This window comes from Alnus glutinosa, chromosome 1, assembly GCF_958979055.1.
Source record: "Alnus glutinosa chromosome 1, dhAlnGlut1.1, whole genome shotgun sequence".
NCBI lineage: Eukaryota > Viridiplantae > Streptophyta > Magnoliopsida > Fagales > Betulaceae > Alnus > Alnus glutinosa.
In genome coordinates this window covers 24,209,529-24,281,617 of record NC_084886.1, presented here as the reverse complement: position 1 = coordinate 24,281,617, position 72,089 = coordinate 24,209,529, and positions in this window count along the sequence as shown.

Sequence of the window (72,089 nt, the reverse complement as noted above, 5' to 3'; positions counted from 1 at the left end):
ATCTAAGAATCAAATTTACGCATCGGAGTGATCCCCCTGGAAGGGTCTTTTAATTTTAGTTGTTTTGTAGTATTTTTGGGAAGCATGAAGCACATCGAAGAATGTGCAGTTCACACCATATCGGAAATTGTACCAACAGTTTGGCGTCGTTTGTGGGAATGATTATTTGTTTCTAGTACAAAAAAAAAAAAAAAAATTATCGTGGTGATGAACACACGCTCTAGAAGACAAGCCAACTGGCAGAGGAGACCAGAAAAATCCATAGCCTCCACTATTCTCTCCCCTGAGCGGTGGAGAACAGGATCGCATAGCAAAGATGGAAGCCCAAATTGAAGCCCTAACACAATAGAACGCAGAGTTACTGCTCAGAGCCTCAAGACAATCCCATGCGGAGGTGAACAGGGATGAACATGAAGAAGAAGAGCGCAATAGCCATACTGATGGCCATGGTAGAGTTAGAGAGAAAGTGCACGTACATGGAGATGGAAAGAAAGGACAAAAGCAAATCCATAGTGGTGGACAAGCTCTTATTAGGTACTAGCTCACCCTTCAGCAAACGGGTAGCAAACTACCGGCTACCCAAGAAGTTAACGGTCACTCAGATCCTTAGTTATGTTGGAGACGGGGATCCTCTTGATCACTTGGAGAATTTTCGAGTTGATCTAGATCTACACGGGACACCCAATGAAGTGGCATGTCAGGCCATCCCTTTAACTCTCTCTGGGAACGCCTAGGACTGGTTTAGAAAGCTACCTTCAAACTCCATCGATAAGTTCAAGGAGTTGAGCAAAATGTTCTTAACGGAGTTTATAGCTCTGCGGACACGGAAGAAGCCCACGGGATACTTGTTAACGTTGCATCAGCACAACAATGAAACTCTCAAGGAGTTTATGGCCCAGTTCAACCGGGAGAAGATAACGGTTGAAGATTCAACCAAGGATATGGTCTTCCCTGCCATCTATCAAGGAATTTCACCCAAGGAGCTTCTGATGAAGAAGTTTGCCCGTAAGCAACCGAGTACCTTGCAGGGCCTAATAGATAAGGTAGAATAATTCATTAATCAGGAAGAGACGTTGAAGGCTATGGCCAGTTCTAAGCTACCTCGAGAGATAGGCTTGGAAAAGAAAAGGAAAGAGTTTTGGAAAGCTGATGGAAAAGAGCAGAGGCCTGTAAAGAAGCTCAAAGACTATAACTTTACACCTCTCAATGCCGAGATATTAGAAGTCCTCCTAGAGATCAAAAGAGACCTGGAGTTTTGCCAACCACCAAAGATACCAGGTAATCCTCCTCAGAAGAATGAAGGCAAGTATTGTGATTTCCATGAACAAGCAGATCATTACACAGAGGGGTGCATAGCCCTAAGGTTTTTAATCGAGGAGCTCATAAAAAATGGCAAGCTAGTTTGGTTTTTAGGAAAGCAAAGGAATCAGCTAGGGAATAACAGGCCTCGAAATCATTGGGACTACAAACCCCGGGACCACTAGCCTCGGGATTATTATCCACGAGACCGTCTTCAATGAGATGAGAGGGATCAGGATAATGATCCCCGGAAGGATATAGAAAGAAGAGAGGCCTGAAGAAGCAGGAGTCCACGACATAAAGAATCGAGACAACAAGAGATTTTAGCCAAGATTAGGTAGTGAGGACCACCGAAAGTCCTGGGTGAGACTTTTATTACTAAACAAGATTAAAAGATATTTGATGATGTTAAATATTATTGAAGGGAATTAAAAAGAAACTTGTAAGGTTCCCTAATTGGATTCTTTAAACGGTGTCGCAGCCTTAAAAATAGACAATACTTGAAAAATAAAGTAAATTCTAAATTATGATGTGTGTGTGCAACGTGTAACAAAATATCAAAAGTGCAAAATTTAAATGAGACAGATATTTTGTTAACGAAGTGGAAACTCAACATCAGTCAGCAATATCTATCCGGACGATGAGAACTTTCCGTCCGAACGCCCATCAGTGTCTAGAAGCTTCGACCAGTTCAAGAATGCATTTGTCCGGGCGTAATGGCAAATCGTCCGGACGCTCTTCAGAGTTCGAGAAGATCCCAGTGTTCCAGTGCATCCGTCCAGACGACGTGGTTATACCGTCTGGACGCCATTCAGTGTTTGACAAGCATTAGGGTTTTTGACTCAAGACACAGTTATGGGAAGACGGCTGCTTCCGTCCAAACGATGTGTGATCCCGTCCGGACGATGTTCTCTATAAGGCAAGACGTGCATACAAAGTTCAACCGTCTGGACGGCAGTCTTCATGGTCCAGACGATCAAGCTTCCTATATGGAAATTGCATGCACCAGTTCAACCATCCGGACGTCAGCCTTTAGGGTCCGAACGCTAAAAGCCTTATTATGGTAATTACGTGCAGCCGTAGTGCAACCGTCTAGACGCTAGGGCAACACCGTCCGGACGCGGCCTTATTATGGAAGCTTTCTGTGCTACTTCGGAAAGGTGGTTGCAATTGACTGTCCTGAAAAATTGAAATGACTTCTAAAAGTAAAATGTGTGCATAAGTGTCAACAAAAATTAAAGCACAGCGGAAAGTAAATGACATAGATATTTTTGTTGACGAAGTGGAAACTCAGTTAAGAGAAAAACCACTCCGGGGCAGCCAAACCCAGGAATTCCACGATTCAGAAGACAAAGCTAGATACAAGACAGTAACACTCACATGTACCGATGTAGTGGTCGTACCTTGATCTCTGACGTGTAACCCAACACGAACGCTTCCCAACCAGGTTCACCTACCTGAAGGGCTCTTCAATGGAACTCCTTACCTTAGAGCCGACCTCTAAGATAGACTTCGGTTTGTAGCACATCACACTTGAAAAACGGCTTAAGAGGAGATATCACGTCTCTAAGCTCTAATTGAATTCACACCGAATTCTTGCAGCTCTAAGGGCCCAATGACCCCTATTTATAGGCTGGGGGTCAGAATGGGTGTCAGGCAAATTTTTCCTGGGAGCCGTCCGGACGGTGGACCATGGCCGTCCGGACGGACAACTGTGCGATAGGATTTCCTGAGATTTTGCGGAGAAATCTTTCCTATATAAGAACATCGTACGGACGGGATGGCTCGATCGTCCGGACGGACGCACATCCGCTTCAAGTAATTTCCATAACAGGCTTCGCGCGTCCGGACCATGGGGCAGAAGTGTACGGATGGCTAAACTTTAACACGCAATTTCCATATCTGATGCGCGTGCGTCTGGACCATGAGGGAGAGACGTCCGGACGGTTGAAGTCGAATCGGCAATTGCCATATACGATGCACCAGCGTCCGGACCACAGTTGTCAGATGTCCGGACGGTTCATTTTGAAGTGCGATTCTTACCTTACGGAGATACGCCTCCGGACGGTATACCACATCGTTCGGACGGTTGATTGATCTTCCCTTTCTTGAAACTTGGAATGAATCAGTGATCCGTTTGAGAACCGATAGGCGTCCGGACGTGATGCTGAAACGTCCGGACGGAGCAAGTTTGCACAGAAGCTTCTTGATACGATGTAGGTGTCCGGACGGAATAAGCACGTCGTCCGAATGGAGTGACACATCGTTCGGACGGATGGAATAGTAGACAGATGGGCGTCCGGACAGGATGACACATCGTCCGGACGGCTGACAGGGAACTTTGTAATTCTTCTTACTTCACTCTGAAAAGTGGAATCCCTATTTGCCGCATCATTACACATAAGTGATTTTGTCCAAACACAGAATAGGGCCAAAATACTAACAAACTGCCCCTTTGGCCATTCTGGGACAAAAATCACTTGACCAGTTTGGAAATACATTCCCGGTCCAAAATAAAAATTACTCCCCCTTTTTGTGACAAAGGGACAAAGGGTAAACAAAGTAATAAAGCAACCAACTGAAATGAAAATTACTCCCCCTAACGGTCTCAGAGGGACCCGGGAAACAGAGTTATATAAGTTCAACAGTTTATCAAAAACAAAGACTGAACAAAAATGCTGACGAAACCTTCTTTGAGAGAGAAGAATCAGCAAAGTTAGAACCTTCACATGGAAAGTAGCACACACACGTATTTCTATCTGAGAAACTAGTCATAGAGCAAGTCAGTATTATGAGAGCATGGAGGTGATAGACAAGTATAACACAGACAAAAGTTACCCTGCAAAAAGGATGAAGATAGCCTGCTCAACTCATGTAAAGCGTGTGTGTGTGAAGACTCGTATCCATAAGGTTTGCATTTTTCAAAAATGACAAGGAGCCACCAGATTTTCTAGACAAGAGAGAAAATCAGAGACATATTTGCCAAAGGTCAAACCTTACAATTTACTAGGGCCTAGTCACCCTCATCTGATACACTCCCCCTAAGTGACATCACATATTTTGTTTTACTTGTACCATGAAAGACAAGGTAAAAAATTTTACTTGCTCATAGAGGGCAAGATAATTTTAAGCACATAAGCAGTGATTAAACATTTTAAAGCACAAAACTTTGTATGAATTACTGCTTGTAACTAATGATACTGCAAACTGTAGGGAGTGCCAGAATTTATAGGTGCTAGGTTCAACTACCCTGAGGTCAATTTTGGCCATCCAAGCAAAAATCTCTTCTCTTATCAAAAAATTTTAGGAGCAACGAGTCAGAGAAAGAAAAATACGCATCTTCGGGGAGTCTAGGATAGTGCATGAGGTCATCACATGAGATAAGCTACTATCAAACAGAACAAGGAGCAGGAAAAATTGTTGCACACGTCAGACTAATTTTCTCACCCACATGTAAGCATAATATATCAATGCTCAACAGACTAGTAAAACAGAGAGAATACACAAAATAGCTGACATACCTTGTGAAGGATTTAACCTGCTGCGAAAACTCCATTTTTTTTCTCTTTTATTTTTTTTTATTTATTTTTAATACAACAACATGCTATTAGAGGACAAAGAGTTCATCCTAGCATGGAAACATCATGTCTAGGACATGGCACAAACACCAATGGCTTTCCTAAGAGACTCAAACCTGCTACCATCTAGAGGTTTGGTAAGAATGTCAGCCAATTGATTTTTAGTGGGGATGAATGTGAGAGATACTACCTCGGATTCCACAAGATCACGTAAGAAGTGATGCCTGATGTCGATGTGCTTGGTCCGAGAGTGCTGAACGGGGTTGTTAGAAATATTAATAGCACTAGTATTATCACAGTTGATAATCATAGTATCTTGAGAGAATCCGTAGTCCCCTAGCAATGTCTTCATCCACAGTAATTGGGTACAGCAACTACCCGCAGCTATATACTCAGCCTCAGCAGTGGAGAGAGATATGGAGGCTTGTTTCTTGCTCATCCAAGCTACAAGATTGTTCCCCACATAGAAGCATCCTCCTGAAGTGCTCTTTCAATCATCAGCATTTCCAGCCCAATCTGCATCAGAGTATCTTGCAACAACAAGATTTGTTTCTCTAGAATACCAAATGCCACAAGAAAGGGTATCATTTACATACTTGACGATATGCTTTACTGCAGTGATGTGAGATTCCTTAGGATTGGCTTGAAAGTGAGCACACACTCCTACACTGAAGGTAATGTCTGGTCGGCTGGTTGTAAGATACAGGAGGCTCCCTATCATGCTCCTGTAAAGGGATGGGTCAACTGATTTTCCTACAAGATCACTGCTAATCCTGACACTGGTGCTCATGGGGGTCCAAGCACGACTCTTTCCATCCAATACAAACCGTTTGACTAGATCCTTGGCATACTTAGATTGAGAGATGAAGATGCCCTCAGCAGTTTGCTTGACTTAAAGGCCAAGGAAGTAGTTTAGCTCACCAATCATGCTCATTTCAAACTCCTGCTTCATTTCTTCAGAGAACTCATGTGCAAGAGAGTCTAAAGTAGCTCAAAAAATGATGTCATCAACATATATTTGAGCAATCAGTTTATGAGTACCTTGATTTCGGATGAACAAGGTTCGATCAGCTTGCCCCCTTGCAAAACCCTTGCTTAAGAGATAAGTGGTGAGACGCTCATACCATGCTCGAGGCGCCTGCTTAAGCCCATAGAGAGCCTTCTTCAGCTTGTACACATGATGGAGATGATGAGGATCTTGAAAACCTTTCGGCTGTTTGACATAGACTTCTTCTTGGAGAACACCGTTCAGAAATGCACTCTTTACATCCATTTGGTATAGCTTGAAATCAAGGTGACAGGAAACAGACAGAAGAATTCGAATGGATTCTAACCTAGCAACTGGGGCAAATGTTTCATCAAAATCTACTCCCTCTATCTGATTATATCCTTGTGCAACAAGACGGGCCTTATTTCTAACCACAGTACCATGCTCATCAGTTTTATTTTTGAAGATCCATTTGGTTCCTATGATATTTTGTTCTATACGGCGGGGAACCAAGGTCCAGACATCATTTCTGGTAAACTGATGGAGCTCATCATGCATTGCAGATACCCATCCTTCATCTTGTAGGGCTTCATCTACTTTCTTGGGTTCTGTCTGAGTAAGATAGTAGCTGGAAGAGACTTGATTTGCTACTTCATTGGCAGGCTGAATGACTCTGCTTCTTAGTCTGCGCCCTTCATCTAAATTCCCAAGAAGCTGCTGAGGAGGATGATTATGCCTTACTCGTGATTGCCTAGGAGGATTAGCTGGTATATCCTCATCTTTGGAAGTAATGGGAGTGGGACCCGAAGTGGTAGGAGAAGATTCATCTAGAGATTTTTTTGAAGAGGGCTCAATAATATCAGTTGGAGCTGCTGAATCATTCTGTTTTTCTTCCCCGCTAATAGATCTCTGAACTCCTTCATCATCAACAATCACATTTATTGATTCCATCATAGTCTTTGTTCTTTTGTTGAAGACCTAGTAAGCCCGACTGTTTGTGGAATATCCCAAGAAAATGCCTTCATCACTCTTGGTATCAAATTTCCCCAAATTTTCCCTGTCACCAAGTATATAACATTTACTCCCAAAATTTTTGAAATACTTCACTGTGGGTTTCTTACCTCGCCAAATTTCATAAGGAGTTTTGTTTGTTTCAAGCCTAAGGTAGACCATGTTGATGATGTGACAGGCAGTGTTTACAGCTTCTCCCCAGAAGTGTTGAGCAAGATTCTTTGAGTGGATCATCACACGAGCCATCTCCTGAATTACTCTGTTCTTCCTTTCAACAATTCCATTCTGCTGAGGAGTAATAGGTGAGGAAAATTCCTGCTTGATTCCATAAGAGAGACAGAATTCTTCAAACTTGGAATTTTCGAACTCTCTTCCATGATCACTGCTGATTCTCATGATCTGACAATTTTGCTCAACCTAAATTTTCTTGAACAGATGCTGAGCTACATCAAAAGCATCAGATTTTTCTCGAATAGGAATGGCCCAAGTAAATCGATAGAAATCATCTACAACAACCATAATATATCTTTTTCCACCTAGACTAGCAGTCCTAGTCGAACCCATGAGATCCATGTGCAGTAATTCTAGATTTCTGGAAGTACGAATACCTGAGGTCTTCTTAAGCTCAAGTATGTTTCCCTAACTGACAAGCCCCATAGACTCCTTTGTTAGTCTTCTCCATTTTGGGCAGGCCTTTAACAACATCTTTGCCTGCAATTTTCAACATATCGGAGAAATTGAGATGCCCTAACCTTTGGTGCCATAGCTCACTGTCATCTATGGTTGCTTTGTTGTAGAAGATCTGAGGGTATGCAGTCAAGGCAGCAAGGCCGTAGCAATTATCAGTAGTTCTTTCTCCTCCCATGAGCCATTTCCCACTACTGTCAAATATGTTACATTCCTTCTTGGAGAATTGCACCACCAAGTCATTATCATAGAACTGGCTGATGTTGAGGAGATTTGCCTTGAGCCCTTCAACCTACAAGGCTTCTTGAGATGTTCCGAGGCCTGGGATGTCGATGATCCATTTACCGATGACTCTGGATTGGCTCCCATCTCCATAGGTGATTCGCCCTCCTTTGCCCATCTAAACTTTTTTGAGCAGAGTCTTATCACCTGTCATGTGTTTAGAAGAGCCACTATCCAAATACCACAAACAAGTATCAAGAATTTTTAGTGCAGTATGAGAAACTAACCCAGACTTGTTTGGAAGTTTTCCTATGTTTTCTAACCAAGACAGACTTTGCTCATTAGGGATGAGGTATGCTAAGTTCTCACTAATGAGACTAGCCTGATTACTTAACATGCTGATTTGTTCTTCAAGACCTGGTTCTTCTTTTCTAGGGATAAGACTTTTGTTCCAAGGTTGCTGAGACTTAATTTGGAAACAATTTGGGTGAATATGACAACTAATACCACAATGATGACACGTAGGTATAGATTTATTTTCCCCTTTATCCTTACTGACAAAATGAGTATGATTATGAGATATGACAGGCTTAGTAAACATGGTTCTATGCACATACATATCAGGAGAAATAGAAGCAACATTATCCATACTCAATTTAGACATGGTAGAAGTCAAAGAAAATATAACACTCAAGAATTTAATCTTCTCAGAGTGTACCAAGCTTTGATACCAATTGAAAAATTGAAATGACTTCTAAAAGTAAAGTGTGTGCATAAGTGTCAACAAAAATTAAAGCACAGCGGAAAGTAAATGACACAGATATTTTTGTTGACAAAGTGGAAACTCAGTTAAGAGAAAAACCACTCTGGGGTAGCCAAACCCAGGAATTCCACTATTCAGAAGACAAAGCTAGATACAAGACAGTAACACTCACATGTACCGATGCAGTAGTCGTACCTTGATCTCTGACGTGTAACCCAACACGAACGCTTCCCAACCAGGTTCACCTACCTGAAGGGGTCTTCAATGGAACTCCTTACCTTAGAGCTGACCTCTAAGATAGACTTCGGTTTGCAGCACAACACACTTGAAAAACGACTTCAGAGGAGATATCACGTCTGAGCTCTAATGGAATTCACACCGAATTCTTGCAGCTCTAAGTGCCCAAGGACCCCTATTTATAGGCTGGGGGTTAGAATGGGCATCAGGCAAATTTTGTCTAGGAGCCGTCCGGACGGTAGACCATGGCCGTCCAGATGGACAACTGTGCGACAGGATTTCCCGAGATTTTGCGGAGAAATCTTTCCTATATAAGAACATCATCCGGACAGGATGGCTCGATCTTCCGGACGGACGCACGTCCGCTGCAAGTAATATCCATAACAGGCTTCGTGCGTCCAGACCATGGGGCAGAAGTGTCCAGACGGCTAAACTTCAACACGCAATTTCCATATCTGATGCGTGTGCGTCTGGACCATGAGGGAGAGAGGTCCGGACGGTTGAAGTCGAATCGGTAGTTACCATATACGATGCACCAACGTCCGGACCACAGCTGTCAGATGTCCAGACGGTTCATTTTGAACTGCAATTCTTGCCTTACGGAGATACGCGTCCGGGCGGTATACCACATCGTTCGGACGGTTGATTGATCTTCCCTTTCTTGAAACTTGGAAAGAATCAGTGATCCGTTCGAGAACCAATAGGCGTCCGGACGTGATGCTGAAATGTCCGGACGGAGAAAGTTTTCACAGAAGCTTCTCGATACGATGTAGGTGTCCAGACGGAAGAAGCACGTCATCCGGATAGGTGATGCTTGTCTGTCTGATGTCCGGACGGAGTGACACATCGTCCGGACGGATGGAACAGTAGACAGATGGGCGTCCGAACAAGATGACACATCATCCGGACGACTGACAAGGAACTTTGTAATTCTTCTTACTTCACTCTGAAAAGTGGAATCCCTATTTGCCGCATCATTACACATAAGTGATTTTGTCCAAACACAGAATAGGGCCAAAATACTAACATGTCTGGACGCTCGGTCAAGCCGTCCGGACACTCTCGGGTATTTTGGTCATAACATTTTACTCAAATATCGGATTGGGACGAAATCAGTGTCATTGGAAAGCTTAGAAAAATGCTGTAAATTGAGCATCCCAACAGATCCCGTCCGGATGGAAACATCTGGCATTCGGATGGCCCTGCAAAAATTCTGGAATTGCTTTTCAAAAGTTACCCGTCCGGACGGCCAAGGCTCCCGTCCGGACGCGCGTGCCACATTATCCATTTTTGACTCGAATTAGGCCATCTAAAACCTATAAATAAGGGGTTCTAGGCATACATTCTATACAGAATTCAGTAGTGAATTCCATACAGCTTAGAGAAGGTGTTTAGGGAGATATTGAAGATCTGCTAGCTATCTAGCTTTTGCCAGTGCTTGATTTGATCAGCTGTGAAGTCTATCTTAGGGGTTGACCCTATGGTAAATGATTCCATTGAAGACCCCTTCAGGTAGGAGACCTGGTTGGGAGGCGTTCGTGTTGGGTTACACGTTAGAGAGCAAGGTGCGACCACTACATCAAGGGTATGTGAGTGTTACTACTTTGTATCTAGTCTTGTCTTCTGAATAGTGGATATCCTGGGTTTGGCTGCCCCGGAGTGGTTTATCTCTTATTTGAGTTTCCACTTCGTCAAGAAAATATTTGTCTCCTTTAAATTCCGCATTTAATATTTTGTTGCACATTGTTCACACACACTTGTTAAAATTAGAAGTCCATTTAATTTTTCAAAGAAAAAAACCACTCTGGAGCAACCAAACCCAGGAAATCTACTATTTAGAAGACAAGACTAGTTCAAAGACAGTAACACTCACATATTCATATGTAGCGAACGTATCTTACACTCTGACATGTAACCCAACGTGAACGTCTCCCAACCAAGTCACCTACTTGAAGGGGTCTTCAATGGATTCCTTTACATTAGGGCTCCTCCCTAAGATAGACTTCACATGAAACAGCAACAATACACTGGCAACAGCTTAAGAGCCAGCAGATCTTCACAATATCTCCCTAAACACCTTCTCTAAGTTATAAAGAATTCAATACCGAATTCTGTAAAGAATACATGCCTAAAGGCCTCCATTTATAGACTAAGAAGACCTAAATCGAGTTTGTCACTGATTTCTCTAGGCAGCGTCTGGACGAAAGCCTAGAGCGTTCGAACGATCAGCTGTGCAATTGGCTTTCCATAATGAGCTTCACTCTTTTCCATATTAAGGCGGCGTTCGGATAGTGCTACCCTAGAGTCCAGACGGTTGTACTCTATCTACTCGTAATTGCCATAACAAGGACCACGTTTGGATGGTGTTGCCCTATCGTCCTGACAGGTGCAAGCTGTCTTCCCAATCCGTTTCTGCAAAGGAGAGTTGAAATCTTCTCGAACTCCGAAGAGCGTCCGGACGTGTTGCCATGACGTCCGGTCGGATGCAATCTTGAATTGTTCGAAGCTTTTCGACACTAATGGGTGTCCGGACGCATGACTGGGCTGTCCGGACGAAAACATAGGATTCGACTTCTCTGAGTTGGAATCTGGACAAAATCTTCCTTGAACACTTGAAATAGATTTTCTGAAATATTTTGGAAGACTTTGAAATATACGGCATCCCTGATTATGACATCAACATTACATAATAGTGATTTTGTCAACAAAATGCAGCCAACAAAACTAACAAACTCCCTCTTTGGCTATTCTTGGACAAAAATCACTTGACCGGTTTAAAAATACATTCCCAGTCCAAATAAAAATACTCCCACTTTTTGTCTCAAAATGACAAAAGGTAAACAAAGTATAGAAAAACCACAGCTATAAAATACTCCTTCTTAATGTCTCAAAAGGACAAGGGTAAACAGAGTATATAAAATCTACAAACAAAAAGTTCTAAAATTAAAAAGGGATAATAGAGAAGTGTCTACAAGTAGCTGAAATAATCAGAAGTTTGTTATACAACTGATAGAGAAAGGAACAAAAATCCTCAGAGTACCAAGTCCTACTGATCCACTAAAAGCAAGTAATAGAGAGAGATCCGCACATTAAGCTGGATTTGTGCTACTTTGGCTTCTAGCTCTTGAAGCCGGGTATCCATGGACTGAAAACCTTCAGTCGCTTAAGTCTACAAAGCCTAAAACTAATCATCCACAGATTGAAATCCTCTAGTCAATTGGTTTGCAAGATAACTGATGCAGATCTAGAGGAAGATGCTACGGAAGGCTCTACATGAACTGGGGGAACTAGCTCATCTAAATCCTGAGACCTTTTGAAATTGAATATATGACTTCAAGCAATAGTTTGCTTTCCAAGGGATCCATCTATCGGAAGTTGTGCTAGAAGCCACTGGCTGACATATTCCTGAAAAGTTAAGTAGAAATATTTCCAAAAATACTACTACCAAGAAAGATTAGATCATGTTAGTTCCAAAAATAATGTGGTATTATGACGACTGTCAATTGGATGCAGCAATTACATAAGCAAATATAGCAAACCAAAAGACCCAGATATATCAATATCAACCCAACACATAGACATAGTAGGATTTTCATGCACAATATCTGAAGAAAATATCTCAATCAACAAATATTCCAATATTCTAAAAAGTACAAAAACTTAAAAGAACAAATTAAGATACAGAGAAGATTATGGAATAAGAAGATATGTGCAGAGAATGCTAGAATCTCTGGAGAAGTCCACGAGAAAACACACAACATGTTGATAAGCTTCGAATGTTGCACATTCAAGCCCCTTAACTTGCATATCTTAATTCCTTAGCATTGTTATTTGTTTGATTTTGTGTTGTTTTATTGTTTTCATGTTTTAAATGAACATGCAATTAATTCAATTGATTTTCGGCTTAAAGCACACTTTGAGAAGACCTAGAAGATATTGGTAAGCTTAACCAAACATAATAGAAGACTTTTATGATGTGGTTAAGTTTAATCAAATCAAGGAAAGAATTAAATCGAAATTTCTCCAATAAGAGTCAAAATCGGATTGGATTTAAATTTGAATTTTGCATATGTCTCAGTGTTTTGATCATAACTTTTTGTACAAGTCTTGGATTGCAATAAAAAATTGGTGGCGTTGGAAAGATAATAAAAAATACAACACCTATGTCAGAAACACCTTTTTTTCTAATTCAGACGTTTACTATGCCAAAATTATCCCGCAATAAAAGACCGCAAATTTGGACGAATTTGGAATCCTTTTCCTACTTAGATTGAATTTTCAATCTCTACTTTGACTAAGAGACTAAGTTCCGATTTTTCTTGGATTTTTAGGGCTTTTAGGCCTCTCCTAGTCTCTATAAATAGATCCCTAAGCTTTAAGAGAAGGTGTGCTTAGCTTTAGACAGAAAATTCTTCTTAGAGGCTTGACAAGTTGAAGAGGAGAAGAACATGGTAAGAGGTCATCCCAGCATCATGATGAGCGGCTAAATTCATAATAGGGTGTTGATGTAGCCCTTTCCAAGTAACAATCACTACAAAAAAAACAAGAATTTTGAGCCGCTTTTTTAGGGCCGTTTTAAGCCCTAAAAACTGCTCTAAACAATTTGAGCCATTTTTTATTAACCGTTTGACAACGGGTCAACACATCAAGTATTAAAGACTCGGATTGATCCTTTTTTCCATAAAACAGTTCTAACTTGAGCCGCTTTTATTAAAGTGGCTCTAACCGATTAGAGACACTTTTGAATAAAGCGGCTCAAACCGGTTTGAGCCCTTTTACAAAAGTGGCTCTTACCGATTAGAGCCGCTTTTATTAAAGCTCCTCCAACCGGTTTGAGCAGCTTTTTAAAACGGTTCAAGCTGTGTCGAACCGTTTTTATAAAGCGTCTCTAAACAATTTGAGCCGCTTTATAAAAATGGCTGAAATTTTTTTAGAGCTGTTTTAATACTTAAAACGGCTCTAAATTATAAAATAAATAAAATATAATTTTGGAGTTGTTTTAACTGTTGAAACAACTCTAAAATATAAAATAAATTAAATATAATTTTAGAGTCATTTTAATTTTTAAAACGGCTCTAAATTAAAAAATAAATAAAATAATATATATATATATATATTTAATACTTGATAGCAAGAATATTGTTCACATATATGAACTCAAAACATTCACATACACTCATATATAACCCAAACTTCATACACAAACCATCACTATGCCTTAATGTACACAACAAGACATTAAAACAAAAACAATAACAAATACAACAACATATCACCATAAATAATGTCACTCAACCCCAAATATATATAATACAAACTCTAAAACGGTCGAAGTAATTTCAAAACATAATACATAAGTTACCTATGATCACAAATTGATCAAGTCCAACCGATAACACAAAAGTTACCTACATCATTTACAAAATTCAATACTCCACCTACATTCACAACAACTCAAGATGTCTTTTTCACGATAGTTCCTTATGCGTATCATCATCATCAGATGTCAAGAGCACGTCACCTACATTAGTGATTCAAATGAAATGTGTTACGCAATATATATATATATATATATATATATATAGTAACGATACATGTAACATTTTCAACTTTATATACTCAAAAAAATTATAGTTAATCATGTTTGGAGCTAACCTGGTGGACTGGCTACTGTGGATCTCACCCTACGAAGTTAGGTGACGCAGTGTCAAGCGTAGACGAAGAGTTGGCTACAAGTGATGCATTGGCCCTAGCAAGATCGTCGATCATCTTCTACATCTTCTCCATCATTTGATCTTGTTTTGCAATTCTTTCATTAGTTCTTTTCCTCTCTTCGTCCGCTCTTCTCCTCTCTTCGTCCGCTATTCTTCTCTCTTCCTCCCATCGCTCATCTGATTTTCTCTTCTCTTCCTCCCACTTTTTCATCATTTCATTCATTTGAGTATTAAATGCAGCTTCTTGAGTCAAGCGTGACGCAGATGATCGAGAAGTGGGTCTAACTGGTAGTGGGGCAACCCCCATTCCACGAACACGGCCCGAATATTCTGTTCTCCCCATTGCACTTGCAAGAGCATCATCTTCGGCCTATAGTATTGAACCCTATGGAGATACAGGGTTTGCTCTTGCAGTGTCATCTGCCATCATCTCTTTCATCTTTTCCTGACATAGATATATTAAATGTGTTAATTATTAGACACTTATTTGATTCGGAATAGTTACTTATACTACTTTATTATATGATATATTCAACAACACACAAATAAAATCACTAAGTTAAGCATGTACAATCGCCTCTCCAGCTGCTTGAGTACTGGGCGTCTCATCCCTTTTTGTGTGAGTTGCCACAAAAAATTCAGCTCGGGTGGGTGGCTTCTTCTTTGATATCTCCTACGAAAGCAAACAATATACAAAAATCAAACAAGAGCCAAATGTGTGAACGTGAATTCAACAAGAACTTCTATATTTACCACCAAAAATAAATCTCTACCTAACAAAATGGTCATCAACTGGTGACATGAATCTTGTGAAATAAATAAATAAATATATATTCTTGTGAATGAAATCAATGTACCAGCTCTTTCGCGACTCTGGCGTAACTCTTCGAACCAGATGTTTGAATTATCTTATTGACGCTTTTGGATATTTGTCTATTCCTATTAGCCCTTGCTTACGCAATTGCTATAAACAAATAAGGTAGCATGCATTGTTGAAAGTTTAACGACATACGTACTTTAAAAATAATGACATTTGTTGATATAATTACCTTATCTTCCAAAGTCAACCATGTGTCAATGGCTATCTCCACGTCCTTAGCATCGAACTTCACGATGTTGGGTGTTGACTCAATAATTCTCTCACGAGTATCATTGGCTTGTATATTTATAGCCTTCTTCACCCTATACTTGAAATTTGTTCGCTTATGCCCGAAGTTAATCATTGCTATACGTTTGATCTCATTCATCGGTGCATCAGGCATGAAGTAAAATTTTTGTTGCAAATTAGTAAAAAAAAAAAAAAACAATTATATACTATGTACATGTCGTAATATATGTTCAATGTAATAAATCTATAAATAACTTGCTTTACATACCATTAAGGCCTACCCACAAGTCCTTCTTAGCTTGAGGCGGTATCTTCCTCCAGTTTGGGGCGCTTAGCCCCACAAACTTCCAACTTCGAACGTATTTCACTCCTAGCCAGCTAAATTTCAGGCCACTCGTGCCAACTGGCTTCCACGTCACATTAAAATCGACGACCACCTTCTCGCCGCGGGTATTGTCCAGAGGGAGGTTGGAGAGCCAACATCTCTGATGTGACAATTGTTATCCGAATCTGTATTTAAATTAAACAGATGCACAAAAAAACAAAAAAAAAAAAAAGAAAAAAGAAGAAGAGGAAGTTAAAATATTATATGCGTATATAAGTTAAATAGAATATAAACATTCTTGCAGCAGAATCAAGTAAAATCTTTGGAGCCTAGACTACATATATATCAAGTGTAACATACGTACCTATCATACGGACTTGTCGACTATCCAATAACAAGCCAATATTGGGAGCTAGTTCCTTCTCAGACTCTTGTGCGGGAGCTCGTTCCCTCTCTTACTCTTGTGCCAATATCATAGAATCAAGATCATCATCAAAAGACTCTACAAACCCACGGGCCGTATCCGACGGCGTACGTATGCTGTCCTGTAAGGGCTCCTCAACCATGAATGCACTGGGAGAAGGTGGGCAGTCTTCATGTGTCCATCTCATCTACATGCTGAGATGTCTCTACCTTAGGTGTAGACTCTAAAAAGAGTTGTATTGGGATCCGTAAAAAAAATTCTTCCATCGAGGTGGTTTGTGTGCCATATCAATCTACAAAATACACAAATACATAAAGTGTTAGATCAAATGTAAATATAGAAACCACTCAACGTAATTTGATATCAGTTTAAGATCATTGAAAAAACAAAGTCATACATGCATGCTACTCTTATTGTGGTTGTACTACTTCGAATGCAGGTATGTCGCTACGGGCATAATGAAGGTCTTCACTGTAGTCAACATCATTTGGATCCTGATTAACGTTCAAGTTCAATGGCTTACTTTCATGGTAGTTGAGATCTTCATCATTATTCCATTCCCCCTCACCCATATCATACACGTTTCTTGGTTTAGTTCTTACTGCGCAACACCAGTCTGGGTTCCTGTCATTGTGGACGTAGTATACTTGGGATACTTGTGAAGATAATATGTACGGATCATCCGAAATCTTATGTCCCGTATGTATTAGGTTTTTTAAATTCACAAGTGTAATACCATACTCATCCTCTGACCATCCCTTATCTTTTCTAATGTCTGCCCAATCACACTTGAATAGCACATGCCTAGTCGTGTCAAAGTACTCTACCTCGATTATTTTTTCGAGTTAGCTTCCCATAATAGGTATCACCATCAACTGTAGGCACACACGCCAGTGTTTTGGGTTATTTTTCCTTCATCTTGGACCATAGTGCGAAACAGTTTGCCATTAACCACATATAGGTTATATTTGTTAGTATTTTGGCCTCATTTTGTGTTTGGACAAAATCACTTATGTGTAAAGATGCAGTAAACAAGGATTCCACTTGTCAGAGCATTTTCAGAAGACTCTGCACTGCGAAAAAGATAGAAGATTTCAGATTCCCTATCAGCCGTCCAGACGACGTGTCATCTCGTTCGGACGTCCATCTATCCACAGTTCCATCTTGTAACGCCCCGCTTTTACAAAAAGCGTCAGTGAAAATTTTCGAATTTCCACAAGACATTACTAACTTATCAGAGGTAATTATTGGCAACGGAATGAATGTAATATAAACTGGGAATAGGTTGACACTTCAGAGCTACTACTGAAATACCTCAAATATATTTATATAATGAGTCAGTCAGCATAATTATACAGACAGTAACACCAGTCATGCCACACAGGGCTAAATAATTATACAAGCCAAAATATCTATATATAACCGGAGAATTGTCTTAAGTTAAGCTAATGGACTATAACAGGGTAGTCCTAAAATATAGGCTATCCAGCCTTACAAAACTGAACCAGGAACCATCTATGTGTCGGGATAGTCCTGATATTCCTCTTCTTCCTCATAACCTGAATCATTACAAATGCCATACAAAGAAAAGAAGACAACATAAACACTAAAGTGAGTCCGCTATTTCCAATAATAATATGAGTGCTGATTTATTTAATTAATGCAACACGATGCAATGGCCATATAATCACATGTATATACAAAATATAACCTATGATCGCGAGTCATAGATATAAAATGAACATAAACGTAATCATAAAGCAATGACAGTTTTAAGGGTATAGTTTTAGGTATTTCCCTTTTTCCACTCCTCTGTTGGCCTAGGCACGGTTATCGTGTTATTTGAAGCCTGGGCTTCCTCCCTTTAACTTTTAATTATTTTCTTTGGGAGCCTAGGCTCCTGGAAACCTCGGAATCCCTGGTGACCTAGGTACACCAGTTTTTGTATTTATTATTCTCTTTTCAGGTACCTCCTCATTCACTGAGAACCTAGGAACTCATGTGAAGCCTCGCGTACCCACTGTGGATCTAGATCCAGCAGCTTGTTATTAGACAGATTATTAAAAAATAATAAAACATGCAAAGCCACATGCGCAAACAAGTAAATAAAACAGTAAACATAATATTATAGGAAAAGTCAACCAGCTTCGTCCTCAATAAGTATAGAGATACTTACTAGTTTCTGCTCCAAATATTTTCCTTTACAACTGCATAACAATCATTATGTGATGATAGCGAGTTAATAAAGTATTCTCATGAAATCATCATTACTACCATATTTCTTCCTAGAAATCGCAACGGCTACCGAATTAAACATGATTTCTTATTTATCTATTTTAATGCTTACACACCAACTCTTGTACTACTAGAATTATCCACTACATAATATACCCTTTAAAAAAAATAAGAATACATTGCCATATAATCAAGCACACATATGATTTTACTCTTCTTTAATTCACATCCTTATAACACACCTAAATGTTGCTCACCTCTTTTCTCTTAATTTATATATATATATATGTATATATATATATATATATATATATATATATATATATATATATATATATATATATATATATATATATATATATATATATATATATATATTTATAACAAAATCTCAACATATTACTCTCACACTTATATACCTTGATCTATTTTTAAAACACAATTTATCCATTCTAAATTACTAATCTCATATAGTAAATACTCATCCATATGTTTACACATATACTCACATGTAAGCTAGCCAACTTTCCATATAACATGCATAATTAAAAACAAGAACAAGTCATGATTTCAAATAGCAATAGAACTACTTGATCTTATGAGAAGTTTGAGGGAGAAAATACTCACCCAAAGTTCCTCAATGGCCTAGAGAGTGAAGGAGAGTTGCTGTCCAAGAAAGTTCCTCTTGAAAAGCTTGGCTTCTTGGTTTCAAAACAAAGGAGGTTTTCCATTCACACTCTACTACTGATTTGTGGGAGAATGAGGGTGGTTTTTGGAGCTTAATTGGGCTTGCTAGGTGCTGGACAGTGGGGTGAAAATGGGGGATTTTCGTGCTACTTTTTCAGCACTAGAGTGAGGGAGAGTTTTGGCTATAGTTTTGTTTCTCCTTCATGAAAATCAACTTCCCATGCAACCTATATATAGTACTCTTGAAGGGCTGAGATTTATCCAACAAACCATCATCTCAATGGCCAGATTTGAGCCAACCAACACCTCAAATCCATAGCTCAAATCTCCTAGGTTACTATTCCATATCTTGGCCCATGATTGCATGATATCTAAGGAAATCTAGTTGGGCTTCAACCAAAATGGACTAACTAGGCTAACTAAATGTGGACATGATCGTTTGGCATCAAGTACCACGTGTGGGTCCCAAGTTATTAGGTGGAAAGATCAATTTTCGCAGCTGGCGGAAACTGCACTGCACTGGGCGAAGTCGCTCGATCGAAAATAAAGTCGCTCGATCGACTAACCTTAGTGATCCAATTCTCTACATGCATAACTATGTAACTTAATTAAACTAAGAGCAATTCTTAAGTCTTATATTTATGCATATATTGATAACTCAAGTGGGTTGTCTTTCCCGGGTATTACACATCTGTCCGGACGACGTCTTCATCCCGACCGGATGCCAGACAGACCAGCATTATCTGTCTGGACCCTACACTGTATCGAGAAGCTTCTGTTCCAACTTGCATCCGTCTAGACCTCTCAGCATCCCGTCCGGACGTCCATCAGTGATCGATCAACTTCAGATTCTTTCCAAGTTTAGATATGGGAAGATTGATACACCGTCCACACGACGTGGTTTCCTGTCCAAACGCGCTCATAAATAAGGAAAGAATCGCAATTCAAATATCACCGTCCGGACGTCAGTCAGCATTGGTCCGGACGCTCGCTCATCAGTTAAGGAAATTACCGATTCAACTTCAACCGTCCGGACGTCTGCATCTCATGGTCCGGACGCACGCATAGCAGATATGGAAATTGCGTGTTGAAGAATTGCCGTCCGGACGTTCATCCCCCTTGGTCCGAACGCTCGAAGCCTTATATGGAAATTACTTGCAGCGGACGTGCGATCGTCCGGACGTCAGTGTCTCACCGTCCGGACGCGGCTCTTAAATAGGAAAGATTTTCAGCAAAAATTTTGGAAAATCCTATCGCACTGTTGTCTGTCCGGACGGCCCAGGTTAACCGTCTGGACAGCGTCCATTCATATTACAACAGTCGCCCATTCTGCACCTCAGCCTATAAATAGAGGCCCCTAGGCATTGAAAACTGCAAGAATTCGGTATTGAATTCCACAAGAGCTCAGAGAAGTTCAAGATCCCTCTGAAGCCGTTACAAGTGTGCTGCGCTACATCTGAAGTCTATCTTAGAGGTCGGCTATAAGGTAAAGGATTCCATTGAAGACCCCTTCAGGTAGGAGACCGGGTTGGGAAGCGTTCGTGTTGGGTTACACGTCAGAGAGCAAGGTACGGGTTAATGTGAGTGTTACTGCCTTGTATCTAACTTTGTCTTCTGAATAGTGGAATTCCTGGGTTTGGTTGCCCCGAAGTGGTTTTTCTCTTTATTGAGTTTTCACTTCGTCAACAAAAATCTGTATCTTTTTTTTTTCCGCTGTGCTTAATTTTTGTTGGCACTTGTGCACAAACTTTATATTTAGAAGTCAAATTCAATTTTCAATTGGTATCAGAGCTTGGTACACTTTGAGAAGATTAAATTCTTGAGTGTCATTTATTTTTTACTTCTATTTGATACTATGTCTCAAACTCGTAATTATGTTCCTACCTTCGATGGTACGAACTATGGCTATTGGAAAGCTCGGATGCAGTTCTTTGTAAAATCTATTGACTGTTGGAGTATTGTTGAAACTGGTTGGACTAAACCAAAGGATACAACCCTCGAGACAGTCCCTCTGAAAAACGCCTGACTTTCCAATGATAAAGCCCTCCATGCTCTATGCCAAGCACTTTCTCCTTCTGAATTCGCCAAAATTTCAAACTGCAAATCAGCCAAAAAAGCATGGAAAATCTTGGAAACAACATATGAAGGTACAAAACTTGTTAAATCTGCCAAACTTCAAACGTATGAGCTGTCTCTGCCCCCGGTCAAGAAGTTGAAGACCATTGCTCTAAAGGCTTCCAAGAAGAAGGTACAAGTATCATCTGAAGATGACTCTGAGGATGAAGAAAAGGTTGTGTCTATGTTAGCCAAAAATTTCAGAACACTGATGAAAGATGATCGGTTCAAGAAGAAGTTTTCTAAAAGAGTAAAGAAATCTCCCAGAGAAGCTGAACCTTAGAAAGAAGGTAAGAAAGATCCTAGATTACCTCGATGTTTTGAATGCTCAGGCTTTGGGCATATCCGGGCCGATTGCGGGAATCTTAAAAAGGGCAAGGGGAAAGCATACAATGTGACTCTCAGTGATGAGTCAGAAGAAGAAGCTCCAGAGTCTGAAAAATTTCTGGCCTTTGTAGCCCCACATGTTGAAGAAGAAGACTCGTATTACTCGGAGCATAGCGATAATGAGGAAGAACTCAAGGAGGCCTACAAGACACTCTACATAGAGTATGAGAAGCTGAGGGAAGGCCGAAAGCAGCACCTTAATGATCTGAATAGCTTGCAGACTGAGAAGAGTTCATTGCTGCTTAAAGTACAAGAGCTAGAGGAAAAGCTACTAGAGACGCATCTGATGAGTACCAAATATAGTATATTTGGACCCCTTGATTTACATTAGTTAGACCTTTAGCCTTGCTATTTTCTGATGTTTTTGTTAGTTTTTGTGTTTTTGTGTTTTATAGGTCAATAAGAGAGGAATGGCAAAATTTCATATGGAAATGCTTGGAAATTCGGAAGTCCCGGAAAGTCGATCGATCAAATTTTTCCCGAAGTTGATCGATCGATCGAATATAATTCTGTTAGTTTTTGTGTTGGCTGCATTCTGTTGGACAAAATCACTTCTATGTAATGTTGCTGCTTTCACAGGGATGCTACTTTATCCAGAGTCTACTCTTCAGCTATGTTCTTCGAGAAGATTCTGTGAAGTTTTCATGGATTTTTTTTCGGTTTCCTATTAGCCGTCCAGACGACGTGGTATTCCGTTCGGACGCTCATCAGTCAGCAACATCCGTCCGGACGACGAGATGTTTCCGTCCGGACGCCCATCAGTGTCTAGATGCTTTTTACAATTCAAGGTTTCATCCGTCCGGACGTAATGGCAAATCGTCCGGACACTCTTTAGAGTTTGAGAAGACCCCAGTGTTCCAGCGCATCCGTCCGGACGACGTGGCTATACCGTCCGGACGCCATTCAGTGTTTGACAAGCATTAGGGATTCTGACTCAAGACACAGTTATGGGAAGACGGCTGCTACCGTCCGGACGATGTTCTCTATAAGGCAAGACGTGCAAACAAAGTTCAACCGTTCAGACGACAGTCTTCATGGTCCGGACGATTAAGCTTCATATATGGAAATTGCGTGAACCAGTTCAATCGTCCGGATATCAGCCTTCAAGGTCCGGACGCTCCAAGCCTTATTATGGAAATTGCGGGCACCAGTTCAACCGTCCGGATATCAGCTTTCAAGGTCCGGACGCTCCAAGCCTTATTATAGAAATTGCGTGCACCAGTTCAATCGTCCAGACGCTTGGGCAACACCGTCCGGATACGGCCTTGTTATGGAAGCTTTCAATGCTACTTTGGAAAGGCAGTTGCAGTTTACCGTCCGAACGCTCGGTCAAGCCGTCAGGACTCCCTCTAGTATTTTGATCATAACTTTTTACTCAAATATCGGATCGAGACGAAATCGGCGTCATTGGAGAGCTGACAAAAAAATGCTATCAACTAACTGTCTGGATGGCCACTAGAAGCGTCTGGACGGTAAGATTTTCCCGTCCGGACGGATCTGCAGAAAATTCCAGAATACTTTTCGGACAAGAAAAACTTGACCCGTCCGGACGGCCCAAGGCTCCCGTCCGGATACGCGTTCCTTAGACTCCATTTATTACTCAAAATAGGGTTTCCTAAGCCTATAAATAAGAGGCTCTAGGCATGCTTTCAAGATAGAGTTACAAAGTTCAACCGTCCGGACGACAATCTTCATGGTCCGGACGATTAAGCTTCATATATGGAAATTGCATGCACCAGTTCAACCGTCCGGACATCAGCCTTCAAGGTCCGGACGCTCCAAGCCTTATTATGGAAATTGCGTGCACCAGTTCAACCGTCCGGACGCTAGGGCAACACCATCCGGACGTGGCCTTGTTATGGAAGCTTTCAGTGCTACTTTGGAAAGGCGGTTGCAGTTTACCATCCGGAGGCTCGGTCAAGCCGTCCGGGCTCCCTCTAGTATTTTGAACATAACTTTTGACTCAAATATCGGATTGGGATGAATTCGGCGTCATTGGAAAGCTAACAAAAAAATGCTATCAACTGACCATCCAGACGGCCACTAGATGCATCTGGACGGAAAGATTTGCCCGTCCGGACGGCTCTGCAGAAAATTCCTGAATACTTTTCGGACAAGAAAAACTTGACCCGTCCGGACATCCCAAGGCTCCCGTCCGGATGAGCGTGCCTCAGACTCCGTTTTTTACTCAAAATAGGGTTTCCTAAGCCTATAAATAAGAGGCTCTAGGCATGCTTTCAAGATAGAATTCGGTGGTGAATTTTCAACAACTTATAGAGGGTGTTTAGGGAGATATTGAAGATTTGCTAGCTCTCTAGCTTTGCCAGTGTGTGATTTGATCAGTTGTGAAGTCTATCTTTGGGGTTTGCCCTAAGGTAAATGATTCTATTGAAGACCCCTTCAGGTAGGAGACCTGGTTGGGAGGCGCTCGTGTTGGGTTACACGTTAGAGAGCAAGGTACGACCACTGCATCAGGGGTATGTGAGTGTTACTACTTTGTATCTAGTCTTGTCTTTTGAATAGTGGATATCCTGGGTTTGGCTGCCCCGGAGTAGTTTTTCTCTTAATTGAGTTTTCACTTCGTCAACAAAATATTTGTCTCCTTTAATTCCGCATTTAATATTTTGTTGCACACTATTCACACACACTTGTTAAAATTAGAAGTCCATTTAATTTTTCAATTGGTATCAGAGCAGGCACACTCCGTTGTAAGGATTTACTTCCTGAGCGTGATCCTCATCTCTTTGTGACTTCTATTTTTTGATTACACCTTTTATCATGAATTTTTCTCAGTTATCTAATGAGGATTCTGATATTAACCTCTTTAAGGTTTTTATGAAATTGAAGAATGCTCAACATTCTAAAATTTCACATAAAGAGCTTAAAAAGGTGAAGCAAGAAAAAGACTCATTAATTATGAAATTGTCTGAATCACATGCTTTGATTGACTCTTTGAGATCTGAAAATACCATGCTGTTTAACATTATTGATACACTTGAGAATAAATTAAAAAAATCTGATGATCTCTTGAAAAAATTCTCAAGTGATAATTTGAAGAGCTTGCTTTGTATTCATTCAGATGGTCATAACAAGCCTGGTTTAATTGTTAATGATTTGAGTGCTTCTACTTCACATGCTTCTGATTCTGAATTAGATTCCATTATTATTAAGCCTGTGATAGTAGATACTGATTGTTTGGATAATTCTTGCTTGAATAATTGTGTGATGCCCAAACCCAAGGAATCAGGAACACGAGGTAAGTTTGTTCCTACTTATCATAATTGTGGGAAAATTGGTCATATTAGGCCAAATTGTTATTTGTTGAAATCCCACAGGCCTTGGATTAAGTAGGATGCTATGAGGAAAAGTGAAGTTGATGATTCTTCCTCGGCAAAATATGTCCCTCCGCATAGGAGACATATAAAGGCAATGTTATTTGTAAGAATGCTAATCATAATTTTGCAGAGAATACAAAGAAGCATTCAAACAAAAGAAGCTTGCCTACCTGTCATCATTGCAGTATCACCGGTCACATCCGATCCAAATGCCCACAACTCCAGAAGTTAAAGGTTCAGAGGAAGCTGCCAACTAGAGCTACATCAGGCACTCTACCTCCTACGGCGCTTCAGGCTCAACGCATCAGCAGCATTTTGTTCTTGCCTATCAGAGTGGCAAATCAAAGAAGAACAAATCAAGGCGCTACAAGAGAAAGCCACAGAAGCCCATTAGCTACCATGACTATGAAGGGTTTCTGAGCCTGATGCAAGGTATGCTAAGGAGAATGGACAACATGGGCAAGACTTGCAAGCAACCGCCACGAGTCAAGCAGGTATGGGTGAAGAAGGATGAGACCATTCACCCCTTGAGGGGGAGTGGACTCACCTAGTAAAGGTGAAGTCTTCCCATGCCTAGGATTTTGGTTCCTAAATCCTAGTGCATGTCAAGTATGTTTGCATTGCATCGTTTATCATGTCATATCTTATTCATGCCTTGCATTCTATTTGAGGAACCTTTTATTCTATCCCCATTTTTTCTCTTGTTTTCTTGAGAAACATCTGCAGATATTTTTTTTTGGGATGCCAGTTAAAGCACGTCGGGGGGCTGCTTTTCTGTCTTGGTATTTCTAAACCTCTCTCCATGAGGACAGGTTTGGTTTTACCTTACATGCTGGGATTAGATGTCATTTCCTTTTCCATAAGCATGTCTTTGTTGTTTTTTTTTTTTTTTTTTCTCATTTTTCAACAAAAAAAAAATTTGGGAGAAGATGTGGAACTTTATTTCTTTCTTTTGATAGCTTTTCAGATATTGCATGTGTTTTTGCCTGATATCTTAGTTCATTATGCATTAATTAAATATGCTTATATATGATTGAGAGTTTGTGCATGATATCTGCTAAGTTTTCCTGTTGCATCTTAATGATAGATAGTTACTTTACTCATGCGATGAAAATGTGCACTATCTAAGACTCCCCTAAGGTACATCTTTTCCTTCTCTGACTTTTTTCTTCTAGAAATTATAGATAAGAGAAGAGGTCTTTGATTAAGATGGTCAAACAGACCACATGCTAGTTGAACCTCGAGCCTAAAAATTCTGGCACTCTCTAGGTTGCAGTACCATAAGAATCAAGCAGTAAATCATATGCATTATGCGCTTTTAAATTGTATATTCACTGCTTATGTGCTGAATTTGCTATATGCCTTGCCCTCTACGTGCAAATAAAAAATTTTACTTTGTCCTTCATGGTACAAGTAAAACAATTAGGTGCTGCATCTTAGGGGGAGTGTATCAGATGAGGGTGGTTAGGCCCTAGTAAGATAAGGTTTGACTTTTGGTTGATCTTTCATTGATTTTCTCTCTTGTTTGGAAAATCTGGTTGGTTTTTTGTCATATCAGTGAATTTCATACCTTATTGAGAAAGTCTTCACACACACAAGCATTGCATGAGTTGAGTAATCTATTTAAAATTTCTATCTGCAGGGAAATTTGTGCTTATTGAATACTTAACTCTCATTTATATTTTGCTATTTTTGCAATGCTATTTGACTGCTTTATCAGTTGATTATACATGCGTGTTCTGAAGCTAATTTTTGGAAAAAATATTTTTCTGCATATTTTCCTAAAGTTTCAGATTTTCAAGTGTGAAGCATTTGAACAGACCTATTCTTCGTCCGGACATGCGTAGTCTTACCATATGCTGACCTAGCAGTTGCCATCCGGATGGTTAAGTGACACATCCGGACAGGATCTCTATAGGTTTAAGACTTGCGTCTCTTTCTCTGCCATACACACATCTTTGCATTTTTTTTAATTTTTCATGGCATCTTGTGTGTTTTTTTTTGTGGATTTCTCCCGGGATTTTGGCATTTTTTGCACATCTCTTTTCATCCCATGATCTTCATTCTGTCTTCCGTTATTCTTTTAAGTCTTTGTGCTTTTAGAATATTGGAATATTTGTTGGGATATTTTCTTGAGATAGTGTGCATGAAAATCCTTTTCTGTTTGTGTGTTGGGCTGATCTTGATATATTTATGCCTTATGAGTAGCTGCATTGCTTATATTTCTCTTTGGCATCCATTTGACAGCTGTCTTAAATACCACATAATTTTTGGAACTAATAGGATCTAATGGTATTTTTGGAAGTATTTCTGGTTGGTTTTGATTCAGGAATATGACATCCAGCGGCTCCCAGGACAATGTTTGAAAGATGGATCCTTTGGAAAACTGACTGTTGTTGAAGTTAGATGTTCAAATTCCAAAGGTCTCAGGATTAAGATGAGCTTTTCCCCCTATCTCATGCAAAGCCTTCTGTAGCATTCCCTTAGATCTGCATCAGTTTGAGGTTCAGTGGTGACTCTTCTCAATTATCTTGCAGACCAGTTGCTTAGAGGATGTCAATCTGTGCATAACCAGTTTCAGGCTTTGCAAAATCAAGAGATTGAAGGATTTTCAGTTCGTGGTTCCCGGCTTCCTGAGCTAGAAGCCGAAGTAGTACAAATCCAGCTTTTACGGATTTCTCTCCGTTACTTAATTTCACTGGATCAGCAGGATTTGGTACTTGGAGGAATCTGTTCCTCTCTTTTGAGCCACTTGCAGACTTTTCTCTATTTTCCTATTGTTTTGGATTTTAAAAAGTTTTTTGTTTGTGGATATTATTACTCTGTTTACCCTTGTACTTTTGAGACTTTGAGGGGGAATAATTGTTGTGTGGTTTTTCTCATTACTCTATTTTACCCTTTGTCCCTTTGTGACAAAAAGGGAGAGTAATTTTTGATTTGCACCGGGATTGTATTTTTAACCGGTCAAGTGATTTTTGTCCCAGAATGGCCAAAGGGGGAGTTTGTTAGTTTTTGTGTTGGCTGCATTCTGTTGGACAAAATCACTTCTATGTAATGTTGCTGCTTTCACAGGGATGCTGCTTTATCTAGAGTCTACTCTTCAGCTATGTTCTTCGAGAAGATTCTGTGAAGTTTTCAAGGATTTATTTCGGTTCCCTGTCAGCCGTCCGGACGAAGTTGTATTCCGTTCGAACGCTCATCAGTCAGCAACATCCGTCTAGACGACAAGATCTTTCTGTCCGAACACCCATCAGTGTCTAGATGCTTCGAACAATTCAAGGTTTCATCCATCCGGACGTAATGGCGAATCGTCCGGACTCTCTTTAGAGTTTGAGAAGACTCCAATGTTCCAGCGCATCCGTCCGGACGACGTGGCTATACCTTCCAGACGATGTGTGATCCCGTCCGGACGATGTTCTCTATAAGGCAAGACGTGCATACAAAGTTCAACCGTCCGGACGACAGTCTTCATGTTCCGGACGATTAAGCTTCATATATGGAAATTGCCTGCACCAGTTCAACCGTCCGGATGTCAGCCTTCAAGGTCTGGACTCTCCAAGCCATATTATGGTAATTTCGTGCAGCCGAAGTGCAACCGTCCGGACGCTAGGGCAACACCGTCCGGATTTTGTTATTGAAGCTTTCAGTGCTACTTTGGAAAGGCGGTTGCAGTTTACCGTCCGGACACTCGGTCAAGCCGTCCGGACTCCCTCTAGTATTTTGATCATAACGTTTTACTCAAATATCGGATTGGGATGAAATCGGCGTCGTTGGAAAGCTGACAAAAAAATGCTGTCAAATGACCATCCGGACAGCCCTGCAGAAAATTCCAGAATACTTTTCGGACAAGAAAAACTTGACCCGTCCGGACGGCCCAAGGCTCCCGTCTGGATGGGTGTGCCTTAGACTCCGTTTTTGACTCAAAATAGGGTTTCCTAAGCCTATAAATAAGAGGCTCTAGGCATGCTTTCAAGATAGAATTTGGTGGTGAATTCTCCACAGCTTAGAGAGGGTTTAGGGAGATATTGAAGAACTGCTAGCTCTTTAGCTTTGCTAGTGTGTGATTTGATCAGCTGTGAAGTATATCTTAGGGGTTAGCCCTAAGGTAAAGGATTCCATTGTAGACCCCTTCAGGTTGGAGACCTGGTTGGGAGGCACTCATGTTAGGTTGCACGTTAGAGAGCAAGGTACGACCACTGCATCAGGGGTATGTGAGTGTTACTACTTTGTATCTAGTCTTGTCTTTTGAATAGTGGATATCCTGGGTTTGGCTGCCCCAGAGTGGTTTTTCTTTTAATTGAGTTTCCACTTCGTCAAAAAAATATTTGTCTCATTTAATTCCACATTTAATATTTTGTTGCACACTGTTCACACACACTTGTTAAAATTGGAAGTCCATTTAATTTTTCAATTGGTATTAGAGCAGGCACACTCCGTTGTAAGGATTTATTTCCTGAGTGTGATCCTCATCTCTTTGTGACTTCTATTTTTTTATTACACCTTTTATTATGAATTTTTCTCAGTTATCTAATGAGGATTCTGATATTAAGCTCTTTAAGGTTTTTAATAAATTGAAGAATGCTCAACATTCTAAAATTTCACATAAAGAGCTTAAAAAGGTGAAGCAAGAAAAAGAGTCATTAATTATGAAATTGTCTGAATCACATGCTTTGATTGACTCTTTGAGATCTGAAAATACCATGATGTTTAACATTATTGATACACTTGATAATAAATTAAAAGAATCTGATGATCTCTTGAAAAAATTCTCAAGTGATAATTTGAAGAGCATGCTTTGTATTCATTCATATGTTCATAACAAGCCTGGTTTAATTGTTAATGATTTGAGTGCTTCTACTTCACATGCTTTTGATTCTGAATTAGATTCCATTATTATTAAGCCTGTGATAGTAGACACTGCTTGTTTGGATAATTCTTGCTTGAATAATTGTGTGATGCCCAAACCCAAGGAATCAGGAACACAAGGTAATCAGGAATTCTGAGAATAGTAACTAGGTTTAATTTTGTGCATTTTGTAGTTTATTTCAGTAGCTCTTTTCTTTAGACATTTGTTTTTGTAAAGCTTTTCTTCTATTTTCACGTTTGTTCTTCAAGTTTTTGTGGTGTTCTTAGTCATGGGAGGCTAGAACTCTCAACTAAGGTTGAGGATGAAACCTCTCCATTGATGACACTCACACTCTTGTAGTACTACTTGCTTATTTAATGTTATATCATTATGTTGTTCAAGTTACATTCATTTAATGCTTTATCTTTTGCAATGAATGTGGTTGGTGGTAGAAATAGGACATTTGATGTGTTTCAACCGATGGATATATTGTTTTATCGGTTTGAAAGATGATATCCATTGTGATTTATTCTTTGAATGGATACAATGGATGATTTGATTTCAAATGGGTACTCTTTGTGATTTATCTTTGAGTTGGATTCATTTTATGGTTCTAAGGTTTATGGTTAAGAAACTTGAATGACACCCTAAGCTTAATGTTCTTTGGGTGTTCAAGTGGAAACCAAGAGTGTGAGTTGTTGGATTTGGTTTGGTGAATTCCTTAGCCTTAGTCCCTTTTCACATATTCATTTCTTCCTCTTTAACTTAGCATTTTTGGTGCATGTTTAACCCTCAAACTCTTGGAATTAGGTTAGAATGAGGTTGATTAAGCAAGACACTGATTTTTGACCATTTCCCTGTGGATTCGACCTCGCACTTGCCCACACTATATTGCAAACGATTCGTGCGCTTGCGAGTACTCTTTTAAACTCACAACAAGTTTTTGGCGTCGTTGCTGGGGAAATCGGTTCAAAAATTGGTTTTTGTTTGATCGATTTTGTTTTTGTACTAGTTAGATAGATTTTTGTTTCATTTTTCTATTGTTTAGCTTCTGTTTTGTGTTCTAAGTTTCTCTTTTGTTTCTCCCGGATCTGTTTCTGCAGCTGCTGCAACTTACTGAGTGCCTTGAAAAGTCGATCGATCGATCAAGGGAACATTCGCCTGACGAAAAGTCTATCGATCGAGAAGAAATTCGTTAGAGCGAAAAGTTGATCGATCGAACTCAACTTCGATCGAGCGAACATTCTGCAGACAGCAGCAGCTCGAAATCAAGTAAGTATTTCTTTTCTCTAGTCTATTTTGTTCATATATTGTTTCTGTTTTACATCATTTTGTTGTTTATCTGATTTCTTTTAGTTTATTTTAGTTTAATTAAAAAATTTGTGTAGTTTTATGCTTCATATTACTGTCTATTAGTTTTTGATTTGTGCAAAAAAAAAAAAAAAAAAAAAGAGAGAGAATTCCTGTTCTATTTCTATTTCTGTTCCTGGTACTGCAAAGTTTCAAAGATTCAATCGATCGACCAAGGATTCGATCGATCGACCAGTACATCCGATTGATCCACTTCAGCACAGGAGGCAGCTCTTGGATAAGTTCAGTAGTAGAAATTTTTGCCAAAACATTTTTTGGTCCAATCTTGGAAGTTTTAATTTTTGCCCTTGTTACTACCTTTGTGTCATTATATGCATTTGTGTTAGTCTTTATTTTTCTTAATTTGTTTGTGCTATTTTTCTTTTAATCTTCAAAAAAAAAAATTGCTAGTGTGGGTCTACTTAGCTATCTAAGGGCAATGTCAAGGTGAATTCTAGCAAGGAAAGTTCTTGGGATTTAAGTGTGTCCAATGTGACCCCCCTCACCTAGCTGGGAACTAACCTAGATTGTACCTTGGAGAATTTTGTCCCCCATATGCAATTTCTTCTCTTCATTTATTTTGTTTGTCTTTTTGGTTAAATAATTATTTGTACGTTGGTGTATGCTTGGTAGAAGATATTTGAATCTAGACTTGACATCTTTAGATCCCGAGATTGAAAAAACTCTTAGGAGAAGGCTTAGAAATTCTGTTGAGATGGGAGATAACATGCATGCGGGTGAGAATGAGAGGAATCGGGGAGAAAACGTTGATCATACTACGATACTTAGGGATTTGTTTGCACCCGTTGCAACAAATTCTTCTTCATGTATAGTGTTACCCCTAACCAATGCCACTCACTTTGACCTTAAGCCCCATGTCATCCAACTCCTACCCGCATTGTATGGCTTGGTCCTCGAAAATCCTTATAGCCATGTGAAGAAATTCAAAGACATTTGTGCGACCTTCAAATTTCAAAATTTTTCTGAAGAGTCTGTGCATCTTAGGCTATTTCCTTTCTCACTCCATGATAGAGCCAAGGCATGGTTGGATTCAAACATGCCTGGTTCCATCACTTCTTGGGAGAACTTGCTGAACAAGTTCTACAACAAATTCTTCCCCATGTCCAAAGTCAATGAGTGTAGGAAGGAAATAAGCTCATTTACTCAAGAAGAAGATGAGAAATTTTCTGAGAGTTGGGAGAGATTTCAAGACATGCTGATTAAATGTCCTCTACATGGATACGAGAAGTGGATACTCATGCAATTTTTCTATCAAGGATTAACTCAATCCAACCGTAGCATGATCGAGTCGATGAACGGAGGCGCATTTCTGAGTTTGACCGGAGAGGAGGCGTATAAGACCTTAGATCAGTTATCCGACAATTCCCAACAGTGGGATTTTTCAAGCTGTTGAGATAAAGCTCCTCGCATTCAGAAGAAGGGAGGCATCTATGAGGTGAAAGAGGGTATCGAGTTGAAGATGAAGATAGATGCCCTCACAAAGAAGGTCGAAGCTCTCGTCGTGAGCAAGTCCATCAATGCTGCGAACCCATTCCATGTTGATTGTTGTTCCATCTGTGCTAGTCCCATGCACTTAGCACAGACTTACCCATCTTTGTCGTCTTTTGTCGAGTCAACAATGGAGCAAGTGAACGCTTTCAACGACTATAGGATGCAAGCCAATGGACCCTTTTTTGAGACCTACAATCCAAGGTGGCGAAACCACCCTAATTTCTCATGGAAGCAGAACCAGCCTATGACTCAAGGGGGATTTCCTCACCAATCCCACACTCAATACCCCCTAGATTTCATCAGCCGGTTCAGCAGCAAAGTCGTCCTACCCAGCCAGCACCATCATACCAAGCCCCTACTCAAGCCCCTGCCTCTTCTTCACAATTCACTATGGAAGACACTCTCAAGGCCTTCATACAGCTTACAGGACAATCCATCAATGATGTGAAGAATGCTACAATGGTGAACACTCAAGGTATTGCCAAGATGGAGACCCAGATTGGGCAAATTGCTAGTCACATGGGGAGAGAGAGCAGGGAAAGCTCCCTAGTCAGCCGATGCTGAATCCAAAGTTGCAGTTCCATGAGGGAAGTTCATCAAATGCAGTGCATGGACAAGAGCATGTGCAACCCGTTGTCACACTTAGGTCAGGGAAACAAGTAGACAACCAAGTCGTTCACCCTGAGGAGAACCCTGTTGCACAAGAAGGACAAGGAAGCAGAGGGCAGAGAAGAGAGATACCGAGCCATCTACATTAGCTCTGACCATAGAGACTCCTCCTAGGTCTTTTATACCTAAGGCGCCTTACCCTGACAGACTTCTCGTGCCCAAGAAAGGAGGAAAGTTTGAGGACATTCTGCAGGTATTCAAACAAGTGCAGATCAACATCCTGTTCTTGGATGCCATCCAGCAAGTGTCGTCCTACGCTAAGTTCTTGAAGGACTTGATCACCGTCAAGCGGAAAAGCAATGTCTAGAAAAAAGTTTGTTTGACCGAGCAAGTCAGCTCAATCCTCCAATGTAGGCTTCCTATCAAGTACAAGGACCCTGGATGTCCTACTATCTCTTGCACGATAGGAGTCAGCCACATTGAGAAGGCTCTGCTTGACCTTGGAGCCAGTGTCAATCTCCTACCCTATTCAGTTTACCTGCAATTAGGATTAGGAGAATTAAAGCCCACCTCCATGACACTGCAGTTGGCTGACCGGTCAGTTAAGATACCACGGGGAATAGTGGAGGATGTTTTGATTAAGGTGGACAAGTTTTATTTCCCCGTGGATTTTATAGTGCTAGATACTGAGCCGGTGCAAAATGTTGGAGTTCAGATACCGGTAATCCTAGGGCGACCATTCTTAGCCACGGCTAACGCCCTGATCAACTGCAGGACAAGGGTGATGAAAATTTCTTTTGGCAACATGACAGTGGAGCTGAACGTCTTTGACATTAGCAAGAAGTCGAGGGAAAGCGATGAGGCCGGAGGTGTCTGCTTGATTGAGGAGATTCTGGAGGAAGTTATGGAATAATCAAGCATTAGAGACCCTCTGGAGGCATGCTTTGCTCAGTTGGGAGAGGATCTGGACTTGGATGTATTACTTGAGCAAGCCAATGTCATTTTGGAGTTTGCTCCTTTAGAGAGCAAGGAGAAAGAGGAGGCAGCAGTACCGGACAATCTCAAGTATAAGTTCCTCGGTCTAGCAGAGACTTTGCCTGTGATCATAGCTTCAGATTTACTTGCTGCTGAGGAGGAGAAGTTGTTAGATGTCTTGAGAAAGCATAAGGAAGCTATAGGCTGGACCATAGAAGACATTAAGGGAATCAGCCCTTCGGTGGTGATGCACAAGATACATCTGGAGGAAGGCACCAAACCATCGAGGGAGCCACAGAGAAGACTCAACCCATCTATACAAGAAGTTGTGAGGGGAGAAGTAATCAAGTTATTGGATGCAGGCATCATCTATCCAATTTCTGACAGCAAATGGGTGAGCCCTATTCATGTCGTGCCCAAGCGAGCTGAGTAACGGCCGTCCAAAACAAGGAGGGCGAGTTGGTGCCAACTCGAGTCCAGTCCGGATGGAGAGTCTGCATCGACTACCGCAAGCTGAACACCGCCACCAGGAAAGACCACTTTCCTCTTCCATTCATTGATCAGATGGTAGAGCGGTTGGCAGGGCATGAGTACTACTGCTTTTTGGATGGTTATTCCGGATATAACCAGGTCCCCGTGGACCCTGAAGACAAAGAGAAGACGACCTTCACTTGTCCGTTTGGGACGTTCACCTACCGACGCATGCCTTTTGGGTTATGCAATGTACCCGCTACCTTTCAGCGGTGTATGATCAGCATCTTTTCTGACATGGTGGAGCGTTTTCTTGAGATATTCATGGACGACTTCTCAGTTTTTGGTTCAACTTTTAAGGAGTGTTGGACCACCTCACTCTAGTCTTAGTAAGGTGCAAAGAGAAGAACCTAGTGCTCAACTGGGAGAAGTGCCATTTTATGGTCAAGCAAGGGATCGTACTTGTGCACGTCATCTCTCATCGGGGGATAGAGGTTGACAAGGCAAAAGTGGACCTGATATCCAACCTTCCAACCCCACGAACGGTGAAAGAGGTTCGCTCCTTTCTGGGCCATGTAGGATTTTATAGGCGATTCATCCAGGACTTCAGCAAAATCACCCGGCCCTTGTGTAAGTTGTTGGTAAAGGAGGCCCAATTTATTTTTGATGAGGACTGCATGAAGGCATTTGGGGCCTTGAAGAAGATTTTGACGTCCACACCTATCATTTGGCCACCCAGCTGGGGTACACCTTTTGAAATCATGTGTGACGCGTCAGACTACGCGGTTGGAGCTGTTTTGGGGCAGCGCATTGATAAACTCCCCCATGTCATTTATTATGCGAGTCGGACTCTGAACGATGCCCAAATGAATTATTCGACCACTGAGAAGGAGCTGCTGGCAGTCGTTTTTGCTTTGGATAAGTTTCGATTCTACTTGCTAGGATCGAAAGTCATCATCTACTCGGATCACGCGGCATTGAAGTATCTTTTGTCCAAAAAGGATGCCAAATCTCACCTCATTCGGTGGATTTTGTTGTTACAAGAGTTTGACATTGAGATTCGGGACAAGAAAGGTTCCAAAAATGTGGTGGCCGACCATCTCTCAAGGATTAATGTAGATTTCACTGAGGAGGCCACCCCCATCTCTGAGACCTTCCTTGATGAGCAACTGATGCATATTGCTCATACTCACTCACCGTGGTTTGCTGACATAGTAAACTATCTTGCCATCGGCCAAATGCCTTTGCATTGGGGGCGGCAAGATAAGTCCAAATTCATGGCCATGGTGAAGAATTTTTTTTGTGACGATCCTTATTTGTTCAAGTATTGTCCCGATCAGATCATTAGGAGATGTATCCCCGAGCCTGACCAATCTAGTGTCATCTCATTTTGTCACGATCATGCTTGTGGAGGCCACTTTAGCGCAAAGAAGACCGCTGCAAAGATTTTACAGTGCAGAATCTATAGGCCGACCTTCTTTCAAGAAGCTCACACTTATTGTGTTTCATGCGAGCTGTCAGAAGCTGGGGAGTATTTCATGCCGAAATATGATGCCCCTCAACCCCATTCTTATTATTGAGATCATTGATGTGTGGGGCATCCATTTCATTGGACATTTCCCACTCTCCTTCGGCTATCTATACATTCTGGTTGCAATTGACTATGTGTCCAAATGGGTGGAGGCTGCTGCTTGCAAGACCAATGACCACAGAGTTGTGGTCCAGTTTTTAAAAGACATTATTTTTGCTCGTTCTGTGTTTGGACAAAATCACTTATGTGTAAAGCTGCTGTAAACAGGGATTCCACTTGTCATATCATTTTCAGAAGACTCTGCACTGCGAAAAAGATAGAAGATTTCAGATTCCCTGTCAGCCGTCCGGACGACGTGTTATCTCGTCTAGACGTCCATCTGTCCACTATTCCATCCGTCTGGACGACGTGTTCATCCCGACCGGACGCCAAACAGACCAGCATCATCCGTTCGGACGACGTATCTTTCTGTCCGGACCCTACACTTTGTCGAGAAGCTTCTGTTCCGGCTTGCATCCGTCCGGACCTCTCAACAGCCCGTCCGGACATCCATCAGTGATCGATCAGCTTTAGATTCTTTCCAAGTTCAGAATATGGGAAGATTGACACACCGTCCGGACGCGCTCATACATAAGGCAAGAATCGCAATTCAAATATCACAGTCCGGACGTTAGTCAGCCTTGATCCGGACGCGCGTGGAACTAATATGGAAATTACCGATTCGACTTCAACCGTCCGGACGTCTGCCTCTCTTGGTCCGGACGCACACATATCAGATATGGAAAATGCGTGTTGAAGAATTGTCGTCTGGACGTTCATCCCCATTGGTCCGGACGCGCGAAGCCTTATATGGAAATTACTTGTAGTGGACGTGCGACCGGCCGGACATCAATGTCTCACCGTCCGTACGCGACTCTCAAACAAGAAAGATTTTTAGCAAAATTTTTAGAAAATCCTGTCGCACAGTTGTCCGTCTGGACGGCCCAGGTTCACCATCCTATAAATAGAGGCCTCTGGGCATTGAGAACTGCAATCGCCCATTTTGCATCTTAGCCTATAAATAGAGGCCCCTGGGCATTGAGAACTGTGAGAATTCGGTATTGAATTCCACAAGAGCTCAGAGAAGTTCAAGATCCCTCTGAAGCCGTTTCAAGTGTGCTGTGCTACAGCTGAAGTCTATCTTAGAGGTCGGCTCTAAGGTAAGGAATTCCATTGAAGACCCCTTCAAGTAGGAGACCTGGTTGAGAAGCGTTCGTGTTGGGTTACACGTCAGAGAGCAAGTTACAACCACTGCATCGGTACATGTGAGTGTTATTATCTTGTATCTAGCTTCGTCTTCTGAATAGTGGAATTCCTCGGTTTGGCTGCCCCGGAGTGATTTTTCTCTTGATTGAGTTTCCACTTCGTCAACAAAAATCTGTGTGTCTCTTACTTTCCGCTGTGCTTAATTTTTGTTGACACTTGTTGCACACACTTTATTTTTAGAAGTCAATTTCAATTTTCAATTGGTATCAAAGCTTGGTACACTCTGAGAAGATTAAATTCTTGAGTGTCATTTATTTTTGACTTCTATTTACTACTATGTCTTAAACTCTTAATTCTGTTCCTACCTTCGATGGTACGAACTATGGCTATTGGAAAGCTCGGATGCAATTCTTTTTAAAATCTATTGACTGCTGGAGTATTGTTGAAACTGGTTGGACTAAACCAGAGGATACAGCCCTTGAGACAGTCCCTCTGAAAAACGCCCGACTTTCCAATGATAAAGCCCTCCATGCTCTATGCCATGCACTTTCTCCTTCTCAATTCGCCAAAATTTCAAACTGTGAATCAGCCAAAGAAGCGTGGAAAATCTTGGAAATAACATATGAAGGCACAAAACTTGTTAAATCGGCCAAACTTCAAATGTTGATTTCAAGATTTGAAGAAATTAAGATGTTGGAAAAAGAGACCTTTAGAGAGTTTTACTCCAAGATGAGTGACCTGAGGAACTCAATGGTGAGTCTTAGGAAACCTATCTCGGATGTAAAACTCATCCGAAAGATTCTAAGATCTTTGCCTGAGCGTTTCAGAATCAAGGTGACCACCATTGATGAAAGCAAGGATCTTGAGGAGATGAAGATTGAAGAGCTGGTGGGATCTCTTCAAACATATGAGCTGTCTCTGCCCCCGGTCAAGAAGTTGAAGACCATTGCTCTAAAAGCTTCCAAGAAGAAGGTAGAAGCATCATCTGAAGATGACTCTAAGGATGAAGAAAAAGCTGTGGCTATGTTAGCCAAAAATTTCAAAAGACTGATGAAAGATGATCGGTTCAAAAATAAGTTTTCTGAAAGAGTAAAGAAGTCTCCCAGAGAAGCTGAACCTGAGGAAGAAGATAAGAAAGATCCCAGAGGACCCCGATGTTTTGAATGCTCAGGCTTTGGGCATATCCGGGCCGATTGCCGGAATCTTAGAAAGGGCAAGGGGAAAGCATATAATGTGACTCTCGGTGATGAGTCAGAAGAAGAAGCTCCAGAGTCTGAAAAATTTCTGGCCTTTGTAGCCCCACATGTTGAAGAAGAAGACTCGTTTTACTCGGAGCATAGTGATAATGAGGAAGAGCTCAAGGAGGCCTACAAGACACTCTACATAGAGTATGAGAAACTGAGGGAAGGCCAAAAGCAGCACCTTAATGATCTGAATAGTTTGCAAACCGAGAAGAGTTCATTGCTGCTCAAAGTACAAGAACTCGAGGAAAAGCTACTAGAGACGCAACTAAAGCTAGAGAGAGTCACTGATGAGAAGCTGACTCGTATGCTGTCTATCCAAAAGAGCCCAAATGACAAGATTGGCCTCGGGTATGTAGCACCCTCTTCTGATGTTCCTTCTTCCACCAAGACTGTGTTTGTGAAACCTACAGTCCTAGAGCCTCCTCCCACTGTTGAAGATAAAAAGAAGGAAAAGGTCAACGATGATGTTCCTGGCATTCAGGAGCCTCATTCCATCAGAAGACCTCCCATTTCCCATCACTGCGGTCTCAGTGGGCATGTTCGCCCTCAGTGCTCTCTCCTGAAAGCACAGAAGGCCAAAGCCAAGAAAGGAGTGCCCAAACAAGCTCATTATGGCACTAGACCTGCGGCTCAGCATCGGACTCCATGGCATCAGGCACCTCACCAAGCACCAAGGTATCAGTATCAAGCCCCTTGGTCTTATGCTCCTCAGCATCAGCGACCTCAGCAGTGGTTTGTACCAGCCAATCACAGTGGCACCTACAAGAGCAAACCCAAGCAGTTTAGAAGGCCTCAGAAGATGAAAGAAGATCAATACTCCAATGAGCCTCCTATCTGGATGCAGAACATGATGGAGTGGATGATGCAGTCCTGCCAGCAACCACCCACTGGAAGGCAGGCTTGGGTCGAGAAGGACAGTTACCCCATGAGGGGGAACAGGCCCACCTAGTAGTTTCGGATGTTCATGCCTAGGATTCAAATCCTAATCCTATGGCATCAGGTTTGATTGCTCATTTTACTTGACATATTGTTTTATGCAATCTAGGAACCAGTTGTGTTTGCCCCCAATTTTTCTTGAAAGAACTATGCAGGTATTTTTGGGGAAGACAGAAAAAGTAAGTCGAGCGACTATTTTTCTGTAGTGGCATCATTGAGCGTACACAGGTTTGATCTTGCCTTTGCATATGATGTCATTTCCATATTGCATGTTTTGTTTGTTTTGTTTATTTTTTTTATTAATAATAATAAAAAAAATGGGGAGAATTTGCAGGATTTTTTTTTTCTTGGCTTATTAGATATTGCATGTATTTTTTCCCGATATCTCATTTCTGTAAGCATTAATCTACTCTGCTTAGATATAATTGAGAGTTTATGACTATATTGGCCAAGCGTTTTTTCCTGTTTATGCAAAAGTAGGATAGCTTCTTTCCTCACGCGATTAAAAAGTGCACTATCCCGGGCTCCCCTAAAGGTACATCTTTCCTTCTCTGACCTTTGCTTTTAGAAATTTTGGATAAGAGAAGAAGTCTTTGATAAGATGACCAAATTGACCTCATGCTAGTTGAACCTAGAGCCTATAAACTCTAGCACTCCCTACAGTTTGCAGCACCATAAAAAACAAGAAGTTAATCATATGATATCTATGCTTTATAGTAAATATTCCCTACTTATGTGCTACATTTGCTTTATGCCTTACCCTCTACGTGCAAGTAAAACATTTACGTTTTCCTTCATGGTACAAGTAAATCACTTAGGTGCTGCATCACAGGGGGAGTGTATCAAATGAGAGTGGCTAGGCCCTAGTAAGGTTTACCTTTTGGCTTATCTTCCACTTATTTTCTCTCCTATCTAAGAAAATCTGGTTGCTATTGGTCAAAATATTGAAAGTCATACCTTATGGGAAAAGAGTCTTCACACACACACATGCCTTACTTGAGTGCTAATTGAAATCTCAACTCTCTTTTATATCTCTGTTTAGTTTTGAGATGCTCTCTGATTATGTTATTAGATGATTATACATGCATGTTCTGACACTGACTTGAGAAAATTTGATCTCTGTAAAATTTTCCTCAGTTTTTCTGGTGTTTCAGTGTTGGGCGTCCGGACGGGTGGAGTTCAGAAATTTGGATGGTACCCTTTTTGGAGTCCGAACGGACGCGTTTTGCAGTCCGGACGGAATCTATTCCACGTCCGGACGTGAGCTGTCATCCTCGGGCAGACGGATAATTTAATTCGTCCGGACGTGCGTAACCGTTTTGCTCCTTTCCGAAGAAGCGCGCGTCCGGACGTCATCAAAACACCGTCCGGACGGGCACCCCACAGAGGCTATAAATTGCCCAGATCGTTGATCTCTCCCCTCATATCCCACAAACATTTCTCTTTGGCATCTTGTGAGTAAGTTCTTTGAGGTTTTTGGAGTGATCTCATTTTTTTTGTGTGCATTCTCACTCTCATTCCAAGTATTTTCTTCTTGTCTTATTTCTTTCAGTTTATTTTACAACAGTTAGATTTTTTTTTGGAATGTTTTTGGGATATTTGCCATGCTGAAATTCTTTGGACTTAATTGTGATATTCTCTGTCTTTAGTTTTACAAAAGTCCTTGTTACTGCTGTCATGCACCCAAATTTTTATTACACTGACAAGAATATTTTTTTGTGGATTATTTTTGGCAAAAATTCTTGTTGGTTCTTTTACAGAATCATGTCTGCTATCAGCTCCCAGCGTCGGGTCCACCAGAGGACAGAGGAAGAGCAGAGTGCTTTCCAAGCCAAAATCATGGACCGCAATGTCCTCGCTGAGCGGAACGTGGTCCGTGCCAACATCATGGTGCCTCCATTGGATAGCATTTATGAGACTATCCAGACATATCATTGGGGGTATCTCTACACATGTGCCTGCATCGTCCTCACTAGGCTAATCAGGCTTTTCTATGCCAACCTTGAGGTGGCTCAAGATGATGACCGTGGGATGGTACTGCAGTCTTCTTTTGACGGACACATCATCACTGTTGATCCCCAGATCATCAGTCAATTCATCGGGGTACCAGTCCTTGATCTGCCAGCTAGTCCTTACAACGAGGTGGTGCTTCCTCCCTCTATAGACGATCTTCGAGAGTTCTTCCGCCGTTCCATAGGGTGAGGGGCGTTCGACTAACATCAAGATTGGTGCACTTGCTCTGGCTCATCGTATGTTGGCCAAAAATGTTTAGCACAAACTCTGGCCAGTTGCCAGGCGCAGTGATCTGATACTGAAGAGGGCACAGTTTGTTTACGCTGTTCATCTTCGCTTGCCTTTCTGCCTTTGCAAGCACAGTCTGGGAGTCATGCTCGAGGTTTGTGATGAGATCAATACCGGTCTCCCCTTCGGCTGCCTAATCACTCAGATCATCCTTCAGTCGGGTATCAATGTTAATGGAGAGCCTAGGATGAAGATCCAGCAGCTCCTCAGCAAACAGACATTGACGAAGTTGAATGCGCAGCTGCGACGAGAGGATTCTGATGATGACATGCCTGCTGCTATGCATGTTGCTTTTCCAGACGTGGCATCATCCTCTCATACCATCCCACCATCTGAGCCAGAGGCTAATTATTCTCAGATCATGGAGGCTTTAGGTGCCATTCAGGGAGGCATGACCACCACGCAGCAGTCCATCTCCTCCTTGCAGCTCGAAGTGCGGTCTATCAACAAGCGGGCTGAGCAGACCCATTTGAACCTCCAGGAGTGCCTTCGAGTCCATCATCCTGGCAGCAGTGATGATGAGGATGATGCTGCAACTCAGACTGTCCATTTCCCTCTCTTTTATTGTCTCTTTTTGTGTTATTTTGTGACTTTTTGTTATTTTATGATTTTTTTTAAACACTTAAACTTATATTACTCTGTTTCCCAGGTCCTTCTGAGACCGTTAGGGGGAGTAATTTCTATGACAGTTGGTCTTTATTACTCTGTTTTACCCATTGTCCCTTTGTGACAAAAAGGGGAAAATTTTTTTATTTTTAGACCGGGAATGTATTTTCAAACCGGTCAAGTGATTTTTGTCCCAGAATGGCCAAAGGGGGAGTTTGTTAGTATTTTGGCCTCATTCTATGTTTGGACAAAATCACTTATGTGTAAAGATGCTGTAAACAGGGATTCCACTTGTCAGAGCATTTTCAGAAGACTCTGTACTGCGAAAAAGATAGACGATTTCAGATTCCCTGTCAGCCGTCCGGACGAAGTGTTATCCCGTCCGGATGTCCATCTGTCGATTGTTCATCCGTCCGGATGACGTGTTCATCCCGTCCGGACGATTTATCTTTCCGTTCGGACCCTACACTATGTCGAGAAGCTTCTATTCCAGCTTGCATCCGTCCGGACCTCTCAGCAGCCCTTCCGGACGTCCATCAATGATTGATCAGCTTCAGATTCTTTCCAAGTTCAGAATATGGGAAGATTGACACACCGTGCGGATGATGTGGTTTCCCGTCCGGAGCGCTCATACATAAGGCAAGAATCGCAATTCAAATATCACCGTCCGGACATCAGTCAGCCTTGATCCGAACGCACGTGCAACTAATATGGAAATTGCCGATTCGACTTCAACCGTCCGGACGTCTGTCTCTCTTGGTCCGGACGCACGCATAGCAGATATCAAAATTTCGTGTTGAAGAATTGTCATCCGGACGTTCATCCCCCTTGGTCCGGATGCGCGAAGCCTTATATGGAAATTACTTGCAGGTCGGCTCTAAGGTAAGGAATTCCATTAAAGACCCCTTCAAGTTGGAGACCTGGTTGGGAAGCGTTCGTGTTGGGTTACACGTCAGAGAGCAAGGTACGACCACTGCATAGGTACATGTGAGTGATACTATCTTGTATCTAGCTTCGTCTTCTGAATAGTGGAATTCCTGGGTTTGGCTGCCCAAAAGTGGTTTTTCTCTTGATTAAGTTTCCACTTCGTGAACAAAAATCTGTGTCTTTTACTTTTCGTTGTGCTTAATTTTTGTTGACACTTGTTGCACACACTTTATTTTTAGAAGTCAATTTCAATTTTCATTAGTGATGGAGGAAAACATTTCTGTAACCGGGTCTTCGAGCAACTGATGAAGAAATATTGTATCACGCACAAGGTTGCCACTCCCTATCACCCTCAAACGAGCGGTCAAGTGGAGGTTTCAAACAGAGAGATCAAGAGGATTTTGGAAAGCCGGTGAACCCGTCCAGGAAAGATTGGTCTCTTCGTTTGAACGATGCATTATGGGGGTACCCGACAGCCTTCAAGACCCCGATTGGCAAGTCACCCTACCGTATTGTATACGGAAAAGCATGTCATCTGCCAGTGGAGTTGGAGCACAGAGCCTACTGGGCCATTAAGCAGCTGAATTTCGATCTCACAAAGACTGGCTCATTGAGGAAGCTTCAACTCAACGAATTGGAAGAGCTGAGGAACGATGCTTATGATTGTGCTAGGTTGTGCAAAGCACGGATGAAGAAGGTTCATGACCAGAACATATTGAGACGATCTTTTGAACCTGGTCAAAAAGTCCTTCTTATGGGACCATTGAGATTGAGGATCCAAAGAATGGCAGTACTTTCAAGGTGAATGGGCAAAGACTGAAGCCATTTTTGGAGTTACAGAGCCTGGTGGTTATGACGACCCTTTTGGAGGATCCGAGTTACTCGGAGTGATTGTCGTCAGGATAGAGAGTCTGGCTGAAGACTGAAAACTTAGCGCTTGTGGGAGGCAACCCTCATTATTTTTCCTTATCATTTGATCTCGTTTCTTTTGTTTTAGTTTTGATTTTCAGGACAGTGTCTGCCATTCAAGTTTGGTGGAGCATTCTCTTGCAGTGTGCCCAGCTTGCATCACCATTTCGGTATTGTATCTCTAGTCACATTGGGGACAATGTTGTTCTTTTAGTTTGGGGGTGGGTAGACATTTCTGTCTGTTATCAGTGATTGTTTTTGTTTGAGCATGGTTACATTTTACTATGGTTTACATTTCATTGGTTTGTCTAACATGTTGAATTTTGCATGTTATTAAAATCTGAAATCTTTTGACTCATCTGTTGGATTATAGAGACTTGACATGTTTAAATCATTATCACAAGCATGGTAGCATAGGATCTGTTAGGCATGAAATTTGCTTTGAGAATGTGTGTCTTGAGACTTGTAGGATGACTTGTTGATGGAACCTTGGCTTATCTTCAAAAAAAAAAATGGCGATGAATAGTATCACCAATTTGAGTTCTCATTTATTAACCGGGCCCCTTGCCTCACTAAGCATTGGGTGTTCACGTAAAAAGATGAGAATTTCAAGTTGGTTGTTTGTTTGGCTAGTTTGACTTCGTAGCTTTTTTGACTTGAGTAAGTAAGCTTCTAGGGATGTTTTACATCTAGTGCCCTAAAACCACCTGGTTTGGGAGTCATTGGCCCAATACTCGTTACATAGGTCAATTAGAAAGCTTAAGGGAGTCAAGCATTGCACAGCCGACACAAAAATAATGAATAAAAGTAATTGCACATTTAAGCCTCGGTTATATTCATTTGATGGAACTCCTGTGAGTTTTTGGATACACATGCTTTGAGAAAAATTGAAACCTCATGATTCTATGTTATTAACACCTTACACTTTTGAACATGTGCTGTCTCAATTTTCCAACTATGAGTCGATCGATTTTTGATAACTTGATGATGTGACATTTTGTTAAACATGCTCATGATGTGTGAACCAAGTGTTTTAATGTGGATTTTTGCTCAATTGATAATACAGTATTTCAATGTTTGTGGGTATCATTGCTGGCAAACCCTCACGAGACTTCACTCGTCCACTAGGGAGTCCTAGGGGTTTAAAAGGCTTGTTGCATATGCTAAATGCAATCATTTTTCCCACGAAAGAGGATTTATGTTTCATGCTTTGATTTTGTTTTGCTAAGGGACTAGCAAAATGTAAGTTTGGGGGTATTTGATGAGTACCAAATATTGTATATTTGGACCCCTTGATTTACATTAGTTAGACCTTTAGCCTTGCTATCTTCTGATGTTTTTGTTAGTTTTTGTGTTTTATAGGTCAATAAGAGAGGAATTGCAAAATTTCATGTGGAAATGCTTGGAAATTCTGAAGTCCCGGAAAGTCGATTGATCGATCTAATTTTGCCCGAAGTCGATCGATCGATTTTTCCCAGAACTGACTGTTGCAGAAGCGCGCCAGAACGCCCAATCAGGAGCTTCTCCATGACAAAAAGCAGTTCTCCCTCTGATTTTTGCAGCAGAATACGCTAGTTTCATGACCTTGGTTGTCTCTAGCAAGAGAGGAACCCTAGAGGGGGTTAGAGGAGTCATTTTACATGAGTTTCTAACCCTAATTTCCTTCTATAAAGCCATAGCCATGCCTCCTTGTTGGAGAGCAATTCTGAGAACAGTAGCTAGGTTTAATTTCGTGCATTTTGTAGTTTATTTCAGTAGCTCTTTTCTTTAGACATTTGTCTTTGTAAAGCTTTTCTTCTATTTTCATGTTTGTTCTTCAAGTTTTTGTGGTGCTCTTAGTCATGGGAGGCTAGAACTCTCAACTAAGGTTGAGGATGAAACCTCTCCATTGATGACACTCACACTCTTGTAGTACTACTTGCACATTTAATGTTATATCATTATGTTGTTCAAGTTCCATTCATTTAATGCTTTATCTTTTGCAATGAATGTGGTTGGTGGTAGAAATAGGACATTTGATGTGTTTCAACCGATGGATACATTGTTTTATCGGTTTCAAAGATGATATCCATTGTGATTTATTCTTTGAATGGATACAATGGATGATTTGATTTCAAATGGGTACTCTTTGTGATTTATCTTTGAGTTGAATTCATTTTATGGTTCTAAGGTTTATGATTAAGAAACTTGAATGATACCCTAAGCTTAATGTTCTTTGGGTGTTCAAGTGGAAACCAAGAGTGTGAGTTGTTGGATTTGGTTTGGTGAATTCCTTAGCCTTAGTCCCTTTTTACATATTTCATTTCTTCCTCTTTAACTTAGCATTTTTGGTGCATGTTTAACCCTCAAACTCTTGGAACTAGGTTAGAATGAGGTTGATTAAGCAAGACACTGATTTTTGACCATTTCCCTGTGGATTCGACATCGCACTTGCACACACTATATCGCAAACGATTCGTGCGCTTGCGAGTACTCTTTTAAACTCACAACAAGTTTTTGGTGCCGTTGCCGGGGAAATCAGTTCAAAAATTGGTTTTTGTTTGATCGATTTTGTTTTTCTACTAGTTAGATAGATTTTTGTTTCATTTTTCTGTTGTTTAGCTTCTGTTTTGTGCTCTAAGTTTCTCTTTTGTTTCTCCCGGATTTGTTTCTGCAGCTGTTGCAACTTACTGAGTGCCTTGAAAAGTCGATCGATCAAGTCATATTTCGATCGATCGAAATTCGATCGATCGAGGGAACATTCTCCTGACGAAAAGTCGATCGATCGAGAAGAAATTCGATCAAGCGAAAAGTCAATCGATCGAACTCAACTTCGATCGAGCGAACATTCTGCAGACAGCAGCAGCTCGAAATCAGGTTAGTATTTCTTTTCTTTAGTCTATTTTGTTCATATTTTGTTTCTGTTTTACATCATTTTGCTGTTTGTCTGATTTCTTTTAGTTTAATTAAAAAATTTGTGTAGTTTTATGCTTCATATTACTGTCTATTAGTTTTTGATCTGTGCAAAAAAAAAAAAAAAAAAAAAAAAGAGAATTCCTGTTCTGTTTCTGTTCCTGGTCCTGCAAAGTTTCAAAGATTCGATCAATCGACCAAGGATTCGATCGATCGTCAATCGATCGATCGACTAGTACATCTGATCGATCCACTTCAGCACAGGAGGTAGCTCTTGGATAAGTTCAGTAGTAGAAATTTTTGCCAAAACATTTTTTGGTCCAATCTTGGAAGTTTTAATGTTTTCCCTTGTTGCTACCTTTGTGTCATTATATGCATTTGTGTTAGTCTTTATTTTTCTTAATTTGTTTGTGCTATTTTTCTTTTAATCTTAAAAAAAAAAAAATTACTAGTGTGGGTCTACTTATCTATCTAAGGGCAATGTTAAGGTGAATTCTGGCAAGGAAAGGTCTTGGGATTTAAGTGTGTCCAGTGTGACCCCCCTCACCTACCTGGGAACTAACCTAGTGTAACGCCCCGAATTTGGACCTGCAAATTCGTTAGCAGAAACCTCCAATTTCCACGTGACGTTACTACATTAGAGATAACTTACGCAACGGAATATATTTATTTTCTTTAAAAAGATACATCAAAGTTTACTGAGTGACAAATGTAATTAAAATATTACATTCCAAATTGATACAAAGAAATCACTACAATCATTTAGCTACATTAATAAACAGTTTTAACTCTTCAGTGCTTACAAAATCCAATCCTTGAGGTTTATAGTCTTTCGTACCTGCATAATGGGTTATACCGCCCATATATAAATATATGGGTCAATCAACTGCTTTCAATAATGATAAGATTACTGATTTAATTAAAAATATGCGATGCAACAATATGTAGTGCAACAATATGATGACAGTCATAAACACTTACGCCAAGAACTCAAACCGAAGAATCTCTATTCTTGCCAATGGCCTCTATCTGAGGGTCCTTTCTCCGGGCCTCAATCCTAGGCTGTCTATCCCTCTCAGGGCCTCCAACCCGAGGATGTCTATCCCTCCTAAATCCAAGGATATCTATCCCTCTCAGGGCTTCAAACCCACAAACCTGGGCTGTCTATCCCTCTCAGGGCTTCAAACCCGAGGATGTCTATCCCTCATAAATCCAAGGATATCTATCCCTCTCAGGGCTTCAAACCCACAAAACTGGGCTGTCTATCCCTCTCAGGGTTTCAAACCCGAGGACGTCTATCTCTTCGCCTTATAACTAACACATACCATGTTACAAACAACATGCTCCAAACAAGTTACATACTATTAAATAAAGCAAAAGTCAAAACATTAAAGAAAGCTCCACGTATATCATTATGAGTGAGTAATAAATACTCACAGTCCTTTTGGTACAGTCTCTCAGTTCTTCATCTGCAATAATTATATTTATATACACAAAGTGTTAATATCATCACTCAGGAATATTACTTATTACATCTAATCATTTTTATGGAATATCAATCAGCATATAACCTCAATTAACCAATCTCAATTTATTAATAATATCACCACATAATCCACTAAAAACGATACATCACAAGCACAGCTTATCAAGACTGCATCTACAAAATCACAATACCCATCAAATAATCCCATGTAAATATATAACTTCCAAATTGGCTGAACCCACAAAACACACTCACTGCCAGTACAGAAACATGGAACACGTAACCAAATACTCATCCGGTCAAAACATTAAAAATACTCCATAATTACAAACCATTCCCAAGCTATCTACTACAAACAAATACACACACTGTCGATACACATCTCACACACAATTATCATAAATTCAAAGTACCCATAATCATAATTAAAATTAACACCAAAATACCTTGTTAATCAGTCCAACCAGAACCCATTCAAAATCAACAAGGTTAAACCAATTTAATCACAATAAATTACCTAGGGATTTTCTACAGAAAATCCACTGAAATTGCCAGAAGAACATTGCCGGGATCGTCACTGTGCTGTCGGAAACGCATCATTGGGCTGCTTGAAGGACACTGCCGGAAACACACTGGGACTTGCCAGATTCGCACCGGAACTCGCTGGAAAACCATTACTGGCAGAACCAGGTTCCCCTCAGTTTGCCGGCAGTCCTCTACTGTCAAAAACCACCGGAGAACAGCCCCCAATCGCCGGAGATCGTGCCGGACTTCACTGGGTCAGAGCACGGATCCGCCGGAAAGATAGCTTCTGGCCGCCGGATCGTCTTTGCTTGCCGGCAGTCGGGCTCCAGGGCTGCCGTCCGTTGGGTTTTGCTCCTCCAACCTCCATTCCTGCCGGCGCCGGCCCACTGCCGAACGGATCCTCACACTCAGCCTCTCCCAGTCTCCTCTCTGTCACGATCTCTCCCTCTTATTTCTCTCAATCTCACAGTCTCTCACTCTCTTGCTCGGTTTCTCTGCATCTCTTGGTTAGAAGAGAGCAAAGGAAGAACAACAAAGAAGGAGAAGGGAGAAGAAAGAAGAGAAGGAGGAAGTGTGCCATTTTCAGAGGGGTGAGGGTGCGTTTTATAAATGTGAGAGTAATAAGTGTAGGAGGCGGAAAGCATGCTAGTGAGTACTGTTAAATCAGAGCGGAGGACGAGCTGAATGAATTTAAAAATGCGAGGGTGATGAGGGGAGGGAGCGGGAGAAAGTGTTGTCTGGATAAAGGATTTTAAAAGGTTTTAATTGAATAAAGCGCAAGGATGACTACGGCTGATTATTCTACAATTTATCAGCTGCTAGAGTTTTATACATCGGGTCTTTTTAATAAAATCTGTCTCATAAAAACTATTATTCTAAACCTGTTTTTAGTCTATTCGTTTAATAAATAAAGATATTTTATTACGAACATTAATACACATATTATTATTACACTAAATAATAAAGTGTCAAATGATATTTTGCACCATTATATAATAAAGTTAATTAATCTAATGATTAATTATTTTGTCTATTTATTAACTCAGTAATTTTCGGATATAAAATAAATATTTGTTTTATTAAAACAAAGTTCATTAAATCAATTGAATATATTTATAACACAATTTAAAAGACGAATGATTATTTATTCATATAAATATTCATCTTTATTCTTTAACCTTATTATTAGATCTGAATTCTAATTTAAGACATTAAATTATATGTCTTAAAATCTGGGGCGCTACACCTAGATTGTACCTTGGAGAATTTTGTCCCCTATCTGCAATTTCTTCTCTTTATTTATTTTGTTTGTCATTTTGGTTAAATAATTGTTTGCACGTTGGTGTATGCTTGGTAGAAGATCTTTGAATCTAGACTTGACATCTTTAGATCCCGAGATTGAAAAAACTCTTTGGAGAAGGCTTAGAAATTCTGTTGAGATGGGAGATAACATGCATACGGGTGAGAATGAGAGGAATCGGGGAGAAAACGTTGATCATACTAGGACACTTAGGGATTTGTTTGCACCCGTTGCAACAAATTCTCCTTCATGTATGATGGAGTGGATGATGCAGTCCTGCTAGCAACCACCCACTGGAAGGCAGGCTTGGGTCGAGAAGGACAGTCACCCTATGAGGCGGAACCGACGCACCTAGCAGATTCAGGTGTTTATGACTAGGATTTGGTTCCTAATCCTATGGCATCAGGTTTGATTATTTATCTTAACTTGATACATCTTTATATGCAATCTAGGAACCAGTTGTGTTTGCCCCCTATCTCTATTGAGAGAAATTTTTAGGTATTTTTTTGGGGAAGATAGAAAAAGCAGGTCGAGCGACTGTTTTTCTGTATTGGCATCATTGAGCATCCACAGGTTTGATATTGCCTTTGCATATGATGTCATTTCCATATTGCTTGTTGTTTTTGTTTTAAATAAAAAAAAATGGGGAGAATTTGCAGGATATTTTTTCTCTTGGCTTATCAGATAGTGTATGTATTTTCACCTGATATCTCAATTCTGTAAGCATTAATCTACTCTGCTTAGATATAATTGAAAGTTTATGACTATATTGGCCAAGTGTTTTTCCTGTTTTTGCAAAAGTAGGATAGTTTCTTTCCTCACGCAATGAAAAAGTGCACTATCCCGGGCTCCCTTAAAGGTACATCTTTCCTTCTCCAACCTTTTGCTTTAAGAAATTTTGGATAAGAGAAGAAGTCCTTGATAAGATGACCAAATTGACCTCATGCTAGTTGAACCTAGAGCTTAAAAACTCTGGCACTCCCTACAGTTTGCAGTACCATAAGAAACAAGCAGTTAATCGTATGACATCTATGCTTTAAAGTATATATACACTGCTTATGTGCTACATTTGCTTTATGCCTTGCCCTTTACGTGCAAGTAAAACATTTACGTTGTCCGTCATGGTACAAGTAAATCACTTAGGTGCTGCATCTCATGGGGAGTGTATCAGATGAGGGTGGCTAGGCCCTAGCAAGTTATAAGGTTTGACTTTTGGCTAATCTGTCATTGATTTTCTCTCCTGTCTGGAAAATCTAGTTGCTCTGTGTCATGTCATCGAAAGTCATACCTTGTGGGAAAAGAGTCTTCACACACACACATGCATTGAGTGAGTTGAGTTGTCTATTTGAATTTTCTATGACCAGGAAAAATATTTGTGCTAATTGAAATCTCAACTCTCTTTTATATCCCTATTTAGTTTTGAGATGCTCTCTGATTGTGTTATTAGTTGATTATACATGCATGTTCTGACACTGACTTGAGAAAATTTGATCTCTGTCACTTTTTCCTTAGTTTTTCTGGTGTTTCAGTGTGGAGCGTCCGGACGGTCTCTCTTGGCGTTTCGGACGGGCAGAGTTCAGCAGTTTAGACGGTGCCCTTTTTGGAGTCCGAACGGACGGCGTTTTGCAGTCCGGACGGGATCTGTTCCACGTCCGGATGTGAGCTGTCACCTTCAGACGGACAGGTAATTTAATTCATCCGGACGCACGTAACCGTTTTGCTCCTTTCCGAGGCAACGGGCGTCCGGACGTCATCAAAACACCGTCCGGACGGGGACCCTACAGAGGCTATAAATAGCCCAGATCACCGCTCTCTCTCCCATACCCCACAAAATCCCTTCTTTTGACATTTTGTGAGTGACTGATTTTGGTGCTTTTTGGAGTGATCTCATCCCTATTTTTTTGTGTTTGCGTTCTCACTCTGTTCCAAGTATTTTTTTTTGTATTATTCCTTTCAGTTTATTTTGCAACAGTTAGAATTTTTTTTTTGGAATGTTTTTCGCATGCATATATCTACCACGCTGAAATTCTTTGGACTTAATTGTGAAATTCTTTGTCTTTATTTTTACAAAAGTCCTTTTTACTGCTGTTATTCTGCCAAATTTTTGTTACCCTAACAAGAATATTTTTTATGGATTATTTTTTTTTTACAAAAATTCTTGTTGGTTCTTTTGCAGAGTCATGTCTGCTATCAACTCCCAGCGTAAGGTCCGCTAGAGGACAGAGGAAGAGCATAGTGCATTCCAAGCCAAAATCATGGACCGCAATGTCCTCGCTTAGTGGAACGTGGTCCATGCTGACATCATGGTGCCACCATTGGATAGCATTTATGAGACTATCCAGACCTACAATTGGGGGTATCTCTACACGTGTGCCTGCATCGTCCTCACCAGGCTAGTCAAGCTCTTCTATGCCAACATTGAGGTGGCTCAGGATGATGAGCATTGGATGGTACTACAGTCCACTGTTGATGGACACATCATCACTGTAGATCCCCAGATCATCAGTCAGTTCATCGGGGTACCATTCCTTGATCTGCCTGCCAGTCCTTTCAATGAAGTGGTGCTTCCTCCCTCTATGGACAATCTCCGAGAGTTCTTCCATGCTGTTCCACCTGGTGAGGGGCGTCATACCAACATCAGGATTGGTGCACTTGCTCCGGCTCATCGTATGTTGGCCAAAATTGTTCAGCAAAATCTCTAGCCAGTTGCCAGGCACAGTGATCTGATACTGAAGAGGGCCCAGTTTGTTTATGCTGTTCATCTTCGCTTGCCTTTCTGTCTTTGCAAGCATATTCTGGGAGTCATGCTCGAGGCTCGTGATGAGAGCAATACTGGTCTCCCCTTTGGCTGCCTAATCACTCAGATCATCCTTCAGTCGGGTATCAATGTTAATGGAGAGCCTAGGATGAAGATCCAGCAGCCCCTCAGCAAACAGACATTGATGAAGTCGAATGCGCAGCTGCGACGAGATGATTATGATGATGACATGCCTGTTGTTACGCATGTTGCTTTTGCAAACGAAGCTTCATCCTCTCATACCGTCCCGCCATCTGAGCCAGAGGCAAATTATTCTCAGATCATGGAGGCCTTAGCCGCCATTCAGGGAAGAATGTCCACCACGCAGCAGTCTATCTCCTCCTTGTAGCTAGAGGTGCGGTCTATCAACAAGCGGGTGGAGCAGACCCATTTGGACCTTCAGGAGTGCTTTCGAGTCCATCACCCTGGCAGCAGTGATGATGAGGATGATGCAGCTCGGACTGTACACATGCCAGAGGATGTTTGATTTTATTTCCCTCTGTTTTATTGTCTCTTTTTGTGTTATTTTGAGACTTTTTGTTAATTTCTGTTATTTTGTTAAGCACTAAAACTAATATTACTTTGTTTACCCAAGTCCTTCTGAGACCGTTAGGGGGAGTAATTTGTATTACAGTTGGTTTTTATTTTCCTGTTTTACCCTTTGTCCCTTTGTGACAAAAATGGGGAGTAATTTTTATTTTTGGACCGGGAATGTATTTCCAAACCGGTCAAGTGATTTTTGTCCCAGAATGGCTAAAGGGGGAGTTTGTTAGTATTTTGGCCTCATTCTGTGTTTGGACAAAATCACTTATGTGTAAAGATGTTGTAAATAGGGATTCCACTTGTCAGAGCATTTTCAGAAGACTCTGCACTGCGAAAAAGATAGAAGATTTCAGATTCCCTATCAGCCTTCCGGACGACGTGTCATCCCGTCCTAACGTCCATCTGTCCACAGTTCCATCCGTCTGGACGACATGTTCATCCCGACCGGACGCCAGACAGACCAGCATTATCCATCCGGACGACGTATCTTTCCGTCCGGACCCTAAACTGTATCGAGAAGCTTCTGTTCTAGCTTGCATCCGTCCGGACCTCTCAGCATCCCGTCCTGACGTCCATCAGTGATCGATCAGCTTCAGATTCTTTCCAAGTTCAGATATGGGAAGATTGATACACCGTCCGGACGACGTGGTTTCCCGTCTGGACGCGCTCATAAATAAGGCAAGAACCGCAATTCAAATATCAACGTCTGGACATCAGTCAACATGGTCCGGATGCGCGCTCATCAGTTAAGGAAATTGCCGATTCCACTTCAACCGTCCGGACGTCTGCATCTCATGGTCCGGACACACGCATAGCAGATTTGGAAATTGCGTGTTGAAGAATTGCCGTCCGGACGTTCATCCCCCTTGGTCCGGACGATCAAAGCCTTATATGGAAATTACTTGCAACGGACGTGCCACCGTCCGGACGTCAGTGTCTCACCGTCCGGACGAGGCTCTTAAATAGGAAAGATTTTCAGCAAAATTTTCAAAAAATCCTATCGCACAGTTGTTTGTCCGGACGGCCCAGATTCACCGTTCGGACGGCATCCGTACATATTACAGCAGTCGCTCATTCTACACCTCAGCCTATAAATAGAGGTCCCTGGGGATTGAGTACTGCAAGAATTCGGTATTGAATTCTAAAAGAGCTCAGAGAAGTTCAAGATCCCTCTGAAGCCGTTACAAGTGTACTACACTACATCTGAAGTCTATCTTAGAGGTCGGGTCTAAGGTAAAGGATTCCATTGAAGACCCCTTCAGGTAGGAGACCTGGTTGGGAAGTGTTCGTGTTGAGTGTTACTAGCTTTGTCTTCTGAATAGTGGAATTCTTGGGTTTGGCTTCCCCGGAGTGGTTTTTCTCTTGATTGAGTTTCCACTTCGTCAACAAAAATCTGTATGTCTTTTATTTTCCGCTGTGCTTAATTTTTATTGACACTTGTGCACACACTTTATTTTTAGAAGTCAAATTCAATTTTCAATATTCGAAGGCCGTTTCAATTGGCCCTTTAGAATGCCATACAAGCTTATCCCCTTACTCAATTCTATGTGTCTAGTCCATTCGATTGACCTACGAATTGAGATAACATTGCTTATAGTTGGCAGGATGTAGAAAATTACATTTACAATAAAATGTAGCTTATAAAATGATCACCATTATTTTATAAACCATAAGAAATTCTTACGTAGTTAAGGTACCAATCATAAAATGTGTCCCTATGTTGTCGGTGCAATTCTCTGTCCAATAATTGGCCCCTATTGGAGTCGTGCCTCAGCTCATCCAAGTGCATCCTATATGTTTGCAGTCCACATTTAGAATAAACAAGTGTATGTTTGAGCCAAAGTAAGATGCATTAAAAAATACAACTCACGTGCACAATTGAAGGAACTCGTCCAAGTTAAAAATAATATATCAATGAACCTGCGTCAATGTGCGTTGGTCAAGGGTTACTTGTGTTACCACTCCCCTAGCCTCCTCAGGGTTTCTTTGAGGCCTATAGTGGACTGTGGGTACGTTCTCTAAGTACTGCGAACAAAATGTGAGCATTTCATTGGATAAGTAACCTTCCGCTATAGAACCCTCAGGTGCAGCTCTGTTGCGCACTAGGGATTTGTACCGTCCAAGGGACCTACATAGAGAAAACATAATTATCTCTTGTATTACCTCGTTGAGACAATTATGGGCAAAAACCTTATATATATATATATATAGAATACATAATAATCTCTTAATCGGATACATCCACTGATAGTGTACTAGTCCACCAAGCTGACATTCACGAACCAAATGTATGACAACATGAACCATGATTGTAAAGAAGCCCGGAGGAAATAGTTGTTCAAGCTTGCACAGTATGATAGGGATTTCAGCTTCATGTCGGGCTAAATCTTCTTCAATCAATGTTTTCGAACATATACCCCTGAAAAATGCAAACAACTCTATCAAAGGTTTCACAACCTTCTTTTCCATGGATCCACGCAAAGATATTGGCAGTAGTTGTTGCATGAGTATATGGTTGTCATGACTCTTCAAACCAACAATGGTACGGGCTTTAAGGGTCACACAATGGGACACATTGGAGTCATATCCATCGGGTACTCTAACACCTTTGATCACTTTCAAAAAATTAATTTTATCCTCATTAGACATCGAATGGCATGCTGCAGGCAGATATGTTTTGCCTCTCTTGTTGGTGAATGTATGAAGTGTTTTTCTCAAACCCATTTTACGCAAGTCCAAACGTGCTGCACGGTTGTCTTTTATTTTTTCATTCATGTCCAGTAGGGTGCCAATGATATTATCCATCACATTTTTCTCTATGTGCATCACATCAAGGTTGTGTTGTAACAAATTAACCTTCCAATAGGGCAATGCGAAGAAAATACTTTTCTTTTTCCATACCACGTTCTCATTTGCCCCATGACCTTGTTGTACGGTTTTTTGTCGTTTGTCCCTTCCTATGTCTTCATGAACAACATCAAATCCCTGTAATTGTCATAGGATTTCATCACCATCTGCCATAACAGGTGCAGCACCCAGCTCTTGTTTACTTTCAAAGGTTCTTGCCATCTGTTGCCACTTATGATCCGCAGGCAACCATCCCCTATGCCCCATATAACAATATTTGCGCTCGTATGTAAACCATGTTGACCCCGTTGAATGCATACAACAAGGACATGTCAGTGCACCCCTAGTACTACATCCAGATAAATTTGCATAAGCTAGGAAGTCATTTATTATCAACATCAATGCTATCCACATAACAAATGACTTCTTCATGGATATGTCAAATCTCCGTACCTCTACATTCCACGACTCCTATAACTCTAATATTAAAGGTTGTAGGTAGACATTTATATTCATTCCAGGTGCAATTGGGCCTGGAATAATCATAGATAATATGAAATACCGTTGTTTCATGCACATCCAAGGAGGTAAGTTGTACAGAACCAACATGACAGGCCAAGTACTGTGGCTTGTGGTCATGTTCCCAAAAGGGTTAAAACCATTTGAAGCTAGACCAAGCCTAACATTCCGTGGGTCTGATGCAAAGTTTGAGTGTAGTGTATCGAATGCCCTCCAAGCTTCACCGTCTGTCGGATGCCTGAGCACACCATCTTTTGTGCACCCCTCAGCGTGCTACCTTATGTAGGAAGTAGTATGTTGTGACATGTACAACCTTTGCAATCTTGAAGCCAATGCAAACCACCGCAACACCTTCACCAGCCATCTCTTCGATGTTCAGGATGACCCATCTTCTTCAGTAATTTCATCCATCCACTTTGATGCTCCACACATTGTACATGTATCTAAGTTCTCATATTCCATCCAGAATAACATACAATGATTTCAACAAGCCAAAATCTTTTCATATCCAAGCCCTAAGTCTCTTAAATATTTATTTGTCTCATATGTACTTTTAGGCAAAGTTGGCTCATCTGTTGGCACTATCTCATTGATGAACTCAAGCAAAGATGTGAAAATCGTATTACTGAGTCCACCTATGCACTTCAAGTTGTATAGATGAACAATAGCTGACAGTTTGCTATATTGTGTTCTATCATGAAGTGGCTTGTCTGCATCCTAAACCAAGTTGTAGAATTTCTTGGCACTGTCATCAATTTCTTCCTCAACTACCTCAGGTACATATTCGGCTTGCACTTCCACTTGACACTCACCATCATCTACCCAAATATTATGCATGCTAAAAACATCTTGTAGCATGGACTGCATCCCTTTACTCATTAGGTATTGGTACATTATCTGCAACAGGAGCCGGCTTGGGAGATTCAACAAGAGGTACTCTATTAGGTACAGGAGCCCTAATCTTCTCCCCATGCCAAATCCATTCAGTGTAATTAGGCATAATTCCTCTTCCATCGGTCAAATGGTCATATACTTCTTCTGGCTATAGGCTCCTGTTCAAGCCACACTTCCTACATGGGCACACAATTGAATTTTTATTTTTGGACTTCGTAACTGCATACTTCACGAACGTTTCGGCCCCTTCCATATACTCCCTCGAGCCCCTCCACTTCGTCATCCAACTCTTGTCCATATTTTGCTTACTAGATTATAATACACAAAATGGTTACAAATATATAACTAGCAGCTAAAATGATTTTCTACTGAAAATACCCTCCGATATAAAATATTCTACACCGAAACAAACAAAACCTAAGAGTTCTATTCTCTAGTTATTTAATAGCTTCTAATTGAGTTGTTTTATAGGTACATGGTTTGTATCAATGCTATCTGCTATTTTTTTTTTACGAGGAATGTGAACATCCCAATCTCTAATTGAGTATAGTTTTTTTGCCTTTTGTTTTCATTTCTCAAAACAAAACAAAATAATCAAACAAGTCAAACACAAATTACTCTTAAAAACATAAACACATTTTTTTTTTCGATAAATAGAAGCTTTATTGAACAACAATCATTCTACACTCCAGACTAACTGGAACTTAGAACCCAATCAGGAACAACGAAAGGCCAGACTACAAGCCTAAGCCTAAACACCAGAAAAGCTAAACTGCAAACTACAATAGAGCTGCAACCAACAAAATCAACAAGCCATGTCCAGGTCATACAACACACAGGCCGACAACACAATCCTAAACACCCCAAACTATGAACTATAATATATGCCCAGACCATACAACAAACAGTCCAACAAAACAAACATAAACACAAACAAAAGAAAATCCTTTTGTAAAATAAAAAGCAGCAAAAAATTAAAATAAAATAATAAATTAAAAAAATAAAATAAAAAACCTTTGGTCGTCAGGGGTAGTCGGTGGCCGAGCTTGTTCCGTTTGCTAGAACTGTGAGAGAGAGACCAGAGAGAGAGCGTAAGGGGAAAGAGAGCTAAACAAAGATAGAGAGAGCTAGAGGGAGAGATGTTAGTATTTTTATTGGCTACATTCTGGTTAAAACAAAAATACTTTATGTAATGGTTGCAGGACAATCGGTTTTTCCAATCTTCAGATATCTGACAGTTGGTTTCTAAATTGGAATCTTCATACATAGAGACATTTACTGTTCATAAGCTTCTAGAAGATACCCATGAAGTGTCCATTGCAAAAACCAAGACAAATCGGCCGGTTCCTGTGCAACCGTCTGGACGGGCCTTTGAAGGTGGCCAGACGCCCCGCAGTGTCTTACAGATAAACATTGAAGACGTCCGGACGTCAGAGCAACACCGTCGGGATGCTCTGTTAATCAGTATTCAACAAGGAGTCTGTTCTTAGAAGTCAACACTGTTTGGGAAGTTTCTACTATCCGTCCGGATGGCAAGGCAACACTTTCGGACGATGTCCAGTCTTTGGAAGCCATCCAGACAACTTGGCAACACGTCTGGACGATATCCAGTAATTCAAATAACTCCAGATTTCCATTCGAACGCAGAAAGGATTTCAGTGAAGACCGTCCGGACGCAAACCTGATAAGGATAGAATTGCGCTGTTTCTGAAGGATATCGTAGAAAGTCATCCAGACATGGCAAACTTCTGTCCAGACGCTCGATAGACAGAGTCCAATTTTCAACAGTTTTTAAGGTCTCTTAACGCCTATAAATAGGGGGCTCTAGGTCTGTGTTTTGTACAGAATTCAACAGTGAATTCCATAGTGCTTTGAGAGGGTGTTTAGGGAGAATTGAAGATCCGCTAGCTCTCAAGCCGGTACCAGTGTGTGCTCAAGTGTTCGTGTGAAGTCTATCTTAGGGGTCGACCCTAAGGTAAAGGAATACATCAAAAACCCCTTCAGATGGGGAGATCTGGTTGGGAAGTGTTCGTGTTGGGCTACATGTCAGAGTTAAAGGTATGACTACTGCATAGGGTTATGTGAGTACGAGTATCATGTAACTAGCTTTGTTTTTGGATAGTGGATTTCCTTAGTTTGGCTGCCCTGGAGTGGTTTTTTCTCTTCATCGAGTTTCCACTTCGTAACAAATATCTGTCTCATTTAGATTCCGCATTTAAGATATTTGTTTGCACACAAACACACACTTGGTTTAAATCAGAAGTCAATAAATTATTTTCAATTGGTATCAGAGCTTGGTACACTCTGTTAAGATTCATTTCTTGAGTGTGATCTTTTATTGACTTCTTGTTTTTATGGAAAAATCTTGTGATATGAGTAATAATAATACTACATTTTTGTGATCTTTCATAGAACTATGTTTGTTAAGCCTGGCATGTCTACTCATTATTCGTCTAGTAGGAATATAGATAAAAGGTACAGATCGATCCCTACTTGTCATTATTGTGGTATTATTGGTCATACTCGTCTTAACTGCTTTCAATTACGCTCTTAAAAACCGTGGGATAAAAAGCATGTTGTTAAGGAAAATGAGCCTGGTATTAGAAATCAGATCAATAATCTATGTGATCAAGTAAAACTCATCAATGAAAAATTAGAGAATCATACCCTTTTTAAGAAAAATTCTATCATGGTCAAAAAGGAAAAAGATGTCTCTAAACATGTGTGGGTTAAGAAAAGTGACAATCTATGTTTAGTTGCTCATACAGCTTTAAAAGTCCTAGACACTTGCTTGTGGTATTTGGATAGTGCTTGCTCCAAACATATGACAGGTGACAGGGGACTTCTTAAAGATATTCTGAAAAATTGAAATGACTTTTAAAAGTAAAGTGTGTGCATAAGTGTCAACAAAAAATTAAAGCACAGCGGAAAGTAAATGACACAGAGATTTTTGTTGACGAAGTGGAAACTCAATTAAGAGAAAAACAACCCCGGGGCAGCCAAACCCAGGATATCCACTATTCAGAAGACAAAGCTAGATACAAAGCAGTAACACTCACATACCCCTGATGCAGTGGTCGTACCTTACTCTCTAACGTGTAACCCAACACGAACGCTTCCCAACCAGGTTCACCTACCTGAAGGGGTCTTCAATGGAATCCTTTACCTTAGGGCCAACCCCTAAGATAGACTTCACATCTGATCAAATCACACACTTGGCAAAGCTTTAGAGGAAATATCACTTCTCTAAGCTATAGAGAATTCACCACCGAATTCTATTTTGAAAGCATGCCTAGAGCCTCTTATTTATAGGCTTAGGAAACCCTATTTTGAGTCAAAAACGGAGTCTGAGGCACGCGTGTCCAAACGGGAGCCTTGGGCCGTCTGGACGGGCCAAGTTTTACTTGTCTGAAAAGTATTCTGGAATTTTCTACAGGGCCGTCCGGACGGGCAAATCTTTCCGTCCGGACGGAGGCGGTCCGGACGCTTCTAGGGTCCGTCCCAATCCGATATTTGAGTAAAAAGTTATGACCAAAATACCCGAGGGTGTCCGGACGGCTTGACCGAGCGTCCAGACAGTCAACTGCAACCGCCTCTCCAAGATAGCGCTGAAAGCTTCCATAACAAGGCCGTGACCGGACGGTGTTGCCCTAGCGTCCAGACGGTTACACTTCGGCTGCACGAAATTACCATAATAAGGCTTGGAGCGTCCGGACCTTGAAGGCTAATGTCCGGACGGTTGAACTAGTGCATGCAATTTCCATATATGAAGCTTGATCGTCCGGACCATGAAGGCTGACGTCCGGACGGTTGAACTTGGTATGCACATTCTTGCCTTATAGAGGACATCGTCCAGACGGTAGCAGTCATCTTCCTATAACTGTGTCTTGAGGAAGAAACCCTAATGCTTGTCAAACCCTGAATGGCGTCCAGATGGTATAACCACGTCGTCCGAACGGATGCGCTGGAACACTGGGATTTTCTCGAACTTTGAAGAGCGTCTGGACGATTTGCCATTACGTCTGAACGGATGCAACCTTGAACTGTTCAAAGCTTCTAGACACTGATGGGCGTCCAGACGGAAAGATCTTGTTGTCCGGACGGATGTTACAGACTGATGAGCGTCCGGACGGAATACTACATCGTCCGGACGGCTGAAAGGGAACCGAAATAAATCCTTGAAAACTTCACAGAATCTTCTCGAAGAACATAGCTCAAGAGTAAACTCTGGATAAAGCGGCATCCCTGTGAAAGCAGCAACATTACATAGAAGTGATTTTGTCCAACAGAATGCAGCCAACACAAAAACTAACAAACTCACCCTTTGGCCATTCTAGGACAAAAATCACTTGACCGATTAAAAATATAATGCCGGTCCAAATCAAAAATTACTCCCCCTTTTTGTCACAAAGGGACAAAGGGTAAAACAGAGTAATGAGAAAAACCACACAACAATTACTCCCCCTTAATGTCTCAGAAGTACAAGGGTAAACAGAGTAATAATATCCACAGACAAAAAACTTTCTAAAATCCAAAGCAATAGGAGAATAGAGAAAATTCTGCAAGTGGCCCAAAAGAGAGGAACAGAAATCCTCCAAGTATCAAATCCCAAGACCTTTGGAAATTGAACATCCGACTTCAACAATAGTCAGTTTTCCAAAGGATGCATCTGCCAATCATTGTGCTGGGAGCCGCTGGATGTCGTATTCCTGAGTCAAAACCAATCAGAAATATCTCCAAAAATACCATTAGATCCTGTTAGTTCCAAACATAATGTGGTATTTAAGACGGCTGTCGAATGGATGCCAAAGAGAAATAAAAGCAATACAGCTATTCATAAGGCATAAAAGATCAGCCCAGCACACAGATAGAAAAGGATTTTCATGCACAATATCTCAAGGAAAATATCCCAACAAATATTCCAATATTCTAAAAGCACAAAGACTTAAAAGAATAACGGAAGACACAATGAAGATCATGGGATGAGAAAAGATGTGCACAAAATGCCAAAATCTCGGGAGAAATCCATGAGAAAAACACACAAGATGCCATGAAAAATCAATAAAAATGCAAAGAAGTGTGTATGGCAAAGAAAGAGAAGCAAGTCTTAAACCTATAGAGATCCTGACCCGATGAGCAATTGCTAGGTCAGCAAATGGCAAGATTGCTCTCGTTTTGGACGTAAGAATAAGTCCGTCCACACACTTCACACTGAAAATCTGAAACTTGAGGAAAATTTGCAGAAAAATAATTTTTCCAAAGCCAGTTTAAGAACACGCATGTATAATCCACTGATAACACAATCAGGGAGCATCTCAAAACTAAGCAGAGATATAAAAGAGAGTTGAGAGTTCAATTAGCACAAAAAATTTCCTGGACATAGAAAATTCAAATAGACAACTCAACTCATGCAATGCGTGTGTGTGTGAAGACTTAACTCACAAGGTATGACTATCACAGAAATGACAAAGAACAACCAGATTTTCTAGACAAGAGAGAAAATCTGTGACAGATTAGCCAAAAGTAAAACCTTATAACTTACTAGGGCCTAGCCACCCTCATCTGATACACTCCCCCTTAGATGCAGCACCGAATTGTTTTACTTGTACCATGAAGGACAAAGTAAATTTTTTACTTGCACGTAGAAGGCAAGGCATATTGCAAATTCAGCACAAAAGCAGTGAATAGTCAATTTAAAGCACGAAATTCATATGAATAACTGCTTAATTCTTATGGTGCTACAATCTAGAGGGAATGCTAGAGTTTTTAGGTTCTAGGTTCAACTAGCATGTGGTCAATTTGGCCATCTTATCAAAAACATCTTCTCTTATTTAAAAATTCTTAGAAACACAAAGTCAGAGAAGGAAAGATGTACCTTTAGGGGAGTCATGGATAATGCACATTTTTCATCGCATGAGAAAAGAAACTATCCTACTTTTGCATATACAGGAAAACACTTGGCAAATTATAGTCAGAAACTCTCAAATATATCTAAGCAAAGTAAATTAATACCCAAATAATTGAGATATCATGAGAAAATACATGCAATATCTGATATGCCAAAAAAAAAATATCCTGCAAATTCTCCCCAATATATTTTTTTTTAATTAAAAAAAAATGCAATATGGAAAGAAAACATCATATGCATGGCAAGATCAAACCTAATGATGCCAATACAGAAAAAAACAGTCGCTCGACCTGCTTTATCTGTTTTCCCCAAACAGTACCTGCAATGCTCTCTCAAAAGAATAGGGGGCACAACAAACTGGTTCCTAGATTGCATAGTAAGCACACAAATATAACAAGTAAATGTGCAAGCAATCAAACTTGATGCCATAGGATTAGGAACCGAATCCTAGGCATGAACACCTTCTCTTGCTAGGTGCGTTCGTTCCCCCTCATGGGGTGAATGGTCTCATCACTCTTGACCTATACTTGCTTGACTAGAGGCGGTGGCTTGCAGGTCTTGTCCATGTTGTCCATTCTCCTTAGCATACCTTGCATTAGGCTAAGCAATCCTTCAAAGCCATGGCTGCCATTGGGCTTCTGCAGCTTTCTCTCGTAGCGCCTTGATTTGTTCTTCTTTGGTTTGCCACTCTGATTGGCAGGATCAAACCTTTGCTGATGCTGTGGAGCCTAACGTGCCGTAGGAAGTAAGGTGCCTGATGTAGCTTTTGTTGGCAACTCCTTCTGAATCTTCGACTTCTGAGCCTGGAGATGTGGACAATTGGGTCGGATGTGACCGGTGATGCCGCAGTGATGGCAGGTAGGTAAGCTTCTTTTGTTTGAATGCTTCTTTGTATTCTCTACAAAATTATCATTAGCATTCTTACAAATAACATTGCCCTTACCTTTTATATGTCTCCTATGCGGAGGGACATATTTTGATGAGGAAGAATCATCAACTTCACTTTTCCTCATAGCATCCTGCTTAATGCAAGGCCTGTGGGATTTCAACAAATAACAATTTGGCCTAATATGACCAATTTTCCCACAATTATGACAAGTAGGAACAGACTTACCTTGTGTTCCTGATTCCTTGGGCTTGGGCATCACACAATTATTCAAGCAAGAATTATCCAAACAAGTAGTGTCTACAATCACAGGCTTAATAATAATGGAATCTAATTCAGAATCAGCAACATGTGAAGTAGAAGCACTCAAGTCATCAACAACTAAATCAGGCTTGTTGGAAATATCTGAATGAATACAAAGCATGCTTTTCAAATTATCACTAGAGAAATTTATCAATTTCTTCTCAAGTGAATCAATAATGTCAAATAGCATGGTATTCTCAGATCTCAAAGAGTCAATCAAAGCATGTGATTCAAACAATTGAACAATCAAAGACTATTTTTCTTGCTTCACCTTTTTAAGCTCTTTATGAAAAATTTTAGAATGTTGAGCATTCTTCAATTTATTAAAAACCTTAAAGAGCATAATATCAGAATCCTCACTAGATAACAAAGAAGAATTCATTATAAAAGGTGTAAAAAAAATAAAATTCACAAAAGATGAGGATCACACTCAGGAAATAAATCCTAAATAGAGTGTACCTACTTTGATACCAATTGAAAAAATTGAAATGTCTTCTACAAGTAAAGTGTGTGCCATAAGTGTCAACAAAAAATTAAAGCACAGCGGAAAGTAAATGACACAGAGATTTTTGTGGACGAAGTGGAAACTCAATTAAGAGAAAAACCACTCCGGGGCAGCCAAACCCAGGATATCCATTATTCAGAAGACAAAGCTAGATACAAAGCAGTAACACTCACATACCACTGATGCAGTAGTCGTACCTTACTCTCTGACGTGTAACCCAACACGAACGCTTCCCAACCAGGTTCACCTAATTGAAGGGGTCTTCAATGGAATCCTTTACCTTAGGGCCAACCCCTAAGATAGACTTCATAGTTGATCAAATCACACACTTGGCAAAGCTTTAGAGGAAATATCACGTCTCTAAGCTGTAGAGAATTCACCACCGAATTCTATTTTGAAAGCATGCCTAGAGCCTCTTATTTATAGGCTTAGAAAACCCTATTTTGAGTCAAAAATAGAGTCTGAGGCACGCGCATCCGGACAGAAGCCTTGGGCCGTCCGGATGGGCCAAGTTTTACTTGTCCGAAAAGTATTTTGGAATTTTCTACAGGGCTGTCCGGATGGGAAAATTTTTCCGTCCGGACGGAGGTGGTCCGGATGCTTCTAGGGTCTGTCCGGACACTCAAATTACAGCATTTTTTCTAAGCTTTCCAATGAAGCTAATTTCGTCCCAATTCGATATTTGCGTAAAACGTTATGGTCAAAATACCCGAGGGTGTCCGGACGGCTTGACCGAGCGTCCGGACGGTCAACTGCAACCGCCTCTCCAAGATAGCACTGAAAGCTTCCATAACAAGGCCACGTCCGGACGGTGTTGTCCTAGCGTCCGGACGGTTACACTTCGGCTGCATGAAATTACCATAATAAGGCTTGGAGCGTCCGGGCCTTGAAGGCTAACGTCCAGACGGATGAACTGGTGCACGCAATTTCTATATATGAAGCTTGATCGTCCGGACCATTAAGGCTGACGTCCGGACGATTGAACTTGGTATGCACGTTCTTGCCTTATAGAGGACATCATCCGGACGGGATTACACATCGTCCGGACGGTAGCAGCCGTCTTTCCATAACTGTGTCTTGAGGCAGAAACCCTAATGCTTGTCAAACCCTGAATGGCGTCCGGACGGTATAACCACGTCGTCCAGACGGATGTGCTGGAACACTGGAATTTTCTTGAACTCTGAAGAGCGTCCAAACGATTTGCCATTACGTCCGGATGGATGCAACCTTGAACTGTTCGAAGCTTCTAGACACTGATAGGCGTCTAGACGGAAAGATCTCGTCGTCCGGACGGATGTTGCTGATTGATAAGCGTCTGGATACCACGTCGTCTGGACGGCTGACAGGGAACCGAAATAAATCCTTGAAAACTTCACAGAATCTTCTCGAAGAACATAGCTCAAGAGTAGACTCTGGATAAAGCAGCATCCCTGTGAAAGCAGCAACATTACATAGAAGTGATTTTGTCCAACAGAATGCAGCCAACACAAAAACTAACATATTCAAATGGCTAGAGGAGGGAGAATTACTTTTGGAGATGGAAGCCAAGCCAAAGTGATTGGAAATGGGCAGATTAACATTCCAGGGTTAGAAGTATCTCAAAAAGCCCTATATGTAGAAGGTCTCAAGGCAAATCTTCTCAGTATCAGCCAATTGTGTGATGATGATCTGGTTGTCCAATTTTCTAAGAAGAAATGCAACATCTTTGACAGCAATGGAAAATGGCTAATGGGAGGTGAGAGGACTAGTGACAATTGTTATGGCATTCCAAATCTCTCTTCAGATTCTCAAATCATCTGCAATAAAGCTACCATAGATGAAAATGAGTTATGGCATCAACGGTTGGGTCATTTAAACTTCACCAACATGTTCAGAATTGCAAGCAAGGATGTTGTCAAAGATCTTCCTAAATTGAAAGATACGAGAAAAGGAGTTTGTGGTCCATGCCAGCTGGGAAAACAGACTCGTACTGCTCATAAAAGGACATCAGGTATTCATACTTCCCGTAACTTAGGATTGTTGCACATGGATCTCATGGGTCCCACCCGAACCTCTAGTCTCAGTGGCAAGAAATATATTATGGTTATTGTAGATGACTATTCTTGGTACACTAGGGTTCTTCTTCTTCGGGAAAAATCTGATGCTTTTGAAGCTGCTCAGAAAAATAATCATATCATGAGGATTCGCAATGATCATGGCAAAGAATTTGAGAATACTTGGTTTGAAGAATACTGTCATTCATATGGCATTCAACAAGAGTTTTCGTCTCCTATTACTACTCAACAAAATGGAGTTGTAGAGCAGAAAAACAGAGTTTTATAGGAAATGGCTCGAGTAATGATTCACTCTCAAAATCTTGCTCAACATTTTTGGGGAGAAGCAATCAATACTGCATGTCATATCATCAATACAGTCTACCTCATGCCAGATACGAGCAAGACTCTATACGAGATTTGGCGAGGTAAGAAACCCATTGTTAAATATTTTTGAACTTTTGGTAGTATATGCTATATTCTACGAGACATGGAAAATCTGGGAAAGTTTGATCCCAAAAGTGATGAAGGCATATTATTGGGATACTCCACAAACAGTTGTGCCTACAGAGTCTATAACACCAGGACAGAAACTGTTTGGGAAGTTTTGCAATCCATCCAGACGACAAGGCAACCCGTCCGGACGATGTCCAGTCTCTGCAAGCCGTTTGGACGACTTGGCAACACGTCCGGACGATATCCATGAATTCAAATAACTCCAGATTTCCGTTCGAACCCGGAAAGGATTTCAGTGAAGACCGTCCGGACGTGGCAAACTTCCGTCCGGACGCTTGACAGACAGAATCCAATTTTCAGCAGTTTTTAAGGTCTCTTAAAGCCTATAAATAGGGGGCTTTAGGTCTGTGTTTTGTACAGAATTCAACAGTGAATTCCATAGTGCTTTGAGAGGGTGTTTAGGGAGAATTGAAGATCCGCTAGCTCTCAAGCCGGTGCCAGTGTGTGCTGAAGTGTTCTTGTGAAGTCTATCTTAGGGGTCGGCCCTAAGGTAAAGGAATCCATCAAAAAACCCTTCAGGTGGAAGATCTGGTTGGGAGGCGTTCGTGTTGGGCTACACGTCAGAGTTAAAGGCATGACTACTGCATAGGGTTATGTGAGTACGAGTGTCTTGTAACTAGCTTTGTTTTTGGATAGTGGATTTCCTGGGTTTGGCTGCCCCGGAGTGGTTTTTTCTCTTCATAGAGTTTTCACTTCGTAACAAATATCTGTCTCATTTAAATTCAGCATTTAAGATATTTGTTTGCACACAAACACACACTTGGTTTAAATCAGAAGTCAATAAATTATTTTCAAGAGAGAAAGTGAGAGCCAATACCTCTGAAACCGCAAGAGAGAGTGGATTTAGGAGGACTTTCAGAGGTACCCCGGCCGGCTAGTTGTGGCTTTACTCTGTGAGAGAGAGAGAGAGAGAGAGAGAGAGAGAGAGAGAGAGAGAGAGACAGAGAGACAGAGAGACTGAGAGCAATAGAGGGAGAGAGAACCCCGATGGCTGGCTTTATTTAGAGAGCAAGAATGAGAGAGAGAGTGAGCGTGAGAGAGTTCGAGATAGAGAGAGAAAACACTGATCAGGGTGAGATACGTTTTTTTTTTTTTTGAAAATTTTTCGCATTCAATGTGAAATGACAAGGAGAGGCGCAGGACAGAATAGTTTCCCACACGCACGTCTCCCAACAGATTTTAGAGTCATTTTAGGAAAAAATGACTCCATTTGGAGTCGTTTTATTCTAACACAACTCTAAAGAGTGTCGTTTTTTAAAAACGACCCTAAATAGAGTCTTTTTGAAAAACGACTCAATTTGGGGTCATTTTAGTATCAAACGACACCATTTGGAGTCGCTTCTATTAAAACAACTCCACATAGAGTCGTTTGTTACTGGAATCATGTTATTGATATATATATATATATATATATATATTAGACTTAGCTGGATCACATTATACGTACACTATACCATTAGTTTATGAACTCGAGTTCATACTCGCTCGAGTTTTAAACGATCGAGCCGAGGTTAAACATACATTTCATAGATCGGCTCTAGTACGAGATTGAAAAATTATAAATATACCAATAATTAGTTTATGAACTCAAATACAATTGGCTTAAACACACATTTCATAGATCGGACTAATGCACTTAGATTGATCGGACGATCAATCGATCATATTATTCTATCATGATCGATTAAACAACTAGACTAGGATCTATCGGAGTTTCGATCAAACCTTCACTACATGTGTCAAGTATGATCGATCGAACTCTATCATGATTAATCAGACTAATGCAATCGCTATAGGTTTGATCAGATGTTTGATTTATTGAAGTAATACACTTTGATCGAATAATTAAATGATCTATTGATCCTAGCTATGATTCTATCATGATCGATTGGACTATTTCTACTATGATTAATAATGCATAGGTTTGAACGAATGTTTAATTGATTGATTGAAGTAATAAAATTTGATAGATTAGATGATCTATCGATCCTACCATGATAGATCTAACCAGTACTTAATTAGAATCAACTTTGATATATTGACAACCCTAAATACAATTTATATAATGCTATATATATCTTGGTTTATATATATTAATTAGTGCAATATATAGTATCTAATGTACATGTTTAGAGTTTGTAAAATTTTTGGTAAATTTAATGTATATAGTATATATATATATGGTTAAGTTTATTATAAATGGAGTCCATTAACAAAATCGTTTTAAATTGGAGCCCCTTTTTGTTAAAACGACGCCAATTATAATATAAATTTTAACATAAATGGATCTAATTGCATGCGTTTAACAAAAAAGGTTCGTAAAACAACATAAAGTGGAGTCGCTTTAAGAAAACAGTTCAAATTAGAGCCATTTGTTATTTAAACAGTTCTAATTAGAGTCGTTTATATAAAATGGCTCCAATTGGAGTCGTTTTAAAAAACGCCTCGAAATTGAGCCGTTTTAGTAAAACAGCTCCAATTGCAACCGTTTCCAACAAAATGGCGGCAATTGGAGCCTTTTTAAACTAAGTGGCTCTAATTCCAGCCATTTTGTGTAGAATGATTTTAAATTAAACGGCTCAAATTGGTACGGTTTTTATTAAAACGACTCCATTTGGAGGCATTTTGTTAAAATGACTAAAGGTTGAGTCGTTTTTTTAAAAACGGCTTTACTAGGAACGACTCTAATTGGAGCCGCTTTCTTTAAAATGGCCCTGATTGGAGTCGTTTTTGTAGAAACGACTCCAATTAGAGCCGTTTTAGAAAAAAACAACTCTAATTTGAGTTGTTTTATCTCAAAACAGCTCTAACTGGAAAAATGGCTCAAAAAGACCTTTTTTTTTAAGTGAATGGTTTAATGGTTATTTTAATTTGAGATTTTCTATATGCATGATGGTTGTATAATTGTGAGAATTGATATTAATGTTTATATTCAATCATTATGAATTTCTTATCTTGTTTTAGAAAGTCTTTTATATTGATTGAATTCAATCCTTCATATATTCTGTGATTATGTGAATAATTGTTATAAAACGTTTTTAATTGATATATGATCAAGAGGGTTAGATAGGCCATGCCTAAGGATGACAGATTGTACTACACCCTAGTTTAGTGTAATTTAGGTAAACAGTTCGTACTAACCGAAGATGGGTTATACTATTCCATTGATTATGTGTATCCTATTAAAGACGTAGCTAATCCATACCTAGGGAAAAACAGGTCGTACTGCATCTTAGTGGTTAGGTGGACGGTCTGTGCCAACCAAAGATGGATTATATTTATTTTTTAGAGGTAATTTCTTGACTACTCGAGTGAGACGAGCCCTATATCATCCATAGTATGAATTTTCCTTATTAATTTATGATTGACCATTGTTATGCGGTGAGTGGTGAAATCAATCCCCTATTCTTTCTCTCATCCCTACTCTATTTACATTTATGTCTTTTACTTTTATGTATTTATATTCAGAAAACAAAAATCAAACAACTTTCAAATTAAGTTATATTTAATCTCGAAAAGCTTGATAATAACACCTACGCAATCCTTGAGGTCGACACC